The following is a 72,089-nucleotide window of genomic DNA, read 5'->3' as shown; positions in this document are numbered from 1 at the left end:
AATAGCACAATAATATACAGTGCAAGTCGTCACATTGCTATTTTAACGATGCACAATCTGTTAGCTCTCTGAAGACTGTAAACAGACTAATATTTCAAGAAGTGCAGGATGAATCACCCATTTAGAGGCATTGAAGAGAAAATGAAGATGCTATGAGTGAGATGTGAAGCAATGAATAAGGATGTATTACACCACAGGAAACCATCAATATTTGTTTATTATGTCAGTGTAAGAAATAAATCTGTTAGCTAATTTGTATTCTCCACAGTTAATTCTAGTGTTCCTGCATGAGCGTTTTTGTTTCAAAATGAGTGCCGCACAGCTGCCTAATGGTGCCATCAAGAATTCTGAAGTCATGGTCCCTGGAAGATAGAAAGACACAGTAAAGTATGATATCAAATCATAAATGATGAAAGAGCTTTCTTTCTTCCAGCATCCTCTACCTCTATGTCTACCTATGAACAGCGTTCATGTGCTGTGCCACAGCGATCCATCTACCAGGGCTGTATAATTACCCACAGATGAGAAAGCAGCAATCTATTAGTACCACGGTATTTAAGAGCTTTAAATAGGCATTCATTAGCAGCAGTTGGTAGCCATTCACATAAGATAAAGAAGCAAGCCTTGTTCCACTCTCCTGTGAAGTTGATGGGAGCATTCAGCTTTTCTGATTGTACAGGCAGCTCCATTCTCAGATCAGCACTGAAGAAGTGCAGAGTGAAGAGACAAATTGGACCAGTGTGCATGACCAGGGCTAGTGTTCAGAACAGGATGCTGCTTTGGCACGTCTAACTCTTCCGTGGATTCATTACCGTGTTTTCTTGTCTGAGTCATTTAACTTTCCAGGCTTTAGTCTCATTGTCTGTAAAATGGGGGTGATTATACCATCCCTTCCCCATGGTACTCAAAAGACTAATTAAGTGAACAGTTGCTAAAGGACTTTGAAAATCATGGATGAAAAATGGGTATAGAAAATACATTTAACAAACTTCTCCCAACAGGGACTCCAGGTAGTCTAGCAATGCATCCCGTGGAAGCCTTGGAGAGTGACTTTCCGCACCTGAGCATCTTTGCTGTTCACCTCACTTCTTTCTTCAATTGAAGGCGGCACTGGATAGGGTAGTAGTAATAGTATTGATTATGAGCTTACTGAATAGTCACTGTCACTGTTTTTTCCCACCAGACCTCTGGTGTCACACAATCACCCAAGCCATCAGTTGCATTTTTTGAGCATTGATTGTGCAGAGCACGGTACTAAACACTTAGAAGAGTTCAATAGCATTGGTAGACATGATCCCTGCCCTTAAGGAGCTTATGATGCAGTAGGGGAAACAGACATTAATCTGTGAAGCAGGACACCCTGCTTTCTGGACTTCAACAGTGAAGCTTTTGGATGTAAGACACACCTAGGGCTCTCCACGAGGTCAATCGGCCCAATAGGAATTCTAAAAAATAATGGGCTTACCTGGGTGACAAAGACTGCAGCAGCTGCCAAAGTAATGACTGATTAGTGCTTCATGGCACAGCATTGGCAATGGAAGGAGCACAGGACTGGGAGTAAAAAGACCTGGGATCTAATCCTGGTTCCACCAACGGCCTTCTGTGTGACCTTGGGCAAGTCACTTAACTTCTTAGGTGACCCAGTTGGTGACCCAATACATGTTCCCCCTCCCTTTTAGACTGTGAGCCCCATATGGGAAAGGACTGTGTCTGATCTGACTGTATTGTATCCACCCCAGTGCTTAGCACAGTGTTTGGCACACAGTAAGCTTAACAAACACAATAATAATAATGATAAGAATAATAAAAAATTATTCTTTTTGACAGCAAATGGGCCTTGCAAATAGAAAACCTTCATGGTCACTTTGCAATGTGCTGCATTCCTGCCCACCTTCTTGCTGACTGCAGGAGCATGTCTCAGCAGGAACATGACTGGCAGAGGGGAGAGAATGGGAATGGGGCTGTGCAAACTACTAGTACTATAATAATAATAATTATCATATTTAAGTACTTACTATGTGCCAAGCACTGTTCTAAGCGCTGGGGTAGATACAAGATTATCTACTTGTAGGTAGATACAAGGTTATCCCACGTGGGGCTCACAGTCTTAATCCCCATTTTACAGATGAGGTCACTGAGACACAGAGAAGTTCAATGACTTGCCCAAAGTCACACAGCTGATAAGTGGTATATCCAGGATTAGAACCCACGACCTCTGACTCCCAAGCCTATGCTCTTTCCACTGAGCCATGCTGCTTCTCAGCAGCATGAAAATCTTCATTCAGGTTCTTAGGCCTGAGGTCTCAGGACTGTGACGTGTAGATTGTTCCTGACTGGAGTCTCGATCATACACTTCAGATCCCAGACTTAAGAGGCATCTGTGCCCCACCTACAGGGTGAGTGTAGGGACTGTTCTGCACACGGACACATTTTAGCAGCCCCATTCATAGCAGAGAGGGCAACTGACTCTCTAAAATGCATATAGAAAGCCCTCCTTAAATTTTCAAATCCCTAGACAGAGAAGACTAGAGAAAGATGATATGACCAACCTTATCAGTGGTATTTACTTTGCAATTAATTTGTGCAGAGCATTGTATTAAGTGTCTGGGAGAGTACAAAACAACAGAATTGGTAGGCACGTTCCCTGCCAACAACGAGCTTATGGTCTAGAGGATTTGTGCCAATATCCAGGAGGTGTGCTCACTTAAGGACAACTTCAAATTTTGTTGGTCATATTCCCAGTCAACCCAGGATATTTAGATTTGAATTTTATTCTGATAGTCTTCTTTTGGGGATAACAGAGGCGCCTCAGCCCTGAGACGCCAGGACCAGGAATGAGGCAGTGACTGGAGTGATAGAGGTTTACATTTGTATTCTCCTGTCCCCACTTCTTGCATTCACACTGGGACAAGGAGTGCAACCAGCAAGCAAGCAGGCAGAGGTGAAGCACACTTCAAAGATCACAGAGCACTGTTCTAAACGTTTGGGGTCCATAAAAATGTTTGGAATGTATTAAGGGCTTATGATGTGCCAAGCCCTGGACTCAGCACTGGAGTAGAAGGAGGATAATAGGGTTCACTTCAGTCTCTATCACCCAGGGTTCACATCTAAGAAACCTAACCTTTTCTTTCCCAATTTTCTTCTTTTTCTCTCAATCTTCCTAGCTGTTTCTTCTGATTTACTGGTATGATGACAATAATTTGTAAAGTTGTCTCAGCTATTTTCCCTGACAATGATTTGATTTTTAATATAGCATGTTTACTCCTGAAAATTGAGGATTAAAAATACATTTTGGCCTCAGTAATTTATCTTCTTTCTGTCTGAAAAAGTTGGGTAACTATGGCATAGGTTTATTTTGGAACTTGTAGAAACAGCATTTTCCACATTTAGAGAAGGAAAAGGGTCCTAGTCCACTTGGAATTTAGGAGCTAGCAATTTGTTCCACATTTTTCAGAACAGAGACACTTTTATTTGTTAGTAATTTCCTAAAAGCACAGAGTTCATCATTCTATTGGTTTGTTTTGCTTTTGGAAGAGGTGAATTTTATGAAAACTAAGTTAAAGGAACAGACAATTCATTTAATTCCCAGGTCTCTAAAATTCCTTTGCCAAAAAAGCCCATCTGCAATGTTTGTTCACTAAAGATTTATAAAGGTCTTTAGCAGAAAATTCATTTCAAAACTATTCCAATGTATGCAAGAAAGGCCATAAAGGTTTTGTTTTGACTCTTGCAGCCAGTTCTTCATTAATCACCTAATTTCTGTAATTTACAAAGTGTCTGCAGAACTGTGAAAAAAAGTTTGAATGCCTCTTTGGTCTTGTTGAGTCGTATGAATTTGCAAACACATTATTTGATTTATTTTGTGTGCAATTTACACATCCAAAATAAACTGTGGATGACGTAATTTAAAGAGAAATAATACCTCAGTGTGTTGGGGGGAAAAAAGCAGCAGAATACTTGCTGGATGCATAGAGAGGTTTTAAAAAATATTTTCTCGAAAAAGCAAAATGTGAAATCAAAATTTAGCCATTGTGTCCATCTTCTTTTCTGGCAGAAGAGACTGGTTCAATGCCCTAGGGTGTTCACTTCAAGTCATGCTTGAGCCCCTATACACAGAACTGAGGGTACAGATTGATGCTGAGTCCTCAGTGGGCAAGCCTATGAGGAAGTGTGATCTACAAAGAGTTTCTTATGTGTGAGCAAGTTTGTTCAGGCTTGCTAAAAAAAAACACACCCCTGTTCTCTAGGCCACAGAAAAGATAGTTCATGTCCCCCAGCTACACAGCCAAGAAGGATAGCAGAGCATGCCAGCTATTCAACAACCTGAATAGGGTTCAGGATCCCCATAAAGAAACAACCACAAAACAAAAGCACACTACAGCTCAGCTTCTTCCTTGAGGTCACGGAAAAAATGAACCACTCTTTTGAGCTCTCAAGGCTCACACGTCAGCAGCCTCCTATGCTGTAGTAGTCCAGAGGTCCAGAAGGTCCAGAGTTACCTTCAGGCTGGGCTGTATTCCATGCTTCTTTCAGCGAGCATAAGACATTAGCAGTCTCCTCCTTGCAGTCAGTTCTGTCCTCTGGGTTTCAGGGAGGTAATGTCTTAGTTTTTTCAGAGTGATCTTTCTTCATTGCCTGTTAGAAGCTTCCACCTCAATCACTCTTTCCAGGAGAAAGGGCTTCACTTTGACCTGATTCAGTCACCCCAGAGCAACTGTGGAACCCTGGCTATTTTCTACTCAGAGGTTTCAGTGATGAGGAGGGAGTTATGCAGAGCTGGAGCGGGGGGGGGCTGTTGCTGATTTGGTTAGGCCCCTGGGTGACATCCTGTGGAAGCTTGGGATGATTTTCTGGATAGCTTAGTCCAAAAATAACTTCTATTGAGGAAGTTATTTATCCTTCACTCTTTAAGCACTTGATATTCACCCCATCCTCAGCTCCACAGCACTTATGTTCATAACCATAATTTATTTGTATTAATACCCGTCTCCCCCTCTAAACTGTAAGCTCCTTGTGGGCAGGAAATATGTCTACTGACTCTGTTGTACTGTGCTCTTCCAAGCACTTAATACAGTGTTCTGCACAAAGTAAATGCTCAATAAATAACATCGATCGATTGATAATGAATTCACAAAGAATGCTGCCTCTTATGTTGAGGTATTTGCTGGACACAAAATATCTCTCCACCAATTGAACACTAAGGACTGACCCCAGAACAAGACTCTACCCAGTTCTTGAGCCATTAATGGACCCCCTTTTGGTCCTGTTGGAGCAGCTAAACATTGGGAAAGCTGTGACCCTTATGACTGTTGAATTCTGGGCTGCGCAGTCTGAGTGGTTAAAAGCAAGAATAACTGATCCTTTCACCACAATACTGGGTCATTTATATTGTATCCATTGGTTTATTTACTAGCATTTCTTAAGTGCTTACTATGTGTCAAGCAATGTTCTAAATGCTGGATTGGATACAAGATAATCAGGTTGGACACAGTTCTTGTCCAACATAGCACTCTAAATCTAAGAAGGAGAACAGATATTGAATCCCCACTTTACAGGTGAGGAAACTGAGGCTCAGAGAAGTGAAATGACTTGCCTAAGGTCACACAGCAGACATGTGGAAGAGTTGGGATTAGAATCCAGTTCCGATGACTCCCAGGCCAATACTCTTTCCACTGGATCACACTGCTTCCTCATTGTTGTCTGCTTTCTCATTTTGTTCTGCTGATTTCAATCTTTTCTTATGCATCTGTCACCAACCACCATCCCCACATTCCTAGATGGCGAAGTGATCCATCAGAAGAGCTAATTGCATTCCCCTAATATGCTTAGAAGTTATATATTTGATCCATTTCCTATAGTGCTACACAAAGTGAGGCCCTCCATAATCTGTATGTGTCACACTGCTTTCCTCATAATTTCTTTCACCATCCTTCTGTGGCTTTCAGGTTTTTGGGATCCTTTTCCTATATGCCAAACCTGTTCCCTTTCCCCTCAAACTAACACAACCTCCTCCATCCTTTACCTATTCATAGAACATCCATTTACTTCTTCAGAGGTAAAGTGCCACAGACTGTTTCTGCTTTAGATTTTGTTGCACTACTGCCAACCCACCTCCCCCTTACATCTGGAGATTCTACACTCTTTTGAGTGTTACAGAACCCCCGTGTCAAGGGAGAAGTGGCAGGTTCTGATCGACAGCTCACAGATTTGCGCATCTTATACTCCCCTCCACCATCCTCCTCAGCCACATCCCCTTTCTCCTGGAAAAAAAAGCATTTATGGTGGTTGAAGTAGAATACGAATGAATTTTATTCTTTTTACTTCACCCAGTTTTCTAAATGTAAGTGTGTTGGAATCGGCCCAGTTCAATTTTTCATTAAAGTATGTATCTGGGACTGGAATGACATTACTAACAAAAAAGATATGTCCTTGATTTCTAATTTTAAATGTTTTCAAAAATACCCATTGAAGGGAGATGAAATATACATGACTTTGAAGATATTTCCCTGTGTGATTTTTTTCATCTTAACAGTAGTGAATTTTGTTAAGAAAAAGTGTATCTTAAGATGTGGAAAAAGAATTTTACAGGAAAAAAGTGTAACTTCAACTGGAACCACTGGAACTCTACTACAAGATATTCCTTTCTTTAATTTCCTGTGCATTTTTATTCATTATGACTGTATCCAAAGGAACTCAAATAAGCACTTGATTCAGAAATTATACCTTACACTTTTGTAAGCTTCCCCTTCTGTCCTCCAGTTTCAAAATAATGAAACAAACCCAGAAGCAACAGTTTTGCTTCTGGCCACACACTCAGTGTTGCAGAACACATATCCATCTTCAAAAGCTCAGTGAAAATGCTATGCTTTTGAAGTTGTGCTGAGAAAGCAGGTAAATACATTCTAAGAGGATAGAAATTCCCAAACCCATTTATTCTAGACCATTGCTATCAATTGGCTCTCCCAGTTTTCCTTCTATCTGGAATCTCATCTAGAAAGCCTTATAAACTGTCACTGGAACTTCATATGTTTTCTGTATTTCCTCACGCTTCCAATTTTGACTATTTGGTATCATGCTACCACCATATTTGTTCTTTTCTTGTGATTCTGGGCAGAGTGAGGGGTTTTTTTTGTTTGTTTTTACAATGTTCCAGACACTGTGATAAGCAGTGGGGGAGATGCAAGATAATTGTGGCATGTGAGTTATGGTCAAACTGCATATGAAGACAAAATCCTATTCTCACTTTTGTAATGATCATTATTAATTATACTAATTAATAGCATGGAAACAGAAGCAGTAGAAGCAGCATGGCTCAGTGGAAAGAGCACGGGCTTGGGAGTCAGAGGTCATGAGTTCTAATCCCGGTTCTGTCACTTGTCAGCTGTGTGACTTCTCTGTGCTCAGTGACCTCATCTGTAAAATGGGGATTAAGACTGTGAGCTCCATGTGGTACAACCTGATTACCTTGTATCTCCCCAGGTGCTTGGCACATAGTAAGCGCTTAAAAATGCCATCATTATTATTATTATCATCAATTATTATTGTGGTATTTGTTAAATGCTTATTTTCTGCCAAGCATCAGAATTGTATTTATTAAGCACTTTACCTATGTGCTAAACATTATGCTAAATTCTGGAGTAGTGTAGATGCATGATAATCCCATTTGGACACAAATCCCCATCCCACACGAGGCTCACCATCAGAGAATACGTTTCCTATCCCCATTTTATATATGAACAAACTGAGGCTCAGACAGGTTAAACTACTTGTCCAAGGTTACACAGTCAGTCAATGGCAGGACTGGAATAAAAAATCAAGGTCTCCTCCCAGCCAGTTCTGTGGTTTTTTCATTCGTCCCCCTTGCCACTACTCCCACAACCCCCACCCCAGGAGATTAGCCCAGCCAAGGTCACACACTGCTACCACAGATATTTGCAAAACCAAACTTTTAGCCTTTAAGCAAGAAGCTATGTGGAGATGCCCCTCCTGCCCCTTATGAGCCTCTGCCCATGGATTACTATGTCTGGTGCTACTTTGGGACTTGTACTTTCTTTAGAACTAAATGAACCCTGATGCCTCAGGACTGGATGCCCAGCAGGATGCTCTGAGGAAAAGCAGAGAGTCTACTCAGTTCCAATGTCTAGTCTTGCCTTTCAGAATTACCCTTTTCTTTAGAGTGATGGCCTAGTCTGGCTCAATTTAAATCCCTAACAAACTACTTCCCCCTAGTGGGAAGATGAGTTTTCTAGTTATGTTCTGAAACTGTCAGTAAGTGTATTCAACTCTTTCAGAAGCCCAGCTGGGGCAATTCTTCCAGAAAATCCTTCTCCCATCCATCAGCAAAATTAACAAAGAATAGATTTAATTCTGCTAAGAAGTTCCCTCCTGATAGGGTATCTAGTGAACTTGAATCCTTTGGAGAGAATTATTGATTGAGTGAGTGAGTGAGTGATCTGTAGGGCAAATGAACAAATTTCAATCTCTTTGGTTCTATGAGTCAAGGGATGTACTGCAAAATGGGACCATTGTACATAACATTACTTAATCATCATCTTCAGTGTTTATTGATCACCTAATGTGTGCAACATACTCTATAAAGGTCCTTGGGAATAGGAAGATAAAATGGAAGGTCTGGTTCTTGCCCTCAAGGACCTTGAAATCTAGTAGGGAAGACTAGCAGATGCAAATTGCAAATATAAAACTGGTATAAGAGTAAAAGCATAGAAGCAAATAATTAAAAAAAACAATCACATTAAATAAAAGAAATAGATAGGGGTACACCAAAAGTGCTAAGGTTAAGTGGTGGACTGGCATGACCAGGAAGTGGGATCAATTGGTCAACGTCTCTTGGAGGAGGTTACTTTTCAGGATCTGGTGAAAGAAGAGTTTTGGTTGATATGAGGGTGGACTACATTTTATACAGAGGGAAAGACATGAGCAATGTGAGCCTGAGCAAGTTCAGAGGTGGGAGAAAAGGTTATTTTAGGAGTGGAGAGTGTAAGATGGTGTATAGCAAGAGAAAAGAAATGATAGGTAGGAAGGAGGCAGCTGGTGAAGGGTCTTAAACTCATATTGCTGCTACTTTGGGGCTTTCCTGCAAGTCATCAATCAAACAATTAATGGTATTCATTGAGTGCTTACTACGTGCAGAGCACTGTACTAAGCACGTGGGAGAGTACAATGCAACAGAATTAGCAGTCACGTTCCTGCTTATAATGAGTTTACAATCTAGAGGGGAAGGCAGATGTTAATATGAATTAATAAGTTATTTACAATATATAATTTAAAGATATATACATAAGTGCTGTGGGGTTGTGGCTGGGGAGAATAGCAAGTGTCCACAGTTATGATTCCTAGCCTTCTCTATATAGAGAAATAATTGGCAAAGCTCTTAATTTATGACACCTTATGATTAAGGTGACTGGTAATGCAATTTTATACTGGAGAGTCCAGCTTTCACCTGGCTTCACCTATTTCTAATGCTAGTTACATTTATGTCCCTTTTATTATCTTTAATCCATCAACCAAGCAATCAAGCATATTTATTGAGTGCTTGCTGTGTGCAGAGCAATACAATAGGTGGTAGACACAATAGCTGCCCACAAGGAGCTTACACTGAAGAAAGGGAGATGGAGAATAAAATATCTTACAGATAGGGGAAATGGCAAAGTATAAGGTTATGTACATAACAACTGTGGAATTTGTTGAGTGTTTACTATGTGCCAGGCACTGTACTAAGAGCTGGGGTAGATTCTTGGATGTCCTCCCATCACCTCAAGCTTAACATGTCCAAAACAGAACTCCTTATCTTCCCACCCAAACCCTGCCCTCAAGCTTCCCTGATGCCCCTAGGAAGGCTAATGCATGGCTCAGTGGAAAGAGCCCAGGCTTGGGTGTCAGAGGTCATGGGTTCAAATCCCGGCTCTGCCACTTGTCAGCTGTGTGACTGTGGGCAAGTCACTTAACTTCTCTGTGCCTCAGTTACCTCAACCGTAAAAATGGGGATTAAGATTGTGAGCCTCACATGGGACAACCTGATTACCCTGTATCCACCCCAGTGCTTAGAACAGTGCTCTGCACATAGTAAGCGCTTAACAAATACCAACATTATTATTATTATGTATCTCCTTGTCCAGGGCAGTCAGTGGTCACCCTATTCATGATAGTCCCTTTGGAAATTTCTGTAAATTTAGAAGGTTTTGACAGCAGATACTTCCTATATTTGGGGATGAGCCCCATCCACTGCTGGACACCTGTAATATCTGCTTTATCTGCTATAATTCCCTGTATCTGCTGTTTCTATTTTGCATGCTTTTAAACAATTTCTCTCTCAGTTCATATTGCCATTTTTGGAGGCCCGCTGTGTTTTGGCCTAATCATATCCCCATCCAGTGGCTCAACTTTCTTATATCTGTAGACAGCACCACCAGCCTTCCCGCCTCATGAGCCCATAAGCTTGGTGTAATCTTTAACTCATCTCTCTCATTCAACCCACACATTCAATCTGTCACTAAATCCTGTCAGTTCAACCTTCACAACAATGCTGAAATCCACCCTTTCCTCTCCATCCAAATTGCTACGACACTAATCCAAGAATTTATCCTGTCCCTCCTTGACTACTTTATCAGTCTTCTCACTGACCTCCCTGCCTCCTGTCCCTCCCCTCTCCAGTCCACACTTAACTCTACTGCTCCAATCATTTTTCTAAAAATATTCAGTCCACATCTCCCCACTCATATGAAACTGCTAATGGCTGTCCATCCACCTCTGCTTGAAACAAAAATTCCTTACTATTGGCTTTAAGGCACTCTATCAGTCTCCTTCTCCTACCTCACCTTACTGATCTCCTACTACAACCCAGCCCACACACTCCACTCCTCTAATGCCAGCCTACACACTGTACCTCAGTCTCATCCATATCACCTTACCCTGTCCTCCCTAAGTCCTTGGTCTCCCTTTCCCATCATACCCCATCTTCAAAGCCCTACTAAAATTAAATCTAATCCAAGAGGCCATCTCTAGCCAACTTCTCATTTTCCTTCTCTATTTGCCTTCTTTCTAGGTTGCCAATGCACTTGTACCTGTCTGTATCCCTTAAGCTTTTTGTTTTTCACTCCATCCCACCCTCACAGCACTGGTGTACATAGCCTTAATCTCAGCCATTAACATGTTCTGTAATTTATGGTAATATCTGCCTCCTCCTTTAGGCTTAAGCCTATTGTGGGCCCAAATGCTTAGTACAGTGTTCTGCACTCAATAAATACTCAGAAATACCATTGTTTGATTTACTGATTGATTGAGCCCTTCTGACAACTGCCTTTCTTTCCTATATCGGTGGCTTATCTATTCTGCCCGATCAGGCATTTATCATTTGTGTTTTATTCCAATTAAATGAATTTATTTCAATTCCCCAAAAGCACTAGAAATTCTGTGAGCCTTAGAAATATGAGGATTCATGTTAGAGCTTGTATCTATGAATGATTTGTTCCTCTTGCCTGTTAATTCTGCCTTTCAACCAAGGATTTGTGATGTGAAGAATCTATTGATGTTTTTATTTTTAGTTATGAAATGAAATATAATGAAACCAACACTCCCAGTTGAGGCTTGAGAGTCACAATGATGAGACCAAACAACTTTTATATTCCTTCCATCATTCCCTATTTTAAAACATCACTGCTCCTGTTGCTCAACGTGTCTCTTTCAGCAGGCTTGGGGAGGTGCCAGAGGAATTAGACTAGGGGTGGTAGGGCTGATGGCAAAATTGCCAGCATGCCCACTGCTCTCCCTTTAAGGGCACTCAGCACCCTCAAGGTTGTACCCATCCTGAGGAAATAGAGTAGGTCCTTGCACTGTATGTGTATGATCATGATATTTGTCAAGTGTGGCTCAGTGGAAAGGGCTTGGGAGTCAGAGGTCATGGGTTCGAATCCTGGATCTACCACTTGTCAGCTGTATGACTGTGGGCAAGTCACTTAACTTCTCTGTGCCTCAGTTACCTCATCTGTAAAATGGGGATTAAGACTGTGAGCCTCATGTGGGACAACCTGATTACCCTGTATCTACCCCAGCGCTTAGAACAGTGTTCAGCACATAATAAGCACTTAACAAATGCCAACATTATTATTATTATTATTACTATATGTCAAGCACTGTTCTAAGAGCTGGGTTAAATATACAAGTTAATGGTCAGACATGTTCCCTGTCCCTCATTGGGCTCACTGTCTAAGTAAGAGAGAGAACAGGTATCAAATCCCCAGTTCACCAATGAGGAAACTGTGGCACAGAAACATAAAGTAACTTATCCAAGGTCACACAGAGCAGACAAGTGTCAGAGCCAGGATTAGAAGCCAGGTCCTCTGACTCTCAGGCCACTAGCCCATGCTGCTCATTTCTACACCCTTAAGTCAGTGTACTGGTTTCCATAGGACCTTAACTAGGTCCATTCTCTCCCTAAGTAGCAGGGTTAACTTAATGGAAAAAAAATTGTACCTCTTTTAGACAATGTCCTGTCTACCCTATTCACATTAGTATGTTCCCTATTCACAAGGAATCTTTCGTGCTTCCACTGTAGCTTCAAATCACAATGCTTCACACGAATTAATATAAACACTAAATAATTTCTGAGCAAATATTCTCATTCTCATATTATAGATGCAAAAACCAAGATGGTTATAGATTTCCCCTGTGTTACCCAACTTCCTGATGCAGGCAGAAGTCCATGTTAGAACGAGGTTATTGCACTCCTAGCCCATTATTTTTCCATTAGACTATGCTGCATCTCTCTGAAAACAAGGTGCTCCCCAAAAGGAAACTGTTCTTTATCACATTATAGGATTTGATTTAATGGTGCCCAGAACCCCCAGTTGTGAAGGCTAGATAGCTGATATTAATAGCGGTTATGTGTTAAGTGAAGATTATGTGCCAAGCTCTGTACAGAGTGCTGTGGTAGATACAGGATAATCAAGTTGGACACACAGTCCATGTACCACATGGAGCTTACAGTCTAAGTAGAAGAACAGTATTTCATCCCCCTTTTACAAATGGAAAGCTGAGGCACAGAAAAGTTAAGCAGCTTGCTCAAGGTAACATAGCAATCAAATGGCAGAGCTGGGATTGGAACCCAGGTCCTCAGACTCTCAAGCCTGTGATCTTTCCATTAGCCCACACTGCTTCATCTCAAGTCTACTAGAGTTACACAAATCTTCATGAAGGAAAAAGAAGCCACCACTTTCAGAATTAGGTAAGAACCAGAAAGAGAAGGGATGCACCTAAAGGACAAAGAAAATAGACCATACATTTTTGAGCTTCAAATATGGCTCATTTTAAAAGATTGAAGAAGGCTCTAGAGAGGTCTTATTTTGTCCAAATCTATTAGCCTATTCCTGATTTAAACTCCCAGCCTACTTAGCCAGACTCCATTGAGACTAGAACTGTTATTAATAGTAGACAAGGCCCCAGTTATGTTCACAGAAGCATACTGTGCTCTACTCCTTTACTGAGCACAAAAACAGGTCCAGATTTTCAAAACAAAGCTGAGGTTCCAAGCAATCACCTTTCAAAGACTTCATCTATATTGTAAGAGAGGAGAAGAAGGATTTCAGAGAACCAATTTGGTAAGGTAGTCAGTCAGTTGCACTTGTGGAGATCACACTGTTTGCTGAGAATTATGGTAGGTCCTTATGGAGTTAAAGACAAGATATAGTCCTGTTATTCAATGGTATCCATTAAGTGCTTACATCGTGCAGAGCTCTGTATTAAGTACTTGGGAGAGTACAATATAACAGAGTTGGTAGACACATTCCTGCTCAAAAGGAGCTTACATTCTAGAGGGGATGATTGCATCTTAAACCTCCTTCAGTGTTTATGGATATTATTCATTCAGTCGCATTTATTGATTGTTTACTGAGTGCGGAATACTGTATTATGCACTTGGGAGAGTACAATACAGCAATAAATGGCCATATTCAACATCTATATGTACATATATATTGTATTTGTACATTTATGGATGTGTTTTACATGCATTCATTTATTTATTTCCTCCTGATGCTTTGTAACCCTTCCTGCTCTTTACTTGTGATTCCTTACATTAGGGCAAGGAATTTGTCCTCTACCTTTAATGTAGTCTCCCAAGTGATTAACAATAATAGTTACGATGGTATTTGTTAAGTGCTTACTATGTGCCAAGCAGTGTTCTAAGCGCTGGGGTAGATACAAGGTAATCAGGTTGTCCTACATGGGGCTCACAGTCTCAATCCCCATTTTACAGATGAGATACCTGAGTCACAGAGAAGTGAAGTGACTTGCCCAAAGTCACACAGCCAACAAGTGGTGGAACCGGGATTACAACCCACAACCTCTGACCCCCAAGCCCATGCTCTTTTCACTAAGATGAATACAATAGTAATAATTGTGGTATTTGTTAAGTGTTTACTATGTGCCAGACATTGTACTAGGCACAGGGATAGATACAAGATAAATCAGGTTTTACATATACATTCCCTGTCCCACAAAGGACTCATAGTCTGAATCCCCATTTTCCAGATGAGGTAACTGAGCTCGAGAGAAGTGAAATGAATTGCCCAAGGTCACACAGCAGACAAGTGGCGGTACTAGGGTTAGAATCCAGATCCTTCTGACTCCCAGGCTTAACCATTAGACCATGTTGCTTCTCAATGCTTTGCACACAGTAGGCATTCAAAAATACCATAACCGAGTCAGCTATCAGACATACTTCCTTGCTGATGATCCTTAATGATATTCATATTCTAGAGAATCAGCATATCTGAAATTTATACTAACATAAGAAGGGAACCTCTTAATAAAGCTCACCAACTTGGTTGTTGACCCATTTGATTGTGAACTCCCCAAAGGCAGGGAACATGGGTTTTGGATCTGGCATACTCTCCTGAGTGCTTAATAATGCACTCTTCACACAATAGAAGCTCAATATGCCAAGGATTAATTTATCCATTAATGTATGCCTAATTAAGAGTGCCAATGAACACTAAACTCCTAAAGAAATAATAGGATTATTACACTCAGATTTTGGAGACTGCAGTCTTCCTGAATGTGAAGTCAAAGGACCTCTCTGCCAAACAGGGCATTCAGAAGGAATAAGGAAGATACGGAGTCCGACTAAGATCCAAATGGGAGTTCTACGGAACTCAGGGTGAACATGGTTGGATGAGAATATTTGCCAAACAGAATGAAAACCAGCAACTAACATTTTGCCCAGAAGGATTTACTCAAGAAGGAATGCAAGAGAAGATTCAGACTTAAATCACAAACTCAGAAATAAACCACAAATCAAAAAGCCAAAAAAGAAAATCACCCTTTCTTGTTTTGAGTAACCTTTGTTGAATAGGTTATAAAGAGTATCCTAACCATGAGATTTGCTCAGTGATAATAATAATAATATTAATAATAAGAAGAATAAAATTTGTTAAATACTTACTATGTACCAAGCACTATATGAAGTATTGGCATAGATGCAAGATAATTAGGTCAGACACAAGTCTCTGTCCCACATGGGGCTCACAATTTTAAATGGGAGGGAGAACAGGTAGTGAATCACCATTTTCCAGATGAGGAAACTGAGGCACAGATAAATTAAGTGACTTCTCCAAGGTCACAGACCAAGAAATTGGCAAAGCTGGAATTAGAACTCAGGACCTCTGATTCTCAGGCCCATACTCTTTCCACTAGGTCACACTGCTTCTTGATGCTTAGAGCAGGAGTAAATTTACTATGAAGATTTCACTTGGACAAACAATAAAAGAGGGGAAAAGGGGAACCTATAATTGAAGTTATAAAACCCCAAAGTAGATGTAATGTGACCCAGTGGGAGCCTGGAAGTAGAGGACCTGGATTCTAATCCTGCCCCTGCCACCTGTCTGTTGTGTGACTTTGGGAATGTCACTCAACTTCTCTGTGTCCCAGTTACCTCATCTGTAAAATAGAGATTTAGACTGTGAGTCCCAAGTGGAACATGGACTGTGCCCAATCTGATTATCTTGTACTTACCGCAGAGCTTATTACAGTGCTACGTACAATACTAGTGGCACATAGTAAGCACTTAACAAATACCATCAAAAAACATGTATGTTACCAACCCTTATTTCTCTGGTCTATTTCCCCACAAGTATTGATTAAACAAAGAGAGAGAGAGAGAGCTCACTGAAATGAAGGTCTGATTTCAGGAAGGGGCAGCAAATCAGGAGGAAAACAAAGTCAGAGCAGAAAATAGCCAGGGCTTGGGTTTGCCCCTAAAAGAGAACTCTGAGAACTTGGCTCTGTCTAGAATAGCCCCTTATGGTTGTGAAATGTAGTGGTAATGAGCAGTAGTAGTAGTAATAGTATTTATTAAGCATTTACTCTGTGGGCAGAGAACTTGTCTACCAACTCCATTATATTATACTATCCCAAGCACTTAGTGCAGTGCTCTGCACACAGTAAGGGCTCAATAAATACGACTGATTGATTGATTGACTTACTATGTGCAGAGCACCATACTAAGTGCTGATAAAGAATACACAGGTGGGAATTAGATATGGTCCCACTCCCTCAGAGAGTTGTGTCAGTCTTTGCTTCCTGAGAAATATGGTTTCTCTTTTCATTGTCTGCAATTCCTTTAACCTCTTTCAATAGGACCGCTGTTTGGAAGTTTTAAAATAACAGAACTTGTACCAACAACTGACGGTAACTTAGCATGATATAACAGATAGTCTGTTACCCTTAGAGTTCCTTTCCTTCCTTCCCTAAGTCCTTCCCACACCCCCCTTGACCCCAGAACCATAAAAATGAAATCCTGCATTTTGTATCAATTCATGTGTTTCTATGTTGCACTAAATATCTGTCTGAGTAGAGGTTATCTGTTTTAGACTATACTACTCAATATTAAAGGGGTAGGTGACATTAAATGTTGTCTTTTATTAGGAAAGGACTCTATTGTTCAGAATGATGTGGGGATTAAAACAGCCAACTCTTTTATAAATGGAAGTTGTTTTGAATTGCCATAATGAGATGCAGCTTGGTAACCAAACACAGGAGCAATTATTTGGTTTTCTGTCTGTGTTTTGTTTACTGGACACCTTTTTGTCAATGCTTTTTATAATTGGGAACATAGGATATGGTAATTAATTATCCATTATTGGAAAATGTTCTCTGCACATCCGACTGCGAACTGTTGATAAGTCCTGATATTGGCATAAAGGAATATGTCTTGCTGCCCATATGTGATTTATATATCTATTTCCATGTTTTTGTTCACCATCTGTACAATAGCAGGGAAGCTGAACCACATGCCTCAATTTATTTAACTACCATATTTAACTCTCATATTGTTCCCAGGATGCAATAAAAGTATATTAATGAATACAAGGAAAACATTAATAAGAGAACAAATCTGAAGGCTGAGAGTTGAGTTGAAGTACACTTCCTAGTCTATCACTGCTGGTTGGAATATGTGCTTTTGGGTTCTATATTTCTATGAGCAAAAATGCCTGGCTGATGCCTGGGTGACCCTCTCTTTGTCCCAGCTTCCAACAACTTAACTGCACCATCCCGGTCAGTAATGTTCACTCTTCAGCAGGTCCCACACCTATCCCTGCTCCTGCTCCCTTCACAGCTGGACTCACTTGACAGGGGCGAGACTCTGCCACTTTACCTACTTGTCCTGCTGGTTCCAGGCTTTCAGACCCAACCTTCCTGCCTTCTCAGCTCCTGCCTCCCCAGGTCCATCCTCTTCCTGTTCCTGCTTCTCCTGTTTCCAGGGAAGCAGCGTGGCTTAATGGAAAGAGCACAGGCTTGGGAGTCAGAGGTTGTGGGTTCTAATTCTGACTCCATCACTTGTCAGCTTTGTGACTTTGGGCAAGTCACTTAACTTCTCTGTTCCTCAGTTACCTCATCTGTAAAATGGGGGTTAAGACTGGGTGTGGAGGATGGGGCCAAGGATTACAGGCCTTCCCTATCCCATCCACTCATTGCACATGCACAGCAGTTATTTGGAATTTCCCTGCTCTGTAAAAGAGAAGGTGAGGGCCATGAAGACCCTGTAGGTAATCATATAGGAGACAGTGTAGAGGACCAAATGGGACAGTCCACTTAGAGCTTACTGTCATCACCCCACATCCTCCCAGCTGAAAAAAGCCCCAGGGGCAATGCCACCCATGTCTGCCTACTGCCTCCCCAAATCCTGAGATGAGGTCTTTTAAGTGACTCAGCTTCTGTATGGGGCAAGCTAGAGGAAAGACAGCCGGAGAATGGAATTCTGCATGTTCTGGAACCAACAGAAAAGAGATGACTGTGGGATTCCCTTTGCCTCACCTTCCCAGGTCCCTGTAAAATATTTTGGTGGAAGAAGGGGAAGTGAGTCTTGGATGGATGGGAACAGGCACTGCAGCAAACAAAAAGGCAAGGGCAAGCCACCCTTTCTCTGCCCAGCCAACATTCCCCCCAGCAAAACTCTCTCCTCTCTCCAGCTTCCACTTTCTGAGCCCCAGGACCTGGCTCTCCTTTAGACCTGTTCAGGTAGGATTTCTTAGCAGCTCCTCTTCCAGAAAGTAGGAATCTTTTCTTCTCAAAGTGGTAGCAGGATTAAATCTCAATTTTAGCAAAGTCTCCAGTGGAGTGGGTTAACCCTGTCCTTCTAACACAATCTTCCCTATCCCTATGAGTTTTTTGCCCTCTGCCTTCCCTCTCCATATCACCCTGGACTCTCTTCACCTCTGGATCTATTTTTGTTATTTTTGTTTTCTGTTGCTACATTGTGATGGACCTTACAGTCCCTTTTGTCACCCTAAACTTGGTGGTCCTGCCCTCCAGGGATGCAGGAGGTGGGAGTCTATGGGGAGAGAAGCAGCATGGCTCAGTGGAAAGAGCACGGGCTTGGGAGTCAGAGGTCATGGGTTCTAATCCCGGCTCCGCTGCTAGTCAGCTGTGTGACCTTGGGCAAGTCACTTAACTTCTCTGTGCCTCAGTTACCTCATCTGTCAAATGGGGATTAAAAAAACTGTGAGCCCCACATGGGACAACCTGATCACCTTGCATCCTCCAGCACTTAGAACAGTGCTTTGCACATAGTAAGCGCTTAACAAATACCACAATTATTATTATTATTATTAGTATTATGGCTCAAGGAATTCCTCCTACCCCCTCTTCCTCCTTATCCACTGCCACTACTCCTGCCTGCTCTACCCCATCCAGCCTCGATCTGGTTCCAGGCCCCCAATTTTGTAGTCCTGGAGGGTGGCCCCCTGGAATGAGGAGTAGTCAACCATATTGAAGGTGGTCAAGAGGTCAAGTTATATAACACAACATAAATTCCCATTAAACATGACTAAGAGGTGGTCCTTCAGGTTGAGTTATTTGAAAATAGCCTGAGTCAACACCCTAACCAGGATGAAAACATTATCCTGCCTCAAATTCTCATCCCATTTTTCAGGAGGTTTTAGCAAATAAGTGTGTTGATTTAATTTTGATTTTTGACATTGTAGATGAAATGTACTCATGAATGCTTAACCATTAATGGATTGATTTTAATGATTTTTGTGTCCAGTGTTATTAGGACAGTGAGACTCAAGAAAGTGAACATAGCTTCCAAAAATAAAGTAATAATAATAATGATAATGATGATATTCATTAAGCACTTACTATGTGCCAGCAGTTACTAAACTCTGGGGTAGATGCCAGAAAATTGGGTTGGACACAGTCCCTGTCCTATGTGGGGCTCAAAATCTTGACTCTCATTTTACACATGAGGTAACTGAGGCACAGAGAAGTGAAGTGCTTTGCCCAAGGTCACACAGCAGACAACTCGCGGAGCTGTTCTGCACACAGTAAGCGCTCAATAAATACGGCTTACAGCCTAGAGAGGAAAACAAACTTTAAAACAAATTACAGATATGTATGTAAGTGCTGTGGGGCTGAGGGTAGGGTGGATAAAGCAGACACATCCAAGTTCAAGGGTGACACAGAAGGGAGAGCAAGTAGCATAGACTGGAGTGGAGAAAGACAGGAGGCAGGAAAGTCAACAAGGAGGCTGATGAAGTAGTCAAGGTGGGATAAGATGAGTGCTTGGATCAAGGTGGTTGTAGTTTGGAGAATAAGGGGGAGCTTTTGGTGATGTGATGGTAGAAAGAACAGAGTTTTGTGACAGATTGAATATGTGGTTTAGTAAAAGAGATGACTTGAGGATCACACCTGGGTTTATGAAACAGGGAGGATGGTAATGCAGTTTACAGTGATGGAAAAGTCATGGGGACAATAGGGTTTGGGGAATGAATGGGAATATGAAGAATTCTGTTTTGGGCATGTTAAGCTTGAGGTGTTAGCAGGACATCCAAATAGAGATATCCTGAAAGCAGGAAGAAAAATGAGCCTGCATATAAGGCAAATGATCAGGGCTGGAGGTGTAGATTTGGGAATCATCCATTTAGAGATGGTAGATGAGGCCATGAGAAAAATGTGTTCTCTTAGCAAATGGGTGTAGATGGAGAATAAAAGGGGACCCAGAACTGAGTCTTGAAGGATTCCTACAGTTAGGGGATGGGAGACAGAGGAGTAACCTGTGAAAGAGACTGAGATTGAGTGGCCAGAAAGATCAGAAGAGAACCATAAGTGGACAGTGTCAACGAAGCCAAAGTTAGATAGTGTTTCTAGGAAAAAGGGATGGTTGAATACAGGTGAAAGGCAGAGAATTAGCATGTAGTTGAGGGATTGGATTTGGCAAGAAAGAGTCATTGGTGAAATTTAGGAGGAATAAAGGAGTTGGATGACAACCCTACTGAGTTCACCTCCTCCAAGAGGCCTTCCCAGACTAAGCTCCCCCCTTTTCCCTCTGCTCCCCCTCCACCCTCTGCTCCTCCCCCTTCCCCCTTCACCTCCCCTCAGCTAAGCACCCTTTCCCTCTGCTCCCCCCCTCCCCCCCACCCTCTGCTCCTCCCCCTTCCCCCTTCCCCTCAGCACTGTGCTCATTTGTATATATTATTTATTACCCTATTTAGTTAATGAAGTGTACATCCCCTTGATTCTATTTATCGTGATAATGTTGTCTTGTTTTTGTTTCGTTCTGTTTTGCTCTGCCGTCTGTCTCCCCAGATTAGACTGTGAGCCCGTCATTGGGCAGGGATTGTCTCTATCTGTTGCCGAATTGTACATTCCAAGCACTTAGTACAATGCTCTGCACATAGTAAGTGCTCAATGAATGCTATTGAATGAATAAAAGACAGACTGGAGAGGGTCAAGGAGAGGAAGTTTAGGCAGCAGGTGTAGACCACTCACTCAAGGAGTTGGGATAGGAATGGTAGGAGGGTAAGCTCACTGTAGGCAGGGACTGTGTCTGCCAATTCTGTTGTATTTTACTTTCCCAACCACTTAATTCATTCAGTAGTATTTATTGAGCACTTACTATGTGCAGAACACTGTACTAAGCGCTTGGAACGTACAATTCAGCAACAGATAGAGACAATCCCTGCCCATTGATGGGCTTACAGTCTAATCGGGGGAGAGAGATGGACAAAAACAAGACAACTTAATCGCAATAAATAGAATCAAGGGGATGTACACCTCATTAACAAAATAAATAGGGTAATAAAAATATAAACAAATCAGCACAGTGCTGAGGGGAGGGGAAGGGAGGGAGGAGGAGCAGATGGAAAGGGGGCTTAGCTGAGGGGAGGTGAAGGGGGGCAGAGAGGGAGCAGAGGGGGCAGTGCTCTACACATAGTAGCAACTCAGTAAATGCTCTTGATGATGTGATGGAGTGAAAACTGGAGAGAACTGTGGGGTCAAGGGAAGGGTTTGTTAGGGTAGAAGATACATGGATGTGTTTAAAAGCAGTGGGGAAGAAGCCATTGGAGAGTGAACAGCTGAAGATGGTGATCAGGGAGGGAAGAAGTTGGGGCAAATGTTTTGATAAGGTGAAAAGGGATGAGATGAGAGGCATAGATAATGAGGGTAGATTTTAAAAAGAGACAGGTGCTTTCCTCTTGAGATACTGTTAGGAAAGATAGGAGAGTTGAAGAAGGAGGAGGGGGAGGGAGGGACTGGAGAGGAAACTGGGAAAGTTTAGGGAGAGCACACCTGATTGTTTCAATTTTATCAATAAAGTAGGTGGTCAGGCTATTAGGGGGCAGGAAATGAGGGGAATGAGGGACAGGGCAATTGAGTAGAAAATTAATGTTGGAAACAGCTGGCAAGGGCAATGGGCATGGGAGTCAATAAGGATGGAGAAATAATGTTGCTAGGTGGAGGAGAGGACAGAGCCAAAACAGATGAGGATTGAGATTAAAATGGATAAGGGAGGCGTGATATCTGGATTTCTTCCAGCAGTGTTCCATAGTTCATGCACAGGAGTGAAGGAAGTGGATGGTGGAGGTGATCCAGAGCTGCGTGTTAGTAGTATGAGATCAACAAAAGGATAGGGGAGAGAGAGAGTTGGGTTCAATAGAGAGGGTAGTGTTGAGGGCATCAATTTCTTTGACAACAGAAGGGAATTCAGGTACAGAGACTAAATAAGGCATGATGACTTGAGAAAATTGGAGCAGTTCAAAAGATTGGAGGTCTCTGTGAGGGGAACAGGACAGATTTGTGGGAAGGGGGTGTGTGGGAGAGAAGGCAGGTGAGGAAGTTGTAAAATAGAAGGATTTCAGAGTTGGTGAGGGTAAAGACTGTACAGTAACTAGAAATGATGAGATCAAGCATGTGTCCAAGTTGGTGATTAGATGAGGTGAGGTACTTGAAAGAGTACATTAAAGTAGATAGACACAATCCTTGCCCTCAAGGAACTTGCAGTCTAGGAGGATATATATTCTGTGTGACCCATAATAACTTACATGTGCAGTGTACTTTGGTTACTGATCCAGCACTTCGAATGGTGCTTGACACATAGTAAGTGCTTAAGAAATACCATTATTATTATTAAAAACATTCACCTTCATTGTCTATGATTCATTCAACTATTGATACCTGGTCATATTCATCTTAATTCACCCATAAAGTCTCAGTAACAGTCCTTAAACATTATTTATCTTTGTTTGACTTATATTTACTCAGCAGCCTTCTTCTGACATTGTACATCTTCATTTCCTTCTCGTCCATTAAGCAGTGGATGTATGACATTATTTAGCTTTCTTCTCATTTCTACTTTGCTGTTGTTATCCAAGATCATTCTTCTTCATTCATTTATACTCTATCCAACCAACTTCTCCCACACTGTTCATCTTTTTGTATCACTTGTATACATTAGCAATGATCTTCTAATGGAGTTCAATTTCTTTTACCTCCCATGCATTTAAGACTCATCTGATATCATTTGCTTCTAGTCTCTGTGTCCCTTCAAAGATTATTTATCTCTATTCCTTTTCTTCACTCTTCGGAGCCAATGCTATGTGCTAGGCTGCAGAGTAGGAGAGTGTTCTGATGAAAAAGTAGGTCGTTTTTCAAAGAACACTGTGGAATCTCTTCCATTTCAAATTTACCTGAATGTTATTAAGCCAACAATGTTTCCTAGTTATGACAGACATACTGTATGAAAAGTGCATGGTCTTCTAAACATGGAATGGAAATAATATCAAGGGCACTTTCTGGGAGAAATTTTGAATTATGGTTGTGCCCCATAAATCCTTTGCAGATAATTGTGTCTGAAAGTATATATTCCCCAGTCGTTTCTGCCCATGCCTACTCAAGTGACACACGGGTGAGATCTCTTTTTGTTATTATTAGTTTCAAATGACAACGAAAGCAGATCCGCTGACATCTACAATGAACTCTTTCAGTCACTTTCAGTTGAATATAATGGCAAACCATGAACCTATAGCTAGTAAGATACATTCCATCCTGTGCATTTTTTAAAAAGACTAAGAATTCACTTTTTGTGGTAAATGTAGATGACCCTACATAAGGGATATATGAACCAAAGATAAGCATATTTCCAGTGTGTCTTTCCACTCTATCAGTAGTTTAATGGTCTTGTCTGGGACTAGAGTACTGTAACGTTTTTAGTATTTTTCTGAGAAAATGAAACATTTCTAATGTTGGACAATCTTATGCCCTTGCTGCTCTCGACAAAATTCTAAGAATTATTTCAATATCTTGGATTATTCACTATTTTTTCTGTAATGGCTATTTGAAAATATTTTAAGATACTTCTGGAAAAATGTTCCAGAAACAATATATAATGTATGGATATTACATGGCTTAGTGGCAAGAGCACAGGCTTGGGAGTCAGAGGTAATGGGTTCTAATCCCGGCTCAGCCACTTGTCAGATGTGTGACTTTGGGAGAGTCACTTTATTTCTCTGTGCCTCAGTTACCTCATCTGTAAAATGGGGATGAAGATGGTGAGCCCCACGTGGCACAACCTGATTTCCTTAACCCTGCTCCACCACTTGTCAGCTGTGTAACTTTGGGCAAGTCACTTAACTTTTCTGTGCCTCAGTTACCTCATCTGTAAAATGGGGATTAAGACTGTGAGCCTCATGTGGGACAACCTGATAACCTTGTATCTATATCAGTACTTAGAACAGTGCTCAGCACAGAGTAAGTGCTTAAAAAATACCATTATTTTTATTATTATATATGATTATTAAAATATATTATCATTGTTGTTTTTCTCTATTTCTAACTATATTTCTAGATTCATTTCTATGCCCTGCCTTAGTCATTTAGTTTCTTATATATTCTAAAGATCATGGGCATACTATTTTCTGACTAAATTCCTTATGCTATATTCCTCATTAAAATATTTTTCTACTGAAGAGTCCTCATCGATTCCTTGTTCCTATTATTAGCTATGTTCACAAAAGAAGCTGAGAACATGTAAATAATAATAAAAAGTTGGCATGCTCCTTATGGGGAGGGAAAGTGCCTGCCAACCCAGTTATATTCTACTTTCGCAAGTATTTAATACAGTGCTCTGCAGACAGTAGGTGCTCAATAACTAAAGACTGTGAGCCCCACATGGGACAATCTGATTTCCTTGTGTCTACTCCAGTGCTTAGAACAGTGCTTGGCACATAGCAAGCACTTAACATATACCATCATCATCATCAATAAATATGATTGGTTCATTAATAATCATATATGATCCTAGATCCAAAGAGAAAAGTGGCACATGGGAAATATCATTCTAAAACAAATGGGGTGCTCTTCGAATTGTTGATTAGGAGGCCAAGATGGTTGAGGTTTTTCCTGAATGTTTCTGCATGCTTTGCTGCCAAAGACACATTTTCTGTTTGTTCTCACAAACAATCTTGGCCTGCTGATCAGAGCAATCCATTCTTGCCACTGCATCCTCCTCCTCCTCCTCCTCTTTTTCCTCTTCAGAATCATTTTCCTCAATTGTGGCTTTATTAAGTTCCTGCTGGCTGTTTGGGAATTTATGAGAAAGGAACCCATGATCCCTGTCTTCAGAGGTTTACGATCTAATGGGGAGACAAGCAGACACAAATAGCAAGCATTCAATAGTATAAAAAGAATATGGTGCATAAGAACATAGATGCAAATGATAAAAACAATATCAAGAAAATAAATTAAAAAAAAATGCACATTAGCACTAACAGTGGATGATGCATATTTTTACTTCCTATGAAATTTTTTTCCCACAGTTTTCTAACATTTACCCATTTCAATTCAAACCAGGGAGGCCAGTTTGTGCTTCTTGATGCTGTAGAGGTTCTTCAAAATGATAACTGTTTAATTTTTATTTTAATAGGCACTTTCAGGTTTGGGCCCTCCAGTACTACTACTATGCCTCTTTTGAAATAATACATTAATAGCACTGTTTACATTTCAAATCTGGAGAAGAAAGCTTTGAGTTTATAAAAGAAAAGTATGCAGAAGTTTCCTTAATTTATATTTTTTCCTTTATCACTCCCAAATCAGCATTTTTTTCTGCTGTTTTATCAAATTTTGAAAATTTGTAACCTTTTGCTAATGAGACAAATGTCTTCAGTAGATATTACATTTTCCCCACTGGGATTCTGATTCAGACAAAAGTACTGCCTCTTCATTCACAGAGACAGATCCTTTGCCATTTTGCAGTATCCTAACCATTTTTATATCATTAATCTCTCATTATTAGTATTATTTATGTGAAGATAGGCATCATTTTTCTACTTCATATGGTGGAAACAGCAAGTGTCCACATGCCCATGTATGAGTGAGCCAGATTCTCTGAGTACTTAAACAACTTCCTGATACTGAATTAGAGAGTTTGGGAAGCTGTGTTAACTCTGCCAGACAATAACACATCAAGAAGGAAACATTGGTGCACCACTTAGAATATTACTGATTTTAGGCAACTTGCACTCTTCCTTCTGTAATGTCACCTGTATTTGTTTCCAGAATTTAATTACATTTAATGAACTGCCAGGCAGGATAAGAGGGGGTTGGGAGTTGGGGGGAGATCAAAATGAACTCCTACTGCACCAATTCAGCTTTCCTAGTTCAGGATGATCATCAGACAATTAACTGCAGGCTGGGGCAATGGAAAAGTAAAGAATATAGGTCCGTTGCAGTTTCACAAAAGGAAAGCAAATGGCCCTAATTAGGCTTCAATTAGGGTTAGGGGAGAATAAAGGGCAGTACAGTTCTGATCCATTCTGCTTTTTTTTCAGTAGAGATGTGGTATGAGGTACCTTTATTTTCAGTATTTTCATTTCTTGTCCTTGGTTCTAGCTTGGTTCTAGCTCAGAATTGGCACTCCTCTTCACTATCACCCAGAAGGGAAACATGACAGATGAGATGACTGCTCATCCCAAGCAATGTTTTAGGTTTCTGTAGCCTTTGATGGACTTCCACCAAATGGTGTTTATTGTCATTTTATTAAATAATAATAATAATAATGTTGGTATTTGTTAAATGCTTACTATGTGCCAAGCACTGTTCTAAGCACTGGAGTAGATACAAGGTAATTAGGTTGTTCCAAGTAGGGCTCACAGCTTTCATCCCCATTTTACAGATGAGGTAATAGGCACAGAGAAGTTAAGTGACTTGCACAAAGCTGAGAAGCAGCAGAACTGGGATCAGAACTTATGACCTCTGATCCCAAGCCCATGCTCTTTCCACTAAGACACGCTGTTTCTCTAAGCAATTAAACACTATGTGTAGCTCTCTGGTATCTACAAAGGACATTGTTAACAACACTAGCTAAAGTGCATAACTGGAAGGGTTTTGGAACTAAAACCTTCTTTGTCCAGCAGCAATTTTTCTCTAAAGTCCATTGCCTGCTCTCAAAGTTCTGCTATGCAATAACTATCTTCTCTAAGGGAAGAGGTGTGGACTAGTGGACCTGGGAGTCAGAGGACCTGGGTTTTAATCTTGGCTCTGCCACTTGCCTGCTTTGTGACCTTGGGCAATTCACTTAACTTCTGTGTGCCTCAGTTCCCTCATCTGTAAAATGGAGATTCAATATCTGTTCTCCCTCCTACTTAGACTGAGCTACATATAGGGGCCTGATAATCAGTACATTGCTTTGCACATAGTAAATTCTTAGCAAATGCCAGAATTATTGATACAATGAAGAGGAAGAGTTTTAAATGACCAAAATCCTGGGGTACATAACGATGCCTAACAAGCTGAAGCATGAGAAGAACAGATTGATTTGGGGAAGCTCTCAGGAACTTGGAGCAGAATTGGATGATTGCTTGATGAAATAGGGGCCAAATCTGAAATTGCTCAGGTCCTGATTGTAGGTGAAACTGAGGCCAAGGGAATGAAGGGAAAGAAGGAAGCAGTCTTGTAGTAACTGTCACCTGAGAACTTCATTTCCTAGTAGTGAGAGATCTTTACCCAGAATCTTCAAGGAATAAAAGTCATTCAAAAAAAGCAAGTGGAATCTTTAACTTCTGAGAAGAAACTGTTTCTTCCTAGCTCCCTGTCTAGAGAATAGCTCTGCTAATCTTAGTGGATATCCTGTTTTGCACGTTGACATGTAAGTACATACTTTCAGAACTTTATGTGTCTAAGGAAGTGTGCTTGTTTATGGTAGTTTTATGTATTTTGATGATTATATAAGTAATGGTGCATGAAGATTTGGACCTGGTTTGCCTTTTCTTTTTTTTCTCTCCCTGTATTCTAAAATAAATTTCCATTTCTCATAATTTGTGGATAAATGTTGGCAGCTATCATGAATTTTTTCCTTATTTCCCCCACCAATAATGGTAGACAAGCTTTTACTGGTTGCTGTATGGGTACTAATTGCAGTTTTATGGCTTGGAATCCTACATTAGGATATTTTAAAATGAATTTTTTGAAGGGTTTTAAGTACTTACTATATGTCAAGCACCGTTCTAAGCTTTGGAGTAATAATAATAATAATAATTATGGTATTTGTTAAGTGCTTAACTATGTGCCAGGCACTGTACTAAGCACTGGGGTGGATACAAGCAGGTCGGGTTGGACATAGTCCCTGTCTCACATAGGGCTCACAGTCTCAATCCCCACTTTACAGATGAGGTAACTGAGGCCCAGAGAAAGTAAGTGATTTGCCCAAAGTCACACAGCTGACAAGTGGCAGAGCAGGATTAGAACCCATGACCTCTGACTCCCAAGCCTGGGCTCTTTCCACTGAGCCACGATGTCTGCTGTATGACCTTGGTCAAGTCACTTAACTTCTCTGTGCCTCAGTTACCTCATCTGTAAAATGGGGATTAAAAGTGTGAACCCTACGTGGAACAACCTGATTACCCTGTATCTACCCCAGTGCTTAGAACAGTGCTGGGAACATAGTAAGCACTTAACAAATACCCTAATTATTATTATCATGTGGAACAGGTCCCACATAGTCCAGATAGGAAGAAGAATGGGTATTAAACCCTCATTCATTCATTCAACAGTATTTATTGAGCGCTTTCTCTGTGCAGAGCACTGTACTAAGCGCTTGGAATGTACAATTCGGCAACAGATAGAGACAATCCCTGCCTATTGATGGGCTTACAGTCTAGTCGAGGAAGACAGACAAAAACAAGAGCAATAAATAGAATCAAGGGAATGTACATCTCATTAAAACAGTAGCAATAAATAGAATCAAGGGGATGTATATCTCATTAACAAAATAAATAGGGAAATAAAAATATATACAAATGAGCAGACAAGCACAGTGCTGAGGGGAGGGGAAGGGAGAGGGGAGGAGCAGAGGGAAAGGGGGGAAAAGAGGGCTGAGCTGAGGGGAGATGAAGGGGGGGCAGAGAGGCAGCAGAGGGAAAAGGGGTAGCTCAGTCTGGGAAGGCCTCTTGGAGGAGGTGAGCTCTCAGGGCTTTCAAGAGGGGAGGAGAATTAGTTTGGCGGAGGTGAGGAGGGAGGGCATTCCAGGACCGTGGGAGGACGTGGCCCAGGGGTCGACGGCGGGATAGGCGAGAACGGGGGACGGTGAGGAGCTGGGGGGCAGAGGAGCGGAGCCTATGGGGTGGGCAGTAGAAAGAGAGAAGGGAGGAGAGGTAGGAGGGAGCAAGGTGATGGAGAGCCTTGAAGCCTAAAGTGAGAAGTTTTTGTTTTGTGCGGAGGTTGATAGGCAACCACTGGAGGTTTTTAAGAAGGGGAGTGACATGCCCAGAGCGTTTCTGCAGGAAGATGATCCGGGCAGCGGAATGAAGAATAGACTGGAGCGGGGAGAGACAGGAGGAAGGGAGATCAGAGAGAAGGCTGACACACTAATCCAGCCGGGATATTATGAGAGCCTGTAACAGTAAGATAGCTGTTTGGATGGAGAGGAAGGTGCGGATCTTGGCAATATTATAAAGGTGAGACCGGCAGTCTTGGTGACGGATTGGATGTGTGGGGTGAATGAGAGAGCTGAGTCAAGGATGACACCAACGTTGCGGGCTTGAGAGACGGGAAGGATGGTCGTACCATCTACAGTGATAGGGAAGTCAGGAAGAGGACAGGGCTTGGGAGGGAAGATAAGGAGCTCAGTTTTGGACATGTTAAGTTTTAAGTGGTGGGCAGGCATCCAGGTAGAGACATCCTGGAGGTAGGAGGAGATACGAGCTTGAAGGTAAGGGGACAGGACAGGGGCAGAGATGTAGATCTGTGTGTCATCTGCATAGAGATGATAGTTAAGGCTGTGAGACGGAATGAGTTCACCAAGGGAGTGAGTGTAGATGGAGAACAGAAGAGGGCCAAGAACTGACCCTTGAGGTACTCCTACAGTTAGAGGATGGTCGGGGGAGGAGGAACCTGTGAAGGAGACTGAGAATGAACAGCCAGAAAGATAAGAGGAGAACCAGGAGAGGACAGAGTCCGTGAAGCCAAAGTGAGATAAGGTGTGGAGGAGAAGAGGATGGTCAACAGTGTCAAAAGCAGCTGAGAGGTCAAGGAGAATTAGGATAGAGTAGGAGCCATTGGATTTGGCAAGAAGGAGGTCATGGGTGACCTTAGAGAGAGCAGTCTTGGTAGAGTGGAGGGGACGGAAGCCATATTGCAGGGGGTCTGGGAGAGAATTGGAGTTAAGGAATTCTAGGCAGCGAGTGTAGACGACTCATTCTAGGAGCTTGGAAAGGAAGGGTAGTAGGGAGATAGGGCGATAACTGGCTCACTTTACAGATGAAGCAACTAAGGCATTGAGAAGTTAATTGACTTGTCCAAGGTCACACGGTGGGCAACTGGCAGAGCCAAGGGAAGAATGCAGGTCCTGTAACTCCCAGGCCCAGTTGGAGTTGAATGTGAAACTTTCAGGGCAGCAAGATCTTTGATATAGTCTGCAGATTTTCTTCAATATTTGCTCTCAGGCTATGTATTCAAAACTTTCATAGACTAATTTGTGGCCACTATTTTGACAGACATATCAACCTAAAGCAGCATGGCTTAGTGGATAGAGCATGGGCCTTTGAGTCAGAAGGACCTGGGTTCAAATCCTTGTTCTGCCATTTGCCTGCTGTGTGACTTTGGGCAAGTCATTTAACTTCTCTGTTCCTCAGTTACCTGAAATGCAAAATAGGGATTAAGACTGTGAGCTCCATGTGTTATAGGGACTGTGACCAATCCGATTTGCCTGTATCCACCACAGTGCTTAGTACAGTGCCTGGTCCATAGTAAGTGCTTAACAAATACTATTATTATTAGATATTTTCTTGCCACTGTGGATCTCTTTTGTAGAATGATATCTTTGGCTTATGAAAGAGATGCTGAAGCTAAGTGGGTTGTGCTGTTAAAATCCAGATTTTGGGACTAATTGATGCAACTGTAATGACCAGCGATAGAGCACTTTGTCATATAGACCTTTCAAAGGGCCCCTAGATTGAATTCCTCTTTAAATTAGTCTATAGTTTAACACTCTTGGTTCAGAGAAGAATGTATTTAAACACTTTAAATCTGTAAGTCTAAAAAGAAATGAAAAAAGTATAAGTTTTTACTAAAATACAGAGGTAAGGAATGGACCAGCATTTACCTTTTGTGTTTCCCAAGCACTTTATGTGTCTATTTTATAAACTGGTAATTGATACTACCTGGAGGGGTTAAGGTCCATCTTTGCAGCAACCTGAACCATTCTGAAGATCATTCTGTTTCAGTCATTAGTTTTGGTCTAATTCAAATCCTTCATGTTTCAATTTTTTTCTCTTAATCTGTCAACCTTTTTTCTCCCAGAGGCAAGGTAGAAATCACTTGTTTTTAACCTTTGCTGTGCTGTGCACCCAGCTAATGTGTTTGCTGAAATAACTGCCCAAAAGGCAGTGGCTAGGCCATATTGACATGGTGTTACATTCTGCCTTTAAAATGTTGCTCTGTTCTCTCTACTTGCATATTCCTCCTTTTAAGACTGCTATATACTGATGGGTACTTGCTATCATTGATTCTCTTTTTATATGGTGCCCTATGAAGTTGTGCTATACACATAATCTTCATGCAAAAATCTGTCTTCTCAAAATTCCACTGAACTTTTTGATTTTCTTCTACATTAGTCTCTCCATATCTCATTAAAATTGGGTCAGAGAGAGCAGAATTTAGTGAAGCATTATGCTCTTTGGTCGCATGCAGGCAGGCTGTGATATAACTGGTTTACTCAGACTTAACATGAGTTCAAAGTGCTGTACCAATTCTGAAAAATGGATCCTCAGAGCTACTATGTGGAGAAATAAGTCTGGGTTTGATGCCCAGCATAGACCTGGATCTCTACAGATCTTCACATTCCACCCTAACTCATGTTACAAAAGCAATATCTCGTGGGATCGTAGTCACTGTAATATACCAGAGAAACACATATATCAACAACTTGCCTTAGATAGTTGGAGCTGCTAGAGCAATGGTCTCCGACCAAAATTTGGACCCCAAAAGTACAAATATCAGGAAGCTTCAACATGGCCAGTAACAATGACCTTCACAAGCTGTGCAGCCACAGCCATAAATCATCAGAGCTAACCAGTTTTAGACATTTTTTTGACTGGCACAACAATCTTCTAGTGTTCCAATTTTATTGACCAGTTGGGATCCCAAGTTCTAGGGAGATAATTTGATATTTTAAAATTTTGAAAATTGAAATGGAAGGTGACAGGTAAAGGGCAAGAGAGAAGGACATGATTCCCAAATGCAGTCAATAGGGTAATGAATGATGGGATCCTAATAAGAGGAAAAAGAAATGGTGAAAACTAAGATAAGGGGGTAAATATGCTCAATGGGAAGGCAGGAACATAAATATAAGGCACTAAATTCTCTCCCTCAGGTGGGGAGAATAGCTGGAGTTCTCTGGTCAGTGTTAATGGCCCTATGCCCATAATATGAGGCCTTTGGTATCTTTCCTGGAAACAGGAAGGGGAGTAGCTGGGAATTGTATGGCCAGGGCAGCTCTACCCTGGTATTCCCCAGTTCCACTGCCATCTACCCAGAAACAACTGTTCTTGGCTCAGTTTTTCCTCAAGAAAAATCTTCCCTAAACTGCTGCTCTATGCAAGCACTGAATCAGATCATCTCCTCCTATTTTATCTCAATGATTTCCTACTACAACCCAGGCCACATACTTTACTCCTCTAACACCAACCTACCTACCTTACCTCGATCTCCTCTGCCTTGCTGCCGACCCCTCACCCATGTCATGCCTCTGTCCTAGGCCTCCCACCCCCTTCATATCTGACAGACGATCAGTCTTCCCACATTCAGAGCCTTATTAAAATCACATCTCCTCCAAGTGGCCTTCCCCCAGCAAAGCCTCATTTCCTCTATTCCCTCTCTCTTCTAAGTCACCCTTGTACTTGGATTTTCTACCTTTTATTCACCCCTCTATCAGTCCCACAGCACTTAGGTACCTAGCTGTAATTTATTTTAATGTCTGTCTCCCCCTCTAGAATGTCTGTCTCCCCCTCTAGACTGTAATCTCCTTGTGAGTAGGAAATCTATCTACCAACTCTGTTATATTACACTCTTCCAAACACTTACTACAGTGCTCTGCAGACAGCAAGTGCCTGGTCTAGTGGATAGAGCCCAGGTCTGGGAGTTGGAAGGCCCTGGGTTCTAATCCTGGCTCTTTCACTTGTCTGCTGTGTGATCTTGGGCAAGTCACTTCACTTCTCTGTGCCTCAGCTACCTCATCTGTAAAATGGGGATTAAGATTGTCCCTATGTGGGACAGAGCCTGAGCCCAACCTAATTAGCTTGTATCTACCCCAGCACTTAGAACAGTGCTTGACCAATATCATCATTATTATTATCATTATTATTAATATTATTAGATTTGGGTGTGTGGGAGAAAAGGCCAATAAAGAGGTTTGTCAGAGCAATTTCAGATCACGTGAGGCTATAGATTGTAAAGTGACTAGGTATGATGAGACTGTCTGTCCAAATTGGTGACTAGGTGAGGTAGGGTAGTAGAGTAGGAGGTAACTGGAGTTGAGAAATGAGAGAAAGTTGGCAGCAGAAAGGTTGTTGAACAGCCCCATGGATATTTCAATCCCCAAGGATCAATGTAGGCATGGAAAAATAGAGATGAAATGTGAGAAAAGGATCAAAATGGTTCAGAAAGTTGAAGGAGGGGCCTGGGTTGATGGTAGATGACCATGAGTAATAACTGAAGTAGGTGATAGAGGCAGATGATACTCATTTCATGGGTCAGGAAAAAAAGGGATAGAGGAGGTGGGATGGTGTGAAAGCTACATTGGGGGGCAAGAAAGAAGGCCACTTCCCCCCTCCTTTCCCAATGAGTCTTGGGGAGTGGGAGATGTGCCCTCTCCCAAAGAGAGAGCATCAAAGGAGATTTTGTCATCTTGGGAAAGCCAGGTTTCAGTAATGGCAAGGAGGAGCAGTGACTGAGCCACAAATAGGGCAAGGTTGAAAGGCAGTTTTGCTATGATGGAGTGGGGGTTCCCTGGGCCACATTAGACTGAGGCTGTTCAGGGATAATGGTGGGGGGGTGTGCAAGGGATAGGGAAGGGCAGGATGGAGGGGGTCAAGGGAACTGCTTGGAAGGAAGGACAGGATTGGGCTGATTAGAGGTAGGGAATTGAGGGGACATGTTGAAGTCAGAGAAGTTTAGGAGAGGAGAGGTTGTCAACAGCAATAACTGCTTGATCTGGTGGTTCCATTGACCAGTTGCCAAATTGAATGTAGGTCCTTGAGAGCAAAGTTTCAGGAGCAAATAGACAGTTGAGTTGATGTGAAGGCAGGTAGCTGCTGATATGCATGAAGGCGGGCCTTTGTCACCAGCTTGTCAGACAGCCACACCGGCATTGTGTTCCGCATTGTGCAGCCAGGTCAGGCAGCAGGCAGAGTGAGAGCAAGGAGAGGTTAAATGAAGGAATGACTGCTTCTCAACCATGGCAATTAGGAAGTGAGTTCTTTGTGTCTGGAGTTGGGAGGTCCAAGAGTAATATGATGCTTCACATAAGATACCATCAGAGAGAGAGCTCAAGCAGGAGTAGTTGTTGGGGCCTAAGGAGAAATGGCAGTGAAGAGGTGCAGGAAGGACGTGGGTCTTTTGAAGATGGCTATCAGCTTTTCTGGGTTAGTCTTTGTCTTCCTCCTTAGAGCAGGGCTCAGTAACACCAATTCCAACCAGGGTTCTGTTTGTTTTTTTTTTCTTGCCTTTGGTTTTATGGTCAGCAGCTTTTTTCTGAACACCTTCCTTATTTTTCTTTTCTTCCTGCTTTTCCTTTTTCTTTTCTTCCATCAAACACTCCTCTTATGTTCCTCAACCTTTTTTTCCTTCCATCCTTCCCTGGAAACAGCAGAGTGGCAGGGCTTTGGCCTGGAAGGTGGCAGGAGCCTGGATGGGGTCATTATGATCTCTCTCACTGGCCGTACAAGCCCATGTAGTCTCGGGGGCCAGGGATGAGTTTTTGGGACTTGTGATGAAAGTGCCTGCTTATGCAGTGTACACCTAATTGACAATGGTGGGAATGGCGGGGATAGGAACTACCTACTATCCTGTCTATCAAGGACATGGAGGCACAGAGAGAATCACTGATTATTAGCCAAGGTTGTACAGCAAGAGTGAGGCAAAGCTGCGACTAGAACCTTGTTCTTTGGACTCCCAGTCCCAAGGTCTTTCCATTTTTCTGTAATTTTGTTTCTACTATCAACACCTAGTAACGGGGTAATGCACACAATAAATGGTCAATAAATATTTTTTTCTACCCCCAGGGGAATTCTGTTGGGAAAATCCTAAACCCTGTCCTCACCTTTTCCCCCCTCCCTCCTTCTGTTCCCCCTGCAGCTTTTAAAATTGTTTCCTTTTCCTCCCAACTCTGTGCACCAATCCAATCTTTGGAACTGCAAGGTCCACTTTGCCGGTGTCACTTGTATTCATTTTTTTAACCTTGTTTCACCACAGCCAAGTTTGGCCCTTTCCTCAGGTGCAGCCTCTGGGAGAACCACGGTCCCAGAGAGAGATTATCATTTTACTGATCCCAGAATATACAGCATGCATTCCTGGGATCTCAAGAACATGATTTAGGAAGGCACCACCGAGAAATCTGACAGAAATCTGTAGTTATGGTGTGGTATGTGAGGAACAAATAGAGATTCTTTGGGAAAGAAGGATAAATAGTTTGTGAAAACAAATGTTTTATGACCCAGGCCCCTCTCCAGGAATATAGCAAAAATTGGCAATTAATAATCTGTGTAAAGTATCGATCAAATATGCCAAGACAAATAGCACCAGAAACCCCATTCCCTTTGTCTGAATCAAAGTTATTAGAGTTGGCTAGTTTTCCAGAGTGTTGGTATTCTGAAGAAATTTGGTCTCTTAGAATTTGTGTGAATTATTTCTTTACTGTTGGGTAGAAAATCTGTGCTCTAGCTAAAGGATTTATACAGTACATTGTCTTATTGTCATCTAAAAAATTTTCCTTATAGAATTTATCTCTTTCGGTCATTCATTCATTCAATCATATTTATTGAGTGCTTATTGTGTGCAGAGCACTATACAACACACTTGGAATGTACAATTTGGCAACAGATAGAGATGATCGCTGACCAACAATGGGCTCACAGTCTAAAAGGGGGAGACAGTAAAACAAAACAAGTAGACAGGAAATAATAATGCTATTATTATGTTAATGATGATATAAATTATATTAATAATATAATTGATAATGTCATAACAGCTGTTAGGGAATTGTTAATGTTAGGGTATTATTATACATTCCTCTCCTACTGAAGATGGTTCCATGACATACTATGACACATTATTCAGGCAATCATTCTACTTATTCTTCAAGGTCATCCAATAAATGAACAGTTTATATCAATAGGCTCTTGGTCATTTGTCTCTGTAGTTTGACCTATGATGCCACAGGATCTTTCAACCAGGGTGTGACACTGGGGAAGAGGGAAGCAGGACTTTCCATAAAGCTTGTTAAAGGGGGACCCAGGCTGACCAAATTAGGCACATGGATCAAGGAATGCTCCGTATCCTGGAGGGGCTGCCCTCCATGGAGCAGACTGTCCATCAGGGAAGTGTGCATGCAATTTCCTCCGGTGGATTGGAGGGGAGGGAGGAGGTGGGTGCACAAGAACCAAAGCGGCTCTGTCCTGGCTGCTTGGGAGGGATCATGCCCACCCAGGGCATTTTTTCCACATCACCTGACTCCAGGGGCTGCTGCTCCTCCAAGTGACAGAGAAGGCACTCTGTCAGGGCAGAGTCTCTGGTGTGGCTGGGAGAGGACTGGCTATGAGGGGCAGGTGCGGGGAAAGCTCTCCATCGCCTTGCCCCCTGCTACCTCACCTCCCTTCTCTCCATCTAAAGCCTAACCTGCACACTCCGCTCTTCTGCCGCTAACTTCCATCACTGTGCCTCGTTCTCACCTGTCCCGCTTTTGACCCCGTTCCACTTCCTACCTCTGGCCTGGATTGCCTTCCCTCCTCACATATGCCAAACTAGCTCAATTCCCTCAATTCAGCTCAATTCAAAATTTATTTTGAAGCTTTTGATGCCTTTCTACTTGGTTTGTTTTGTTGTCTGTCTCCCCCTTCTAGGCTGTGAGCCCGTTGTTGGGTAGTGATTGTCTCTATCTGTTGGCGAATTGTACTTTCCAAGCACTTAGTACAGTGCTGTGCACATAATAAGCGCTCAATAAATACGATTGAATGAAAGTCAGATTGTCATATGACTGGCAGATGTCAATTTGGGGGAGGCGGTACCATGTTGGGGCATAGTTTATTTCCTTCTACTAGAGATTTGTAGATCTGATAAGATGGGCAGAAACATTTGTAATCCAACCCCTTTTTATGCAAATCTCAACCCTGTTGTGGCCCCCTCTGCCACTCATGAGCACAAAATCCCTCCTTTGCACTATAATGGAATGTGTGTGTGCGTATATGTGTGTATATATGTATATTATACATATATGTGTATCTATAAGGCAAGAGACATCACAGACAATCTCTTCCAAAGAAATCATCAAATCATGCAAATACATGTTCATATATGATAATGCATTTATACACAGGCTGTTTACAGATATTTTGATGTGAGGATTTTTTTAATGTTATGTGTTAAGCCCTTACTATGTGCCAGGCACTGTAATAACCACTGGGATAGATACAAGCTAATCAGTTTGGACTCAGTTCACATCTCATATAGGGCTCACAGTCTTAATCCCCATTTTACAGATGAGGTAATTGAGGCACAAAGCAATTACGTGACTTGTCCGAGGTCACACAGCAGATCTCTGGTGGAGCTGGGGTTGTACTCTTCCAAGTCCTTAGTACAGTACTCTGCACATAGTAAGCTCTCAATAAATACCATTGAATGATTGATTAAAATCCTGACTCCCAGGCCCATGGTCTTTCCACTTGCCTTATCAAAAAGTGAAAACTCTGCTAGAATAATAAACTTTGGCAAAATATGTCTTCAATCTAATCGGCAACAGAAATGGTTCACAAACATTCAAATAATTTGCATTCAGAAATATGCAGTTAGAATTCTTGATCAATGATTTCTCCTCTTAAGTAGATACTTAGGAAGAAAGTGAAGATTGATTTTAGCTTTATTGCTAGGATTGTTAAAATGAGAAGTCAGGAGACAATTAAGTCTCTTCGAGGGAAGTTAAATCTTCTTTGACCGAGAGATACATCTTAGAAAATTTGACGCATGTATATCTCAGTGCATAGCATGTCAAGGAATTTCATGTTACTCTCCACAAGTTCTGGAACCCCAAATCACTTATAACATTCAGGTCTATGTGAAAATGAAGCACATAATTTAATAACTATTCAAATTGCAAAAATATCTTCACAGAACAGACTCTGATTATAGTATTGTGAGTGTATGTGTAAACACACCATGGTGCATATGTGATGCACACACACATATGAAGATACATTTGATTTTCTTTTTTGCTATTTGCCAAATATCAATTGGGACCAGGCATCAATAGATTGGATTCTAGTCTCAGCTCTGTCACTTCCATGCTATGTGAACTTGGGGAACTCACTTGACTTCCGTTTGCCTCAGTCTCTTCATCTGTAAAATGGGGAATCAGTACCCATTGTCTCTCCCCCTTTAATTGTGAGCTCCATAAGAGAAAGAAAATATATCCATCTGATTATCTGATATGTACCCCAGCATTTAGTACAATGCTCGGCACATAGTAAGCACTTAATAAAAACCATTATTATTATATTGAAACCTGGACAAAATATATAACAGGTGCCAACCTTAAACCTCTATTGTCCTCTATTGTCATCCTCAAAACCTATGAATGTGTTTTTCTGTGAATGTATATGTTACTACAGAAACATGCTGTCAAGTCCGCTGGATAACATCTCACAGCAGTCACTAGTCCTCTGTCTGAAGCGCCTGAGCATTGCAGACAGCAATTTGAAACATCAGTAAGCATTTGAAACATTAATTAGCACTCCAAGGCTATTTTCTTCACTTGCCTAAACCATCAACTTAAAACAGCATTTGGTTTAAAGGGGATGTATTTCCCAAAATTATATCTGCATAGCTTAAGGAGACAACCCTGTTTTCTGGTTCTAAGACAAAATTATCATCCATGGCCAAAACTAAGAGTCACATGGAAGCAGCATGACCTAACGGAAAGAGCGTGGACCTGGAAGGTAGAAGACCTGGGTTCTAATCCCAGATCTGCCCCTTACTTGCTGTGCAACCTTGGTCAAGTCACTTAATTTCTCTGTGTCTCAGTACCCTTATCTGCAAAATGGTGATTCAATACCTGTTCTCCCTCCTATGTAGACTGTGAGCCCCATGTGGGACCTAATGATCTTTTATCTACCCCAGTGCTTAGTATAGCCCTTAGCACATAGTAAACACAGTAAATGCCACAGATTAATATTATTATTACATGGGTAATTGACTAATATTTTGTTTAAATCAACAAGAATGATTCAAACTTGATAGTTCTTAGATTCCAATTTTCCAAGTCTGATGGTCTTTCATTTTACTTAATCATCTTCATCGAGCATCAGCATTATTATTATTAATCATATTTCTTGAGAGCTTACTGTGTCATCTACCACCCTCCTGGTCCCTCCTCCGATTTCTTCAACCACCTTGACCCCTTTCTCACCTTCCTTCTCTCCTTCTCTCTGCCCACTCTGATCCTCGGTGACTTCAACATCCATATGGATATACCTGATGACTCCTCTGCTGCCTGCCTGCTATCCCTCCTCGACTCTGCCGACCTCCTCCTCCACCATACCGACTTGGTCACACCCTCGATCTCGTCATCTCCTACCGCTGCACTATCTCCTCCCTCACCAACTCTGAAATCCCTCTCTCTGACCATAACCTTCTCACCTGCCTCATCTCTCACACTCCCTCCCCCTGCAAATCTTCGCTACTGCCCCACAGAGACCTCCGCTCTCTTGATCCCATCCATCTTTCCAAAAGCATCTCTCCTCACCTTGCCGCCCTGTCCTCTCTTCCCACTCTCGACGATCAGGTCTCCGCTCTCAACTCCACCCTCTCTACTCATCTCAACTCTCTCGCCCCCCCCCCCTTTCCCTCCGCCGCTCTCGCTCCACTAACCCACAGCCCTGGGATTGTGTCCACCTCTTACGCTCCTATGCTCGAGCTGCTGAGCGCTCCTGGCGAAAATCCAAGCACCAAGCCGACCTCACACACTTCAAATTTTTCCTTTCCTGCCTTAACTCTGCCCTCTCCTCCGCCAGGCAAAACTTCTTCTCCTCCCTCATCGACACCCATGCCCATCACCCCCGCCAATTGTTCCGGACCTTTAACTCTCTCCTTAGGCCCCCTGTTCCTCCCCCTCCCCCATCCCTCACCCTCAATGATCTGGCCACCTATTTCATCACAAAAATCAACACAATCAGGTCTAAGCTCCCCAAAGTCACCCCTCCACCTCTCCCCTCCCCCCAGCAACCCTCTCCCCTACTTTCCCATCCTTCCCTGCAGTATCCTCAGAGGAGATCTCCTCCCTCCTCGCAAGTGCCACCCCCTCCACCTGCGCCTCGGACCCTATTCCCTCTCACCTTATTAAAACCATCGCCCCTGCCCTCCTCCCTTCCTTAACTTCTATTTTTAATCACTCAATCTCCAATGGCTCCTTCCCCTCTACCTTCAAACATGCCCACGTCTCCCCCATCCTAAAAAAAACCCGCTCTTGACCCCACTTCCCCCTCCAGTTATCTCCCTATCTCCCTACTACCCTTCCTTTCCAAAATCCTAGAACGAGTCGTCTACAATCGCTGCTTAGAATTCCTTAACACCCATTCTCTCCCGGACCCCCTCCAATCTGGCTTCCGTCCCCTCCACTCTACCGAGAAGCAGCATGGCTCAGTGGAAAGAGCACGGGCTTTGGAGTCAGAGGTCATGAGTTTGAATCCCAGCTCTGCCACTTGTCAGCTGTGTGACTGTGGGCAAGTCACTTAACTTCTCTGTGCCTCAGTTACCCCATCTGTAAAATGGGGATTAAGACTGTGAGCCCCACGTGGGACATCCTGATTCCCCTGTGTCTACCCCAGCGCTTAGAACAGTGCTCGGCACATAGTAAGCGCTTAACAAATACCAACATTATTATTATTATTATAAATATATTCACCCATATGTTTGTACATAGTTGTCCTTTTTTAGTTGAAGATGTTACTGACCGTGAAATTGATCAATGGGTACATGTAAACTGAGAAGGCCAATTCAATACCCATCCTTCCAACCACATTGTGCACAAGCAGAGACTGCTTGTTGTGCTGTCATATTTGTTGTTTGCAATGCCTAGTACTATATTTCCTTTGGCCTCCTTGTCTCATCATCTTTGTGAAGCCTCTGATAAAAAAAGTCACAAGTTATTGGGTTGAGTTATCAGATCATTTTTAGTTCCTGTACTGCAAAGAGGTTCACAGTATTGGGTCCTTAATTGACAGATATGGAAACTGAAGCCTGGGAGGTTGTGACTTGTCCAAGGTCCCACAGATGAGGGCAGAGCTGGGATTAGAATCCAGGTCTCCTGATTCCCAGTTTTATGCTCTTTCCACCAGGCTACGTTGCTGCTCCTTTCTTGATTGCAGTGCATCATGCTGTCTATCTGTAGTAGTTTAAAATCAGTTTTCAGTTGGGATACAACCTCTGACTCCCAAGCCCATGCTCTTTCTACTAAGCCATGCTCCTTCTCAGTGATCTTCTTTTAAACACTTAGTGTGGCTCAGTGGAAAGAGCATGGGTTTAGGAGTCAGAGGCCATGGGTTCTAATTCCGGCTCTGCCACCTGTCAGCTGTGTGACTTTGGGCAAGTCACAACTTCTTGGTGCCTCAGTTACCTCATCTGTAAAATGGGGATTATAAGCATGAGCCCCACATGGGACAACCTCATTACCCTCTATCTACCCCAGCGCTTAGAGCAGTGCTCGGCACATAGTAAGCATTTAACAAATACCAACGTTATTATTATTATCATTAGATATAAGCTAATCAAGTTGGACACAGTCCATGTCCCACGAAGGGCTCACAGTCTTAATCCCCATTTTACAGATGGGATAATTGAGCCCCAGAGAAGTGATGACTCACCCAAGGTCACACAACTGACAAGTGGCAGAGCTGTGTTTTAGAAACCAAATCCTTCTGACTCCCAGGCCTGTGTCCATTTTCCTCATGTCTCACTCAGAGTAGCTGTGTTACGATGGGCATAGCTAATGTTAGGAAACTAACTTTGACTGTGATCCTGTTTTAATCATTTGATGTTTAGCATAACTTATGTGTTGCCAGTGGAGCTGCTCAGAGTCAGATGTGGTGATTATGTGGAGTCGATATCTTAGTCATAGAGAATGATGATCAATACTAGAGCTCTGAGAACTTTAGCTTGGCCCGGAGCTAAATTACCACAGTTCCACCACACCTCTTGGTAGTCTGCCAAAGGATGTGTTGGCTTTCTTACTTCTTTTTTCTATTTCCCTGTCTGTCATTGTGTTGACATACTGCCTAGGTAACAGAAGTCTGTGAATGTGTTTAGTTTTGTGTTATTAATATAGACTCTAGGTGGTATATGTGTGTTTCATGCCATTTGATATAGCATCTCAGTTTTTCTTTAGACTTTGATCAATTAGTGGTAATCATCGAGTACAAAAATTATTGTATGACTGTCTCTAGGACTTTGGATGATGCTCAAAATCAGTTGACTTGAAAGAATCTTCCAGAAGTATTCTAACACCTGCATCCTGGCCGGCTGTTACATCTTCCAGCATGGATCATGAAGTAAACAGAACAGGATTGCCTCTACTACACATCCCTCCTTTTCTCTATGGTTTCAGTAAGTAACGCCGCTACTACTACTTGGGAGGGCCTTCTGAAGTCCAAGCTTTCAACAAAGCCAATATGGGAAATTCAGCTCTCATTTGTCATAGGAAATAGCCCTCAAGATGCAAAATAAGGCATGAACACTCCACATATGGATAGGAAAGAAGAGATTTCCAGAATCTTAATAATCATTACACTCGTATGTCATCTTTATCATTAATCATCATCTGTTATGCCATGTTTCCTTTCCATCTGGCTGGGCATCAGGTGTGATGTTGAATAGCTTCAGTACATTAATTCCCAACCAGTGGCTATGGTGGCTGGCAAATTAGGTTACTTTGTGACTATTTATTAACTCTGTTAATTGTTTGACAGATCGTTATTGAGTACTATTCAGAGAATGGCAGATGGCCAATAAAACTCTAAATGAGATTTGCTGTCATGATGTGACCTCTTTAAAGTCTTAAGTTCTAAGAAAATCTTTAAGCAGTTCCACTCATTCTTCAAGGATTCAGCAGAAAAAGGGGAATACTTCTGACGATGCAAAATCCCAAGATACAGGAAACTAAATCAATTAACTTACAAAATATGCACTATTACAAATCACTTGAATGACTTTTGTACCCTTCTGTAATGAATATATTTGAACTGGGAAAGAAAACTAGAACAGCGGTCACATTGAAATTATTTGAAATTTTTTTTTACTTTTCATTTTAGTTTAAATTCTTTTTGAAAAATTAAGTCTCCCAAGCCTATGGTTTGTTCCTGTCAGACAGAAGGTTTTCTAAATTCAATGGAGATGCAAGAGATATTACTTTCTTTTTAGTTTAATTTTTAATGCCAGCATCTTGAATTATCTTTAATACTTTACTGGTTCAAGTATTTATAGCATGAATGATGTTGACATTACAGTATCTATTTTCTTTTGAGAAGGGAAACGCTTTGAATGGCCATTTGATGACTCTGTCTTGGTTTAGTTCATTAAATTTCTTATTATAGGTCCAGCTAATTTTTCAATCATACCTGTGCCCAAAAAATACAAACTCACAGTCTTCTCTGCTGACCCTTAGCTATGATCAACTGGGGTAACATTTTAAATAAGTTAATTCCTCCACATTAATACAGTTAACAGTATTTTCTCCATTGAGTGAGATTAACTGCATTTTTAGTATAATTTTTGATACACTGAATGGGAATCCTTTGTGGACTCCTTCTCCCCATCTTCCTTCTCCCCCTAACTGTGGGGGTCCCTCCAGGTTCAGTTCTTGGTCCCCTTCTATTCTCCATCTACACTCACTCTCTTGGAAAACTCATTTGCTCCCACGGGTTCAACTATCATCTCTATGTGGATGAAACCCAAATCTACATCTCTTCCCCTGTTCTCTCTCCCTCTCTCCTGGTTCACATCTCCTCCTGCCTTCAGGGCATCTCTATTTGGGATGTCCTCCTGCCACCTCAAACTCAACATGTCCAAAACAGAGCTTCTTATCTTTCCTCCCAAACCCTGTCCTCTCCCAAATTTTCCTGTCACTGTAGATAGCACAATCATCCTTCCCGTATCACAAGCCCACAACCTTGGTGTCATCCTTGACTCTACTCTCTCATTCAACTCATATATCCAATCCATCACCAAAATCTGCTGGTCTCACCTTCACAACATCGCCAAAATCTGCCCTTTCCTCTCCATGTCAGTACAAATCACTCATCCTGTCCTGACTGGATTACTGCATCAGCCTCCTTTTTGATCTCCCAACCTCCTGTCTCTCCCCACCTCAGTCTATACTTCAATCTGATGCCTGGATTATCTTTCTACAGAAACGTGATAGGCATGTCACCCACTTCCTCAAAAATCTCCAGTGGTTACCTAACAATCTCCATATCAAGCAAAAACTCCTCACTTTAAAGATCTCCATCACCTTACCCCCTCCTACCTCACCTCCCTTCTCTCCTTCTACATCACAGCCTGCACTCTGCTCCTCTGGTGCTAACCTCCTCAATGTTGCCTCAGTCTCACCTGTCTTGATGCCAACCCTTGGTTCATGTCCTACCTCTGGCCTGGAATGCCCTCTCTCCTCAAATCTGCCAGACAATCGCTCTCCCCCATTTCAAAGCCCTACTGAAGGCTCTCCTTCAAGAGGTCTTCCCAGACTAATCCCCACTTTTCCTCATCTCCTCCCTTCCGCATCACCCTGACAGGCTCCCTTTGCTCTTTCCCCCCTCTACCCACCCCACAGCACTTGTGTATATATGTATATATCTATAACTTCTTTATTTATATTGATACCTGTTTACTTGTATTGATGTCTGTCTCTCCACCCCAGACTGTGAGCTCGTTGTGGGCAGAAATTGTTTCTATTGCTGTATTGTACTTTCCAAGCACTTAGTAGAGTGCTCTGAGCACAACATGTGCTCAATAAATACAATTATGAATGAAATAGTATGGTATTGTTTTTTATTCAAAAAATAAGTTAAGATTTACAGAAATATTAGAGTGTACTGATCCATTTTCCCTAGGTTGAGATGAGACATGTGGAGACAGGAATATGCTGCCCCTTGCAGACAGGAAAAATAGTTCTATTCTCTCTATGCGATTCCATCTGAAGCATGGGGGGGTTGAGGCAGGAGGGGAGGGTTACAAACCACCGGGAATAGTGCCTTTCAAAATGATGCCATGTTTAATTAGTTCATTGTATTTTCTTACATAGATGCTAAAGAGCCCAGAGCAGACACTTGTGTACCAATTTTTATCTTCTTGATGACCGGCCTACCTTTCAAATTGGCTCAGTTGGATTACCTTTGTTTGAAATCAGCTTTATTACAACTATCCAAAGATGTAGCATGTCAAGTTTGACTGTCTCAGTCCCATTCAGGTATGATTTTTATCAATGAAGTTCAAAACAAAAATGTGACTAATTTTAGATGATGTATGAGACTTTACTGGGAGGAAACCTGAAATGTCCTTCCCAAAACTAGACTTCTTAATGGAAAGAAAATTATTTTAAACAAGATGAGTCTGACTGCTCTAAATAAAGTTTAAATATGCTTTAAGTACAGTGATATAAGGCATAAATTAGACTGCATCTTCCTAGCAGATCTGTACAGTGGAATAAATCCTGTATTGCATATTCTGACAATGAAAAATTTGATCATACCCAGTCGCCAACATACACACACCTCTACCTTGGATTTCCTTTAATGGGATGGGCACTTAAACAGAGGGGATTCTGGCCACTATAATTTAGGAGTGAGCTGTCATCCCACTGTGATCTCAACATACCTCTGAGGTTGGCTTCTAACCATCATTGGTTTCAGGATTAGTCAAAGTATCAGCCAGTTGTTCCCAGCTTTTAATTTTGAGTACTTGAGCCAAAAGGAGGTAGAGATTTTAAGGGGGACTAGATGACATGAGCTGGAGAGCTACCATTTAGGATTTCCAGCCCCAACTGGAAACTCCCAGACTCATCAGAGTCCTGGGATCAGTGAGGCAGGGAGCCCAACCCAAACAGCCTGTGGGGGTACTTGCACCTCTTCCCACAATAGTGTTAACTCCTAAAGGTCCCAGTGCCATGGGATCTCCTTTTTTCAGCAAAACTACCAGAATCTCTTACCAGAACTTGCTCTATTCCTTTCCAATTCCTGTTTTACTGCACCTACCTCCTCCTCCCCGCAATTAAAAGAATACAAATGAAATAGGAATATTTGGAAATAGGTTTATACAAAGTGATTTTTTTATAGTATTTAAATGCTTACTATATGCCAGACACTGTTTGAAGTGCTCAGGTAGATCAATCAATGGTCTTTGAGTGCTTACTAGGTACACAGCACTGTATTAAATGCTTGGGAGCGTACAACAAAATTAGACATGTTTCTTGCCCATAGTGAGCTTTTAGATGGGTAGACAGACATCAATATAGTAATAATGATGATATTTAAGCACTTACTATGTGCCAGGCACGGTACTAAGTGCTGAGGTGGGTACAGGCAAATTGAGTTGCACACAGTCCCTGTCCCATTTGAGGTTCACAGTCTCAATCTCCATTTTACAGATGAGGTAACTGAGACCCAGAGAAGAGAAATGACTTGCCCAAGGTAACACAGCAGACAAGCGGCAGAGCTGGGATTAGAACCCATGACCTTCTGACTTCCAGGCCTGTGCTCTATCCACTATACCCTGCTGTTTCTCTGCACCATGCTATAAATAAGTAATTTAAAATATATAATTTAAAGATATGTATATAAGTGGATCTCACAGTCTTAATCCCCATTTCACAGATGAGGAAACTGAGGCACAGAGAAGTTAAATGACTTGCCCAAGGTCACACAGCAGACAGGTTGTGGAGCTGCGATTAGAACTCAGGTCCTTCTGACTCCCAGGCCCATGCTCTATCAACTAGACCAAGCTGCTTCTCAATTTGGGGTTGTAATTGGTTACCCCAAACATTATGAAAATAAATGTCCCTGGAGAAGGGAGACCAAATAGAGCAAACCATTATTTGCTGAATTAGAACTCAGAATCAGCAAGGAAATGAGAAAATAGGACATTAGAATTTTGCATTGTCATTATCCACAACTTAAAATTTTGCAGTTCTGTGAGTCTGACAGATCATTCTTTATTTTACTGTGAAAAAGGACAAGGTGGTTTCACTCTGCAGGCTTTCTGCCAATCCCTGCCCTTCTCTGGTGATTATAATAGCTCACATTAGTGTTTACAGAGAAATTAATTTATTGTCAGGTGACAAGTGCCAAAACAATACAGCAATAGAAGCCTAGGGAACAATCAGTATTACCACTGAGACCTATTTGAAAATGTTTGAATTGCCCTCAATTTGCTGAACATTGGTCTGAATAAATTGCAAAAAAGATATGTATATAGCTGTCCATTTTCAAGATGCTGATACTCATGTTGAATTCCTAGCCTTGCATGTGGGTGTTGCTGAAACGGTCCATGCGTTATTGATGAACCAGTTTACATTGTGTTTGGGTTGTTAATACTATGCTACCCTTACATGTTTGCCAGTTGCAGTCTTTCTCTCTTGTGGGCAGGGATCATGTCTATCAAATGTACTCTACTCTCCTGAGCACTTAGTACAATGCTCTGCACCCAGGAAGCTCAATACATACCACTGATTCATTGATTTTTTTTTCCTCTCAAATCTGCCTCTTGGTATTCTGATGTGCACGAAGCCATTCAAGGAAAGCAACCCCTCTCTCAATGATCACCTTTGGTGACAAAATTTGTGATGTGGAGATACAGGGAGTCATTCTTGGGACTATAGGTATTTTAGGAAGTAGAGCTACCAGAAAACAGGTACAGAATGAGAAGAGTGGTAAAAGTGGAAGAGGAAAGAAAATAGTAGGGAAGGTATAAGGAAAGGTAGAGGTTGTGGGGAGAAGAGGGATGGGGAAGGGGAGGATGTGCTGCTAGCAGGTCATGTTTGAAGGTAGGTAGAAGTGAATGCCAAATGGCAGTGGCAGTAGGCAACAGACTGTGCCTGAACTGAGGATGAGTTTCTGATGCAGCCAGGGGATGTGTGTTTAACCACACCAGAAACTCCCATTCCCAGTCTTGGAGAGACAGTGCCATTACTGAAGGGTCTGGTCTTCACACCTGAGGCTATAGTGGGATGTGTTGTGATCTAGCCATATCACCTAAAAGCCAGAGAATAGTTGAAGTTCCTAAAGTGAATTCCTTTAATTTCTCTGTCTCATAACTAAGTGGCCATGACTACATGACAGCAAAAATGTGTTTTGGCTCAAAAGTATTCAATTGATATGGATATAGAAATTCCTTTGTTTGAATAAGATCTAATCTGCCCGACTAAATATTTCAGAAAGTGAGCTTCAGGACAGTGTGTTCTTTCATCTTAGGGGCAGGTTTCCATGCAAATGCTTCTAATCCTGTTTAGAGAAACACATCAGAGGGGAAATAAGTATTTGGGGTCAAAGATTTAACTATCATTAGGAAATGCATGCCCCAGTTTCCTGGCTTTGACCATCAAGATCCTATCATAGTAGTGCTAGGCTCATCATCCTATAGGCACTCCAGAACCAAGTTAACCCCTGCAATTTCCTGGAAGCTTTTTCTCTACCACTGGATGTTCTAAAATATGTTGGCAATATCAAATCTTCTGACCTTTCATATCCTCTTTCCAGTTCTTCATAGAAATTGAAATGGAGGATGTGTTCTGTGCATAGTAAGCACTCAGTAAATATCAATCAGTGGTTTGTATTAAGTCCTTAATATGTGCAGAACACTGCACTAACAGAACACGGCATTAAGCACTTGGGAGAGCACAACAGAATTAGCAGGCAAATTCCCTGACCTTAATGAGTTTACAGTCTAGAGGGCCAATCATTGATTATTAACATATGACAATCATTGGCATATGAGAAGCAGCGTGTAATAGTGGATAGAGAACAGGCCTGGGAATCAAAAGGCCATGAGTTCTAATCCCTACTCCGCCACTTGTCTGCTGTGTGACCTTGGGCAAGTCTTTTCTCTGGGTCCGTTACCTCAACTGTAAAATGAGGATTGAGTCTTTGAGCCCCACTTGGGACAAGGGACTGTGTCCAAACTGATTTGCTTGTAACCACCCCAATGTTTCGTATGGTGCCTGGCACATAGTAAGTGTGTAACACAACCATAATTATTATTATTAAGTAAACTACCTACTGATCAGGCAGGGTAGACAGCTAATTCATAGCATTTAAGACTGTCAAGACACTTTCAGTGTGGTTATGTTTCAAAGAGTCCAAATTTAGGCAGGAGATGGGTAGGACCTTTAAGAGCCATGGCCAGAAATTGTGGTCAAGGGACCAGACAGATGAGAATGAATAAGGAATAGAAAAGAGGGAGAAAGAATGATGGGCCAAAGAAAAGGGAACATGTGAGAAAAGAGAGAAGCTGTTCATTGGTCTACCCCAATGGTCACGCTTACCACCATCTGAGAAACAGCAGGAGCCTAGAGTGCCCAGTTCTGGGAATGACATTTGATCCCAGATTAACTGATTCATTCTGATCCCTGACACCTGCTCTGTCGGGGAGAGAAGAGGCAAAGTGATATTTAATAATTGTGGTATTTAAGTGCTTACTATGTGCCAGGCACTGTAAAAAGCCCCGGGATGGATACAAGCAAATTGGGTTGGACAAAGTCCTGGTCTCACATGGGGCTCACAGTCTTAAGCCCCATTTTGCAGATGAGGGAACTGAGACATACAGAAGTGAAGTGACTTGCTCAAGGCCACACAGCAGACAAATAGCAGAGCAGGTATTAGAACCCTTGACCTTCTGACTCCCAGCCAAATGACGCCATTCTGCTTCCCATGGAGCCTAGTAAAAATGGCATGGGACTAGTAATTCATTATAGTATTTATTAGCCACTTGCCTGTGTGCCAAATGCTCTACTAATGACTAGGGTATGCAGGTTGGATGCAGCCCCTTTCACACATGGGTCTCACAGTTTAAAATGGGAGGGAAAACCTGTAATCCCCATTTTAAGAAGGAAGAAACTGAGTCACAAAGAAGTTGACTTGCCCAAGGTCACACAACAAGCAAATGATGTGACACTAGGCCACAGAGATTCCAGTTCTAATCTTGCTCTCTCCCTAATTTAGTCGGGTTACTTGGCCTCTCCGTCTAAGCTTTCTCACCTGTAAAATGGCAATAAGGTAACTGTTCTCCCCACCACTTAGAATGTGAGCCTCATGTGGGACAGGGACTTTGTCTGATCTGATTATCTTGGATCAACCCTGGTGCTTAGTATAGTGTTTTGACACCTAGTAAGGACTTAACATGTGCCATAACAGCGTGGCTCAGTGGAAAGAGCACGGGCTTTGGAGTTGGCAGTCATGGGTTCGAATCCCCGCTCTGCCACTTGTCAGCTGTGTGACTGTGGGCAAGTCACTTAACTTCTCTGCACCTCAGTTACCTCATCTGTAAAATGGGGATTAAAGACTGTGAGCCCCACGTGAGGCAACCTGATTCCCCTGTGTCTACCCCAGCGCTTAGAACATTGCTCTGCACATAGTAAGCGCTTAACAAATACCAACATTATTATAATTATTCTCATTAGGTTGAATAGATGAATGTATAATTGAATAAAAATATACACAAGTTATTGGGCTGGAGGTATATACACACAGAGAGCTATCAATGACTGATAGGATTATATGACTTAGGTGCTGGGAATTAATCAGGGAAGACTTGTTGGAAGATATGGGATTTCATCAGGGCTTTTAATTTTAATATGGGAAGGACAGTGGACTGTCAGATCTGAGGAGGGAGGGATTCCAAGTTGGGGGGACAGTGTGAGTGAGAGGGTAGAGGTAGGAGAGTCAAAAGCAAGATCCATTTAGAAATTGAGCTTTGTAAGAATGGAGAGGAGGTGGAGAGTTGTGGGATAAATAGGGCATAGAAATGTGGGGGGAGTCAGTTGGTGAGCCTTGAAGGATTGAGGCATGAGAACTGGGGTAGAGAAAAAGGAAGAAGCTGATAGATCCTCAAATTAATGGTTAGGCTTCTTTGTTTAATATGGAGAGGAATGGGTAGCCATTGTAGCATTTTTTGGTTTTTTTTTTTTAATTGGTGTTTTAAGAAGGTGATCTGAGTGGGAGATTGAAAAGAGGAGAGACTTGAGCCAAAATGACCAGATCTTGGAAAATTATAAAGAAAGAACCAGCGGGATTTAGAAATGGAAATAAATAGCATAAAGTCAAAAATCAACTATGATGGTGAAGAAAAGAGAGGGGGAAAAAAAAAACAAGCCTAAAATCTCCTTATCTGGAATACTGATGTCTTCAAGGTTTTCTTTTCCTGAACTGGGTTACCTGAGAAGCATGATTCATCTCGAGCCTCCCTTTGCTGATCAATCAATCAATAGTATTTATTGAGTGTTTACTATGAGCAGAGCTGTATTGAGAGCTGGAAAGGGAGAGGATCTGTGTCCAATGTGATTGCTACTCGTTTTTCAGTGGCATTTTTAAAGGGCTGACTATGCGCCAGGCCCTGTACTAAGCACTGATAATCAGTTTGGACAGAGGCACAGATAAATTAAACTCCATTTTACAGATGAGGTAAGTGAGGCACAGAGGAGTTAAGTGATTTGCCCAAGGTCACACAGCAGACAAGTTGTGGAACCAGGGTTAGAATCCAGATTCTCTGACCCCCAAGGGCTGGGGTTCTTTCCACTAGGATATGCTGCTACTTAGCTAAGCAAGTGTATTCTCCCAAAATGCTTTTTGATGAGAAGTGTGCTACTAGTTAGGCCCAAACACTTATCTCCAATGGTACCCTGAAACTTCCAGCCCTGGGCTTCCTATCTTTAAATTGCACAATTTCTCCAACATAGACAGAGAGACTGCTTTAAGAATTGTTACACTTTTGAATTATTTTTAGTTAAAAATAGGCACTCCACAATAAGCTCTAGTGCATGCATTGTAATCTCCTAAGAGTTGGATGGGAAGAAGCCTACAGCATTTTGAAACATCAAGAAAATGAAAAGAAAAACATCTCAAGGTTGGGAAAGGCACTTTTAAATAATGTTTATGATGTTTGTGCTCTTGTGGAAGCCCAGATATTTCCAATATCTCAGTACACTGACAGTACTTTAAGTACTTTCAGGATCTTTAAGAGAAAGAAAAGCAGCATGGACTAGTGGATCACGCATGGATGGGTCTGGGATTCAGAAGGACCTGGGTTCTATTCCTGATTCTACCACTTGTCTGCTATGTGACCTTGAATAAGTCACTTCACTTCCCTGTGCTTCATTTACCTCATCTGTAAAATGAGGATTAAGACTGTGAGCCCCATGTGGGACATGGACTGTGCCAACCTGATTAACTTGTATCTGCCCCAGTGCTTAAAACAGTACCTGGCATATAGTAAATTCTTAACAAATCACTTTAAAAAAAAAAAAAGTATAGCTGAAATCAACTCTTTCTTTTACTTCCATACTGGCACATATCTCTAGGACAATCTCCAAGATCTAGAATTGATACTTGCTGTAGCTATTAAAAATAGCACTCTGATTCTTAGAACATGCTCACCTCTCCTCTATTTTAAAATCTCACTGCACCTTTCAGCTATTGCTCCATCTTCTCCCTCCAGTTCCTGTCCAAACTCACTCAACAGGTTGCATACACACTCTGACTCAACTTCCTCACCTCCAACTATTTTGTAGAGCCCCTTCAATTTGGTTTCCAACCTCATCACTCCACTCATACTGATCTCTCCAAGGTCATTAATGCCCAAATAATAGTGATATTTATTAATTATGTGCCAAGCAGATAAATACAATCAGATCAGACACAGTCTCTGTTCCACATGGGGTTCACAGTTGAAGTAGGAGGGAGAACAGATAATTAATCCCCATTTCACAGCTAAGGAATTCGAGGCACAGAGAAGTTGTGACTTGTCCAAGGTCACATAGGCTAGTGGTGGGCTAGAACCCAGGCTTTCTGACTCCCAGTCCACATTCCTGATCATCAGTCTCCACCGGAATTTCAGTCACCAGAAATCTTTTAGGTACCTCAGAAGCGAATCAATTGTGGAAGCAGCAGTAAGTATCACTTAGACTCTTAGCATTGCTAGTACTTCTATAATTAACAACTGAATATTTTGGACAGATAAAGGTCATTAACAAGCATGTTTACTGGTTGACAAAAGCTTTACTATTGCTTTTCAAACTGATCAGTGTCTAAAGGAATATGAGGTTGCTATAAATAAGCATCCGTAGCCTAAAGAAGTAACCTTAGATCACTATGGATCATATTTTTAATGAAAATGCATATTTGCCCACAGCATGATTTCTTTCAACCTGGCCTAATTTCTAAAAGAATCTAGGTGTCTGGGACTACTCTAATTAGAGCAGTAGTGTTAACTGCTTAATGTCTAATGGCAATTTCCTTTCATGATCACCAAAATTAATATTGCTGCAAATCTGGATCTGTTCCCTAGGCTTATTTGTTCTGAAAGACATTAGAATTTAGTTTCAAAGAGCCTATTCTGAAACTATTAGAACCTAAGACCTTGGCAATTCTTTAAGCAATTCTCTTACTCAAATCATGGAATCCTTTGAAATTAAGTATAGAGGCAGCATGGCTAGTGGATAGAGTATGGGCCTGGGAGTCAGAAGGACGTGGATTCTAATCCTGGCTCCACCATTTGCCTGCTCTGTGACCTTGGGCAAGTCATTTCACTTCTCTGTGCCTCAGTTCCCTCATCTATATAATAGGATTGAGATTGTGAACCCTATGTAACCCTAGGGATACAGTCCCTGTATCCAACCCGATTATCTTGTATGTACCCCACCACTTAGAAAAGTACCTGACACATAGTAAGCACTTGGTAAATACCACTATTATCATTATTATTATTATTATTATTATTCTACACCAATACATCTAAGGGCTACAGATCTCTAGTGGAAGCATTAGGGATAGAGATAGTGCAGTATATGACACCGGCTGTCCATTTGCAACCAGTGGATGATGGTTCCTTATTCTGCACCCCAAACTCTGTAAATTTTCTTGAGCAGGAAACTTTTCTCCAGTTAAATGAAAAACAAAAGTCAGTGCCAACCAACTGGGCACTGACCATATTTTGTTATCCAAGCCAACTCCTGCTTTCTCTTCATTGTGCCATACTGCCATGACAGAGAGGAGCAGAAAACTGCCCATTGGTACCAATCATTTGAAAACCATCAGCCAGTGCTTACCCTTCTGCCATTTTTGACTGGTAGGATTGCAGTGTGTTGGACAGCTTGAATTGGCTAATGCAATTATATGTTTCCCATCATAACTATCAAGAACAGGAGGACAAAATGGTTCAACTCTGTTCAGAAATAGAGTTGAAACTGGGCAAAATAGCTGGTCTAATTTCGTCTTTCCTGTTTATGACCTTATCACTACAGTTCAGAGATACTGGATTGAAAGGAATCAGAGCCTAGGTTTAGAGAAGCAGTGTGGCTCAGTGGAAAGAACCTGTGCTTGGGAGTCAGAGGTCAAGGGTTTGAATCCCAGCTCTGCCACTTGTCAGCTGTGTGACTGTGGGAAAGTCACTTAACTTCTCTGGGCCTCAGTTACCTCATCTGTGAAATGGGGATTAATTGTGAGCCTCACATGGGACATCCTGATTACCCTGTATCTATCTCAGCACTTAGAACAGTGCTCTGCACATGGTAAGCACTTAACAAATACCAACATTATTATTTTTTATAAGATGCTGTCCATGAGATTCCTGGAAATTACACATAGTGATCTAGTAGAAGAGCTCTTCAGGTTAACTAAACTTATAATCTTATAACAATAACTGTAGAGCTAAGATTGTAGGAGCTAGAAGCATGGCTTGTTGACAGGAGACACACAAACATATTTATAATCATTATTTTCCCTCCCGGAAGGCAACCTTTGGACTGTATTGATTTCTTTTCTTTAGTTAATACTTAGAGTTGTACAAAACAGTTCCCACAATTAATTTTAGTGTATCTTTCTACAAGCTCATACATAAATGAAATTCAAGTATTTTAATTGGGCCAAAGTGATATTTTGGTACTCCTATTATTTTCTACTGGCACAACGGGTGTTTGGAGAAATTTTTCTACTTATGCATCATTTAGCCACTGATTTGGGAAAAAAAACCATATAGAATAAAATGGTGATAGTAAACTATACAAGGTCAGGGGAAAAATAGAATTGATTCCAAGTAAATTTACCCTTTTAATCTGGGGCCTGCTATTCTATTTTTCTGCCACATGGTCAATGATGACATCTAGGATGCTTTTTCAGAAGTCTACAACAAGAGACATTAACTCAAAGGAAAGGCTGGTCAATTTACAGAGCCTTTGTTCCAGTTCACAATAGGATGACACACCAACCTAGAGCAATCAGCTGAGACTCAGTGGATGAACCTGAATCAAAGTTTATTCCTTCTTTAACATTTGGAATTTCCACTTTTTATCTAAATGTTTTTCTCATCTCTTCTTTGGTCTGTGTTCTCCTTGGGATGTTCTCTTTGTTTATAAAACAGTAGTTTTCATCTCTCATGTTTGCAAACCCAGATGGAGTTGACTGACAAATTATCTGAAAAATGGGGTGCTGAATTCTTTCAGTGATTTCATTTTTGGGGGGGGTACTTGACACTAGTAATAATTCATACAATAGTACTTATTGAGCGCTTACTATATGCAGAGCACTGTACTAAGCACTTGGAATGTACAATTCGGCAACAGATAGAGACAATCCCTGCCCAATGACAGGCTCACAGTCTAAGTGCTTACTATGTGCCAACCACTTGAGCAGATACAAGATAATCAGGTCAAACACAGTTCATGTGGGGCAAACACTAGATTTTTGTTCCTATCAATCTTGTTTATTGAGCACTTATTGTATGCAGAATACTGTACCAACTATTCGAATTGTCCCCAGAATCGAACCCAATAGTATACAGGTACAACTTCACTTCAAAGTCAGTGTAATAACCGTCTTTTAATGCTTTAGGTATAATTATAGTTGTTCTTAAATGAGTTTTACGGTCCACTGCCACTTAAATAACAGTTTCTGGTGGGATTTGTGTTGTATAGATAAATTTTGTGATGTCAGCAATGAACCTCTTTTCCCTCAGCATGATTTTCCTCCACAAACATCTAGATATTTGCCTCAATTCTCCTTTCATTTTGCCAAAGCCAAGTTTTATTTGAAGTAGCTCCCGAATTTTACATTAATTTCAGGTGAAGGAGGTGCAAAATATACACATTTTACACCTTTCCTCCCCTCTCTCTCCTGCCAATAAGAGTAGAAACAAAGAAATACCTCAGAACTCTATTGTGTTATCTGATCATTGGAGCAGGTAGAACTTGTGATTGGATTTCATTGCACAAATCTGATAACTTACCCATACTGAACTATTGCTTGCTCAAGCCACTTGAACAACTACAGGACATATATAGCCCGTCAAACGGCAGGGACTGTCTCTATCTGTCGCCGACTTGTTCATCCCAAGCGCTTAGTACAGTGCTCTGCACATAGTAAGCACTCAGTAAATACTATTGAATATATCATGTCAATCCACTTTAGCTATGGAAAAACATTAATTTTCTGGGGTTTTTTTAGAATTCTGGAAGACTTCTTTGTATGTATGTATTTTCTTCAATTCATAGATCCCTGAAATTCACCTTACTTTTGTAGGTTTGAAACCAAATTGTTTGGTTATGTTAACTAAAAATCCACCAAAATAGTTGATACAGTCCAGTCTGTAAGGTATCTGAATATTTCAGAAATCTTTCCAACGAAAAGGCATATTCATGATTTAATCACCACAATCTCAGCCTTCCTGAACTAGTAGTAAGTAATTTTCAGGCTTGGCTGTATTCATTTCTTGCTCTTGATGTTTGTATAGGCAAAGCTGTTAACTATCTTAATCTTGAAATCAGAGAGCCAGGTAAACAACTGTACTGCAGAATAAATTCTCAACATTCTATGTGTTTTTTTCAAAGCCAGCTCTTGACAATGGAGCCTTTGATGAATAAACCTTTGTTACACACTCAGTTTGGTGTTTTTTTCATGAGGGTAATTTATTGATCATTTCTAAGTCAAACAGAAACTTGCTGTATAGGATATATGCCATATGTTCATTCAATAGTATTTATTTCATTCAATAGTATTTATTGAGCGCTTACTATGTGCAGAGCACTGTACTAAGCGCTTGGAATGAACAAGTCGGCAACAGATAGAGACAGTCCCTGCCATTTGACGGGCTTACAGTCTAATCAGGGGAGACGGACAGACAAGAACAATGGCAATAAATAGAGTCGAGGGGAAGAACATCTTGTAAAAACAATGGCAACTAAATAGAATCGAGGCGATGTACATTTCATTAACAAAATAAGTAGGGTAATGAAAATATATACAGTTGAGCGGACGAGTACAGTGCTGAGGGGATGGGAAGGGAGAGGGGGAGGAGCAGAGGGAAATGGGGGGAAAAGAGGGTTAAGCTGCGGAGAGGTGAAGGGGGGGTGGTAGAGGGAGTAGAGGGAGAAGAGGAGCTCAGTTTGGGAAGGCCTCTTGGAGGAGGTGAGTTTTAAGTAGGGTTTTGAAGAGGGGAAGAGAATCAGTTTGGCAGAGGTGAGGAGGGAGGGCGTTCCAGGAGCGCGGGAGGACGTGGCCCAGGGGTCGACGGCGGGATAGGCGAGACCGAGGGATGGTGAGGAGGTGGGCAGCAGAAGAGCGGAGCGTGCGACGTGGGCGGTAGAAAGAGAGAAGGGAGGAGAGGTAGGAAGGGGCAAGGTGATGTAGAGCCTTGAAGCCTAGAGTGAGGAGTTTTTGTTTGGAGCGGAGGTTGATAGGCAACCACTAATGCACACTCATATTTCTTCCAACATCATAATCATATTCTATCCATATAGTTACATTTTTTTGAAGGAATATTTCTTTATTCCCCTAATAGTTTTCTACCCAAAATGTGTAGTTAAAACACATGCTCTGGCAGCACTGAGTGTGCAATTGTAAAATGTCTTCAAGATGCAAACTAAAATATTGTATAAACACAGGGACAATGGTTCTGAGATCTTGAGACACTGGGAGCCACTTTGTTCATCTTTCTTCCATGGGCCAGGAATAAGGCCAGCTATAATTCTCTTTGCTATTTGCTAAACTCGAACAAGCAACCACTGCCATCCTGTAACTTCTCTGATCCTAGGGGGACCCACCAGTTCTCTACTGTATTTTGCCTAGCGATGAGTACAGAAGCAGCGTGGCTCAGTGGAAAGAGCCCGGGCTTGGGAGTCAGAGGTCATGGGTTCAAATACCGGCTCTGTCACTTGGCAGCTGTGTGACCTTGGGCAAGTCACTTAACTTCTCTGTGCCTCAGTTCCCTCATCTGTAAAATGGGGATGAAGACTGGGAGCCTCACGTAGGACAACTTGATGACCCTGTATCTCCTCCAGCGCTTAGAACAGTGCTCTACACATAGTAAGCGCTTAACAAATACCAACATTATTATTATTAAAATGGGGATTAAGACTGTGAGCCTCAAGTGGGACAACCTGATTACTCTGTATCTACCCCAGTGCTTAGAACATTGCTCAGCACATAGTAAGTGCTTAACAAATACCAACATTATTATTATTATTACATTGCTCTGCCTATAGTAGGTGCCCAGTGAATACTATTGATTGAAGTAGAGCAGTGTGGGATTTAGCGGTGCATGCAGCCTGACAGGGAGAGTATTTTACAGTGCTCTGAACAGTGTAGATGCTCTATAAATGCAATTGATTGATGGGTAAAAAATGAATTAATTTAATTTATATTAATGTCTGTCTCTCCCTCTGGACTGTAAGCTCACTGTGGGCAGGGAACATATCGACCAACTCCGTTGTACTTTCCCAAGTGCTTAGTACAGTGCTCTGCACACAATATGTGCTCAATAAACACCAGATTTGATTGGTATATTCCTGTCAAACCCTGCTTCTCATTTCATGTCAGTCAACTATATTTATTAATTGTGAATCAAAATTTTTTCACATTCCATGTGAGTCTGAAGGGTAGTGAAAAGTGAAAGAAGAAAGTAATCCAGGGGGAAGTGGGGCAAAACAAGCTACGTTCTTTCTATCTACACTCTGTGTCTGCCTCTCTCCACTCCATATCTCTTTTCCTCTCTGGTCCTTTCAGTGGTTTTCTCTCTCCCTCCCACTCATTTATCAACCCATCCTTTGGGATGCCCACTCCCCTTTGCCTTCCTGTCTAAAATGAAAAGTTGTCATGTATATGTGCAGATTTATTTCAAGTTGTCATGACAAATTAACACAGTTTCTCAAAAGCTGAATATTTCTGAAATACTAATGGACAAAAATAAAGGTTTTTCAGTAACTTTTAAATCACCCTCTCACCCAAGGCAGAATAGTGTTAATACTCAAGCTTCTTTCTAGATGATCTCTTCTTTACTTAACTGCTTTCTTTATGTATTATAATGGATCCAAATATAAAAGTTGGAGCCCTGAATAACAAGATATTGGAAAACCAAATTTCAGGATGCAATTTAGAAAACATGATTACAGTTCTGTTTTAATATTTCGCCCCCCACACTCTTGGCTCTCTGTTGTATGTGTCCTATATCCTCCAAAATTTACATAAGCCATTTAGAGATTTCAAAGACTATTATAATTACATTAACTGCTCATTTTCTCCTTTTTTAAAATAATGCAAATTTGGAAAGAATCTACATTTTTTTTTAAATACAAGTGTCATAAAGGTATAAAGCTAAGATTTCTAGAGTGTAGAAAATGTAAACACATGCCCAATAGTGTGTCAACACGGACACTTGTGGCCCAATCTAAATCTGGCAAACAAACTAAAGCAAATTTATTCTCTTGGGGCAACTACACTACAATGACACTTTGCTTAGTGCCTGGAAGTGAATCCAAATGAGGCCTCCTACTCAACCCAGACAGTTTAATGTCTGGATTCAGGTGGCAGCCCTACTAGTAAAGATCAGTTTGGAAATAAATTCCTATATGACTCCAAGGAGATCTCTTCTTTTCTGTCACCTTTTCAAAGTTAGGCATGTGTTCTGAGGTATCACATCTATACATAAGTGTCATTTGTATAAATGCAGGAACCCACCAATATGTCAGTTCAGAGATACATATTACTATCCAAATTTCTGCAAATGGGAAGATGAGCATTCAGTACCTGATTATGTAATCTATTAAAAAAAGTCTTAATAATTCTCTCTCTCTCATATACATACACACACACACACATCATTTGTACTAGAACAATATGTACTAATAGTGAAATTCACCTATGTGTGTATGTGTGGCTGAAAAGACCAATGCAGGGAGGGATCCACAGTTCTAGTAGTCAAGCAGTTTTATTTATTAAGCACCTACCGAGTGCAGAGCACTGTACTAAGAGCTTGAAGTACAATACAAATGAGTGGGTAGATACAATCCCTGCTATGCACACACATGAAATACCCATTCTTATGCTTGCAGCAACGGATGCTTTTCTCACTCTGGTCTCTGTTTCCAGATTCTCTCATTGCCCCTTCTCCAAAGGAGGCCTTCCTTTCTTGATGGCAGCATACCGTGCTGGGTTGTCTTTCAGCTTTCCACTGAGCTGCAGTATTGTCTGAAGTGTGTTATACTGCATCATCAAAACATTCCTTCTGTCCCTTTGTTTTCAATAACCCAATTTCAGCAGCTGTTTAAGCATCCCACTATCATCGATTCACCTCATATGTTCCCCCAAGTACTGCTGGGTTGGGTAAGCATAGCTCAGCCCAGGAGACTGACTTTATTCACAGGACTTGATTGTTTGTGGTTCTGCCTTTCCACTTGATGTTGGGTATGCCATGTAGGTAACACTGATGGAACAGCAAATTGAGGACAAATGTGGCATAAGTGGGTTGTCCAGGTCTCTCAGCCACAGTTCCGCAGATCTTTGGTTTGGTCTGAGGAGCAAAATATAGCCTGCTGCCACTGCTGTCAGACTTCAAAAGGATATTTTGGCTTTCTCAATTTGTTTTTTTCTATTTGCCAGCATACTGCCTAGGTAACAGAATTCTGTGACTGCTTTTAGCTCAATGTTGCCAATGGAAACCTTGGATTATGGATAAGGTGCTCCTGGTGTATGCTGAAGCATTACTTTTTCTTCAGACATATCCCATAGTGCCTGATTAAGCAAGAAGCTTTGCAGTCCTTTTGCATGCATCTAGAGTGTGTGCTTCTACTGAGTAGGCATTCATATTTAGCAACTCTTGAATGTGTGTGGGCTGGGTTCCTATGAATTTGGATGGTGTCTTGGCCTGTTAAATTAGAAGAGATTGCCAGAAGAGCTGAAGTACTTTCTAGTGCTTCTCCCATTTCCAGTCCATTTTGTCTATTATTATTAGGGCATTTTATCCTTGGTTAGGAAAAATCATCTATTTTGTAGCATGTAAAACACCTTGCATCCACATATTAGACCTGCGAATATGCACTTCAGACAACTAGTCAGAACACCTCCCCCACAACATCTGATGACCATCCACTACTAAGTGGATAGTTCTACTGACTATCTGTCAATCAGTCATGTGTCACAAGCCCCCCGCTCATACCAACCAGGACCTTCCTGGACCAGGGGAGCCTCAGTAACACGTAGTAAAATCAAACCACACCTCTGATCACCAAGGTTACTGTGGAAAGTTTTTTACTTAGTTTTACCAACATGCAAGGGAGTGACACATACACATACACACACACACACACTCAATCCACCAAGGATCAAATACCAGTCTGCTGGTCAAGGGAGCCCCTTCTGCTAAATGCTTCTTTCTTCTGCTTCCATGTGCTGTTGCCTTCTGATTTCGAGTGCTGCTCTCCTGCTGCTTCTGCGGCCAGGTACTTCTCCTCTGCCTTGCCTCTCTACTGCTTCTCTGCATGCCCTTTCTGTGCTTCTACATGCCTCCAATGCCTTTTAAAAAGATTCAAAGAGACTGCCTTTTATCTGGCTTAGGCGTAGCAGCTATGGCTCTACGTGGCAGGGATTGATTGGTCCAGGCCCCTTACAGGGTAGAACAGGGAGAGAAAGCCCCACCTTCCTCCATCCTCTGCCCCCACAGGCCCACAGTCACCCGCCTCAAGTAGAGCCCATCAGTGCCTTCACCAGTCTTTTCCTTGTTTTCGGGATCACAGACAGTCACTAAGTAAGGAAGCTTGTTGAGGGCTCACCACAATTTATTGAGCACTTACTGTGAGCCGAGCACTGTACTAAGCGCTTGGGAGAATACAATCTAACAGTTGGTAGACACGTTCCCTGCTCATAATGAGTTTACAGTCTAGATGAGCTACAATCTAGAAGCAGCGTGGCTCAGTGGAAAGAGCACGGGCTTGGAGTCAGAGGTCATGGGTTTGAATCCTGGTTCTGCCACTTGTCAGCTGTGTGACTTTGGGCAAGTCACTTAACTTCTCTGTGCCTCTGTTACCTCAGCTATAAAATGGGGATTATGACTGTGAGCTCCACATAGGACAACCTGACTTCCTTGTATCTATCCTAGTGCTTAGATCAGTGCTTGGCACATAGCACTTAACAAATACCAACAGTATTATTATTATTAATCCTCATTTAACAGATGAGGTAACTGAGGGACAGAGAAGTTAAGTGATTTGACCAAGGTCACACAGCAGATAGATGTGTGTATGAGTGCTGGGGGGCTGAGGGAAGGGTGAATAAAGAGAGCAAATCAAGGCAACACAGAAGGGAGTGGGAAAAGAGGAAATAAGGGCTTAGTCAGGAAAAGCCTCTTGGAGATGTGCCTTTAAAAATGTTTTGAAGGTGAGGAGAGTAATTGGTGGATCTGAAGAGAGAGGGCTTTCCAGGTGAGAGGTCAGTGGCAAGATAGATGAGATTGAGGTAGAGTAAATTGGTAGTAGAGGAGCGAAATGTGGGGGCTGGGTTATAGTAGGACAGCAGTGAGGTGAGGTAGGAGGGGGCAAGGTGACTGAGTGCTTTAAGGCATTGATAAGGAGTTTCTGCTTTAATGTGGAGGTGGATGGGCAATCACTGGAGGGTCTTTAGGAGGGGAGAAACATGGACTGTACATTTTTTTTTGAAAAATGATCTGGGCAGCAGAGTGAAGTATGGCCTGGAGTGGGAAGAGTTAGAAGGAAGGGAGGTAAGCAAGGAGGCTGATGCAATAATCAAGATGGGATAAAATAAGTGCTTGGATTATTATGGTAGTAGTTTGGACAGAGAGGAAAAGGTGGATTTGAGCGATGTTGTGAAGATTGAACCCACAGGATTTAGTGACAGATTGAATATGCGGGTTGAATGAGAGAGATGATTCGAGGATAATGCCAAGGTTATGGGCTTGTGAGAGAAGAGGTGCTGTCTACAGCAACAGGAAAGTCAGGGGGAGGACTGAGTTTGGGTGGGAAGATAACTTTACACTGAGAATGAGTGAATTTGTCATTCTACGATCAGCATCCTATCAGCTGATCCTACACCCAAACTAAACCATGGCATTTTTCAAATGGCAACTCTTGTTCTAAAGTTATGGACATTGACCTTTCCTTGTTCCCTGTGGTTGAGCTCCCAGAATATTGTAGTTCTAAAATTAACATCTGAAAGAGAGGGAAAAAATGATTCAGTAACTGTTCCCTGGTGAATTGCATTAAGGTGTCTGAGAATTCTGTTAGTGATATCTGAGTTTGAAACTCCTGTTGCAAAATTGAAAAATTTGTAAAATGTATGTTTTCAAACCTTTTTTAACTGCCATTAAAAATGATATACATTTTAAGATGTGGAAGTCATTACATTGGAATACTAGTAGTAGTAGCAGCATTTGAGCATCCACTTGGGGATTTACACTGTACAAATGATGAAGTGATACATTACTGACACTAAGGTGCTTACATCCTAATCTGGGGAGATGTCACCCGTCGCCGGGGACAGGTTCTTTCGGGAATCGGCGTGGCGAGACAGAGAGAGGCTGGGGATGGAAAAACCTGAGTTTTGTATAGAATTTATTCCGCGCGGCGGATTGAATTTAATTATTTAGACGTGACAATCGGCATTCCCTTTTGTGGGAAACATGGTGGTAAAGCTTCCCCTTTGGGAGGAATATGGGGTTAGAACTTCCCTAATGGGAGGAATACACTGGTATGTTACTCGCATGTGGGAGTGGGCAGACACCCGAGCCCACTTATGATTTACTCACAAGGTGGTGAGGCGGCTGGCTCCCACCATGTGCTCGCCCCACCCAGGAGGAATCCACCTTTGCATTAAATACACTTATGCGTTAAACACTAATGAGTTACATACACTTATGTGTTAAGCCCAGTTATGCATTACCCACTTATGGTTACTGGCACTTTGTGAGGCAGATAGCTCCCACCCTGTTCACATCCCACTCAGGAGGCACCTACTTAGACATCAAATCCATTTTAAACGTTACAAACCCATGGTGAGGCATCTGGCTTCCAACCCCACGAGCTCTCAGCAGGAAGGGACACTCACCCATCCCACGGCTCCTCACTTGGTGCGGGCAGAGCGGCCTTCTCACGCTCTGGACAGAGGCGACCCACAGTCAGTTGCTGCAAGTCCCATTCCTCTGCACAGAAGGTTAGAGGTGGCAGGTATTTATCACCTGTGCCCTTAGGCCATTCCAGCTTCCCGCCTCAGTTTATCCAATCTCTGCCCTCCCCCCTCGTCCATTCCTAATTTGATTGGCACGGGGGCGAGGGGCACCTTCTCTATTCCCAGCTTGGGCTGTCAATCTGGCAGTTTCGGTTGTGGGGGCCGTGTCCCACCCTCACTTCCGAGTTCTGCTTGACCTTGAGATGGTCGGTACCCCAGGATCACCTGGGACATACCACCCCTTGGCCCTCGTCATCCATGCCCACCTGACTCCACTCCTTCCTATGTCCTCCCTGGGTCATGTGGTGGTGGGGTGGCACTGGAAGCCGTGCTTTCCAGTGCTGTCCCTCCCCTGACCACATAGACCGATAACCTCCCTGGCTTGCCACGGGAACCAGGAAAGCAAATCCATGGGTCGGGGCAGAGGATGGTTCTTATCCCATGGCCAGGGCCAACAGAAGGCAGCTCCCCAACCGCCTTTAAGGCATGCAAATAAGGAGGTATGGAGGTATAGAATGTGGTTGGTGGACCACCATGGCTTTGAGGCACTGCACTGAGGTAAGGGGCCAGGGATGGTTGAAGTGTCCACTGCATGCTGACTGAGTGCAACAGCAGTGGGACAGATAACAACCTCCCCCCCCCAATAACACACCCTTAATTAATAACCCATGGATTAGGGAGTTGTCTCAGTTCTCAACGGAGGCCTTAGAACCAGTTCCAAACTCCTTCCATGGTGTGGACTCATTAGCCGCATGGTATATTGCCAGAGATGATCACGTCCAATTGTCCAGAATCACCGGGATGAAGGGGTGAAGGTCACAGGTCAGGTTGAAGCAGGTGGTCTGGTAGAAACAGGCTCCCCTCCCCAATGCTGTCATGCCATGGCTAAGGCTGAAGACAGGATCTCTGGGCAGCAGTTCAGTGATGATTCCTTTGCTATATCTGAAAGTCAGGCAATCCTAACCATAGAACTGTGAGGCAGAGAAGTACCCAGGAGCATCATATAGCCAGTATACTTAAGTTTGAAATAATAGCTTTTCCATGATACCGAATAACATACATTTGCTTTTAGCCCCTTAGCTAGGCTACAGCAGAGGCAACACAGAGCTTGCGTTAACCCTTAACGTAATGGAGACTTTATATTAAAAACCACTTGAACCAATGTAACAAGCAAAGATGAACAAATAGACTCCATTTTTAATACATCCAATTTGTAACATTCAGCAATTAAATCTGTACTTTGCACGCAGCTGTCTCCTTATGACACTCCTTAAATTCAATGGCTGACACAGTTTCTCAGCCTAACCCCACTTTAGTTAACTTCTTTTACCCCAACAATATTCTTTTACACCAGCCATATATATATGTATATTTCAAATATGTCAAGATGACTTTTGTATTTTATTTGCTTATATACCTTTTACCAATTTAGCCAAATTTAGCGAAATAATGGTTAAATCACCACCCCCAGTTATTCTGAGGCTGGGAGAACAATGCCAAATTCACACCCAATTACCACCTTTGCAGTTTCTAGAGAGAGGTGGCTTAGATTGAGGAGTGCAACCATTCACTTGAGGGAGGCAACCCTTTGCTAGAGGGAGGTGCCTTTTCTCAAAGAAATTCCCTTCTGATCTTCCAACTGATAGCTCTGGCCCTGAGGCAAATTGGCTAAATCTCCTACCTCCATGCCTTAACTGAGCTGAGAGAAGGGAGAAGAATTAAAAACTCCAGGCCAACAAAATGATTCTCAATCTAAGGAGATACTCAAATTCAGTTAGGAATTTCTCTGCAATGAACAATTCACGTTTCCCAACACTGGCCAGTTCATTCAAACATAACGCATCCTAAACATACTTTCACACCGACACGGGGGTAAAGTCAATTCCCCCTATTAAACAAGATGTCTTAAAGCAGAACACTCTGCTCATTCACACTGTTACTCAAGAGGAGGGTGCACCCAATCCCACAGTCACATGTTTTCAGTACTTTAAAACAGAACGGAGATGTTTTCTGGTTTTGGTATCAGGAACTTCTCCATTGAGGGCGTTAAGAATCAGATTTCAGCACACACTGATGTCTCATGTAAGAATAGTTTGGTGCCTGCAACTTAAAACTAGATAAACTTGATTAGCATTGGTTTAATGTAGTGAGGTTAGTCCACTGGAGGGCAAGACCGTGACCATGAGTATGGGTCAGGTCCACCCCTAGGCCCAAGTCTAGGCGGCTGCTTTCTTGTGGACTCACGTCCATGTGGCCAACTGGCCAAGCTTGAGGTTTCCCATTCCTGATCTGCAAGAAATTCAAGCAGCTCTCCCGGCTCTCTGTCACCTATCACCGATCCCATCCTCGTCGCCATTTATGTCACCCGTTGCCGGGGACAGGTTCTTTCGGAATCGACGCGGCCAGAGAGAGAGAGAGGCTGGGGATGGAAAAACCTGAGTTTTGTATAGAATTTATTTTGCGTGGCAGATTGAATTTAATTAATTATTTAGACGCGACAATCGGCCTTCCCTTTTGGGGGAAACATGGTGTCAAAGCTTCCCCTTTGGGAGGAATATGGTGTTAGAGCTTCCCTAACGGGAGTAATACACTGGTATGTTACTTGCGTATGGGCAGACACCAGGGCCCGCCCAGGCAGAGCTCGTTAATGGTTTACTCACAACGTGGTGAGGCGGCTAGTTCCCACCATGTGCGCACCCACTTAGGCACTAAACCCACTTACACGTTAAAACCCACTTATACGTTCGTTAAGTTCACGTATGCGCTACTTGCATGTGGTGAGGCAGCTAGCTCTCACCATGTGCGCACCCACTTGGGAGGAATCCACTTAAGCGTTCAATCTACTTATGCGCCGAACCCACTTATGCCTTAGACTTACTTATGCGTTACACTCACGCGTGCGTTAAACTAACTTGCGCGTTACACGCGCTTATACGCTACCCACTTATGCACTAAACTCACATGTGCATTATACTCACTTATACATTGCCCGCTTATGCACTAAGCTCACATATGCGTTACAATAATACATTACCCACTTATGCATTTAACCCAGTTATGTGTTACACTCATACATTACCCACTTATGCATTTACCCAGTTATGCATTACACTCACCTGTCCTGCGACCCCTGTCTCTGTGCATTGTTCCTGGTGGCAGAATGGTGTCTGGTACTCGGGGCAGGGAAAGACACGTGGGTGGCTGTTGCTACCGCTGTGATCTTCCAAGAGAGAGACCAGAGCACCAGAGGCGACAGGTATTTATTACCTGTGGTTTGGGTGGTCCCAACTTCCTTCCTGTTTAATCTCCACCCCTTCCACTCCCTTCCCTTCCATACCTTATTGGGTGGGCATGGAGGTGAGGGACACCTATCTTCCCATCCTGCCTCCTCTGGCCAGAGAGGTTATGTCACCAATGGCATTTTGACCTTGGGGTAGCCGGTGCCCAGGTCCATCTTGGCACAGGAGACAAACATAGAAGTGTGTAAAACACTAGCAAAATAAATGAATATGCATAAGTGCTAAGGAAGGTGTAAACTCACTGTGGGCAGGGAATGTGTCTATCATGTGGAAATATGTTCAAAAGTACCTATACAGATGACTGAGTTTGAAACACCTGTAACAGTCCACTGCCAAGAGTATGAGTAGGATAGAATGTCAAGATGCCAGTCACGAATCAGAAAATTGTGATTTGAATACTTATAAGTGGGAAAGAAGTTTTATAAAGAAAAGCACTCCCAGAAAACTATGAGCCTCCTACTTATAGAAAATAGTTGAGCTAAACACCTTGTCTCCTCTCAGGATCGCACCTGGAGAGTTTCCAGCACTCTACCAGTCTTGGCTGTGAGAGGGAGAGTCACGCAGAGGCATACCCATTCTGTTCCTAGTTTGGGCAATGGCTAGCAAGTGGCAGGAAATCTGCTACAAGTCAAAATTCATCTGTGTTGGGCAGCAGAGGTATAGGAGAGAGTCGAGGGCCAAGACTCAAGTTTACCACACATAAGAAGGCAGTGGTAAACCACTTCCATATTTTTACCAAGACAATTCTAAGGGTTCACTACCAGAATGATTGCAGTTAGGGGGGACATTCTGGGAGAGATGATGATGATCATGGTATTTGTTAAATGCTTACTATGTGCCAAGCACTGTTCTAAGTGCTGGGGTAGATGCAAGATAATCAATTTGTCCCACGTAGTCCTCAAAGTCTTAATCCCCATTTTACAGATGAGGTAACTGAGGCACAGAGAGGTTAGGTGGCTTGCCTAGTGTCACACAGCAGACAAGTGGCCAGATGGGATTAGAACCCACATCCTCTGACTCCTAAGCCTGTGCTCTTTCCACTAAGCCACACTGCTTCTTGAGAGATGGGTCCATGGAGTCACTTTGGGTCGGAAATGACTTGAAAGTAAAAACAAGACAAATACCTTGTATTTTAGTGGTAGGTTTTTGTTCTGATTTTGAAACCATGACTTAATCTCCTAGATTTGGGCAGAAAAATAAACCACAAGCTGTGACAAATGCCTCTAAAATAAGAAGATCAAACCATGTCCGCCTTACTGTCATGTGTGCTCCACAGGAGATCTAAAAGTTCCTGTTGATAAGAGTGTAAATGTCAGCATTTTGGGAGTAGAAAATGCCTGGTGACCTTAATTTCACTGATTCTCTTAATGTCTTCCAATACTATAGCTATTATGAAATATGTTTTTTAAAAGTATCTTTTATTGTGGAAATAAACTGTGCATAATATAAGGGCAGCCATAATTCAGCTAAGTCACATGTTGATAGAATACCATCTGAGCACTCCTTCTGCTTCTGTTATAATTAATTTTTGTCATAGCTTTTGGTGAATTGTGTGGGTAGAGGCATTATGGCTTTTCAATATCTCCCTAAATAAATTTAGAATATTTAATTGAAGCATAACCTTTATTTTGTTCAATATATGTGGTCTTTAGCTGATAGGTCTGAACAAAATCACTAGGTCAAGGTCTTATACTCTGCTAATTCTGTTTGCTTTTAAAAATGGGGAGAAAAAGAAGCCTATGAAATTAATTGATATAATCAAAAATCAACAGAGGAAAGAAAATTTTGATGATTCCTTCTTGGCAGTGCAATTATATCCAGTACACTTGACAATGAAATCAGCAAATAGTACAAATGAAGGCATTAATTTTCCTCCTATCTATACAATTTTAATTAGAAACATTTAATTAGCTACAATTTCTCAAGATTTTAGAACACATTTAAGCTATTCACCTTCAAAACTGTATTTACCATCATTTTCTAAATACAACAAATACTTATAGAAATAGGAATCTCATGATAGATAATGTTGACAAAAATGATCCTTTTATCTCTAAATTTATCTGAAAACAAAAATCCCTCTAGGTTCATTAATTAAGCTTTTGCCATTTTAAGGCTTACAATAAATATGCTGACATTTTTAATTGCTAAATTTTTTTGTGGTGTATCATTTTTTATGAAGAATAAATGTTCTAGATGCTCCAGTACTAGTGCATGACTTGATTTTTTTCAGAGGACTTTATAAATGTCAGTAAAAATGAAATTTTATAGCCAGTGAATCTAGGAGTAGGTGTGGAATTAAGGTTTATTGATCCAACTCTTGTCGACTTGGATCTCTGGCTGTTGCCTGCATGGCGTAGTGGATAGAGCACTGGCCTGTGAGTCAGAAGGTTGTGGATTCTAATCCTAACTCCACCACTTGTTTGCTGTGTGACCTTGGGCAAGTCATTTCACTTCTCTGGGCCTCAGTTACCTCATCTGTAAAATGGGGATTAAGACTGTGAGCCCCATGTGGGACAGGAACTGTGTCCAACCAGATTTGCTTGTATCCATCTTGGTGCCTAATACAGTGCCTGGCACAAGGTAAGCTTTTAACAAATACCACAATTATTATTATTATTGCCCATACTTTCCCCTCTTCCAGGACCACTGTCTTCAAAAGACTCCCTGGGCCTCCCTCCTCTTAGTTCCCCCTAGACTTCCCTATGTGTTTTGAATTCCAATAATGTAAAACAGGGCTAGGGTGGAGGTGGAATTGGAGTAGAGAGTGGGAGGTAGAAGATGAACTCTGGAATCTCAGACTTTGATTTCTCCTACAAGTCTCATTGACTGGTGGACTGTCACACCTCATTCTAACTTCCTGCCTGGCTCCTAAAGATCCCAGGCCATACTTGCTTCCCAGAAGCTTTTCTGCCTGTCTGCCCATATAGGAGGGTTATCAACAGCCCTCAAGAATCATGTTTACACCTTTGCTCCCCTCAACAGGACTAGACAGAGGTTTTGACCAACTGAAATATGAGTATCCACCCTACTTCCATATGCCTCTGTAAGCAACTTCTTCTTCTGGCTAGCCAGCCTCCTGCCACTTTCCCGCAATGCTAAACCCACCTTCTCACTTTTCGTGCTGGGCCCTCCTGTTCCTTCAGATTACTTTCTTTCATATAGTTATATCATGCCCTACTCTTTGCAAGTTGATAGGTGAGTTTATGTCCATCAAGTCAGTCAATTGTATTCAAGTGCTTACTGTGTACAGAACACTGTACTAAGCATTTGGTACAATATAGCAATATGACAGACACATTCCCTGCCCACAACGTGCTTAGAGTCTAGATGGACTGTTTTCTATATAATTTCATTAACCATCTTATATATGTTAATATTCTTTTGTTTGAAGGCAAGATTCACTATTTGGGAGACTACATGCCGACACTTCAAAGGTAGTCATTATGATCATATTTTTCATCTGAACCACCACTTTGGAAAGACCCTATATTTACTCAATTATGTAGTATTCTTTAGACTATGGTTCCCTGGTTGTGTCTTC

General features: G+C 41.9%; 1 long non-coding RNA gene and 1 other non-coding gene across 2 annotated transcripts; both read left to right on the top strand.

Moving 5' to 3' along the window:
* Positions 1-27,752: 27,752 nt before the first annotated feature.
* Positions 27,753-46,230, top strand: LOC114806357. The gene is made up of 3 exons (XR_003754386.2): positions 27,753-27,934; positions 42,990-43,149; positions 45,842-46,230. It is a non-coding gene; the product is annotated as an uncharacterized LOC114806357 (long non-coding RNA).
* Positions 46,231-69,036: 22,806 nt separating this feature from the next.
* On the top strand, positions 69,037-69,174 carry LOC114806673. The gene has a single exon (XR_003754735.1). It is a non-coding gene; the product is annotated as a small nucleolar RNA SNORA7 (small nucleolar RNA).
* Positions 69,175-72,089: the final 2,915 nt, after the last annotated feature.

This window comes from Ornithorhynchus anatinus, chromosome X1, assembly GCF_004115215.2.
Source record: "Ornithorhynchus anatinus isolate Pmale09 chromosome X1, mOrnAna1.pri.v4, whole genome shotgun sequence".
NCBI classification, from domain to species: domain Eukaryota; kingdom Metazoa; phylum Chordata; class Mammalia; order Monotremata; family Ornithorhynchidae; genus Ornithorhynchus; species Ornithorhynchus anatinus.
Note: the sequence above shows the minus strand (reverse complement) of the source record. Positions and strands in the feature narration are given on the sequence as shown.